The sequence below is a fragment of the Gavia stellata genome, chromosome 22 (assembly GCF_030936135.1).
Source record: "Gavia stellata isolate bGavSte3 chromosome 22, bGavSte3.hap2, whole genome shotgun sequence".
Classification (NCBI taxonomy): domain Eukaryota; kingdom Metazoa; phylum Chordata; class Aves; order Gaviiformes; family Gaviidae; genus Gavia; species Gavia stellata.
Window position 1 is genome coordinate 11,306,281 of NC_082615.1, and position 66,572 is coordinate 11,372,852.

The 66,572-nt window shown below is 48.9% G+C and overlaps 1 protein-coding gene across 1 annotated transcript; it reads right to left on the reverse strand.

Annotated features, from left to right (window-relative positions):
- Window positions 1–31,409: 31,409 nt before the first annotated feature.
- On the reverse strand, window positions 31,410–60,227 carry RGS9 (regulator of G protein signaling 9). The gene is made up of 17 exons (XM_059828103.1): window positions 60,165–60,227; window positions 53,552–53,648; window positions 50,825–50,875; window positions 50,549–50,655; window positions 49,728–49,779; window positions 48,606–48,664; window positions 48,157–48,233; window positions 46,321–46,402; window positions 45,859–45,921; window positions 39,684–39,713; window positions 38,961–39,022; window positions 36,563–36,676; window positions 35,455–35,570; window positions 34,871–34,958; window positions 34,213–34,351; window positions 33,060–33,145; window positions 31,410–31,671 (listed from the first exon to the last, which is right to left on the reverse strand). Exons 1-17 carry the CDS (start codon window positions 60,225–60,227, stop codon window positions 31,500–31,502), a joined length of 1,458 nt encoding a protein of 485 aa, XP_059684086.1. The 3' UTR covers window positions 31,410–31,499.
- Window positions 60,228–66,572: the final 6,345 nt, after the last annotated feature.

Genomic DNA, 66,572 nt, shown 5'->3' on the forward strand with positions numbered 1-66,572 from the left:
TTGTTTTTCTGTAATGCAAATTGAGAAGGAGAAATCCACACAAAGTAGTCAGACATGCTCTGCAGAAGGACTGTCCCACTCCTATACCCCACATATTTTGCATGGCTGATGCTCTTAATCCTTTCAAAAGAAACACCACTCCACCAGGGCTTGCTAATGCATGCCAAGGGGGGGGGGGAAGTGGACTCTACTTGATGTACGATTACAATATGCAGCTTAGTAATATAATTTCTCAGTTCAGATATTGATCCTGGGGAGTGAAGCAGTGTTGGGAATAGAGCGAAGCAGGGGGTGGAGAAATATCTGCCGCCTGTTTTCTCATCTAACAACTCCCCAGAGAGACAGAGCCTTACCCATCCCACATACCCAGGCGTGACAAGAGATCAAAACTGGCTGGGGACATGCACTGTGCCTTTCAGGTAAGTTATACTATTATTAATGATCATAAAAGAAGCTATCAAGGTATTTTGCATTTCTTTCATCTGGCAAGCCTGCGAGCACATTTATTAATTGAGGAAGCCTCACTTTCCTGCAAGGCAGAGTTTAGTATTTCCTTTCTACATCCAGGAAACCAAGGCACAGGGACCATGCTGCTCACCGAGCGTGGCCCGGACAGGGGCATGGCACAGCCTGGCCCCGAGCCCAGCACCGTCACGGTGCAACATCAGCCTCCTGCAACGGGGAGCAGGGCAACTGCTCCGCTCCCCCCAAAACGGAGGGCAATACCCTGCAGTCTGCACCCAAAGCTCATGCATGAGAGCAGACTTGAAGCCAATCTGCTCAGATGCCAGGCTGGGCTGGTGCGAGTTAAACAGCACTGCTGAAATTTGGGAAATTAAAGGTCTTTTCCAGCCTAAACAATTCTATAAGATCATTGAGTCCAACCATAAACCTAACACTGTCAAGTCCACCACTAAACCATGTCCCTACTCCATATTCCTGAAAAAAAATAGGTCTTATCATCAACTTCCTTCAGCCACCATGCTCTTTGCCCCGTTACCATGCTGCACAACATTAGCAGTCAATATACTGAGGTGCAGCACACCAGCACCATTTGTTTTTCAAGAACAGGCAGCCAAAGCTGGGAAACTTCTCACACATGGCAGTGGCACTTCAGCAAATGTGATGTTTTCTCCCTTCGTGTGTTTTCAGAAGTTGTTCTGGTTAACCCCATGACCACCACAGCTACTACTATCTCGTGTGTCAGGAGCACTCATTCATCTCAAGGAGACATATGGAACCTGAAGTCACCGGAAAAAATCCCCACTGAAGATTGGGGACCTGCTCATGTCGGTATGTCCAAAGGGCAGGAAGGGGATTAGCGCATCAAAGTGACTAATTAGGGTAGCGGGTTGTTTCTGAAACAAGACCAGCTCCCATTCGAGGGATGGGAAATGGAAGTTGAACCTGAAATATTTGCGGCAGACTCTTGGATCCTGTGAAAACCAGTACATATGTTTAACTGCATATAAGTGAGTACTCCCGTTAAGTGTGTGAAGCAAAACATGTGCTTAAGTGTTTGCAGAATTCAGGACTAAATCTAAAACTGATGGGTAACAGAGGGATCAAAATTTAAGGAGAACAAATACACTTGCCCTCCACAGCTTTGAGCAAACCATTTCCCAAGATCCGCTGAGAAAGAGCAAAGTTCAATCACAGCATAGTCCAAGCTCACTCGTACAAGTCCAAACTTTGTCAAAACCACACGAGGTTTTTACAGTTTTTCACAAAACCAGGACAAGCCCAGCACAGCTCCAGGCCCTGGCCAAGGATCATGCTGGATCCAGACCAAAACTTCTCTGAAATTCAGGACTTTTTCATCCTCCATGGCTCATAGCCTCCAGCTCCACAACACTCTCACACAGAGCCTGCTCAATCCCAGGATGGTCCGTGATGGCCTCATGGTATGTGCTCCCCTGTAGCAGACCACCACCAAGAGCTGGGCATGGACACTATTTGTAAGCCAGTTACAGCATCAGCTGCCGTATTCCAGCTGGCAGGAGCAGTGATGGACTCAGCTCAGCAGGATGCTGTTTGTTTAGCTGGAAGTCTAGAAGACGTCTTTTACTTATGCATCTGGGTGAACGACTATATTAACATTTAATTTTTTTCAAATAGAATAAAAATAGACACTCATATACAAATTAGACATTGCTCTATGTATATTGTGTACCCCATAATTAGCAGGTAATATTCACTCTTTAAATTAAAAAAAATTGTTATGCTAAATAGAAGTATTTTTGCTTAATTACAGGCTAATCCTATTTCCCCAGAACATGTGATATTTTCTTATCTCCCAAAATGGAGAAGGCACATTTGAATGGGAAGTACGTTTGTGTGTTATCCTATGACATACGGATTCACAGAGGGATCTCTATTTTCTGTAGAGCTGTTCGCTGGGAAACAGCAAGGCAAGCTCTAAAGCATTACAGCCCAGGGCAAAGGAAGCCCCTTGCTTTGGCCAGTCCGTGCTCAAGTCTCATGGGTCTGCCTTACATCCCTCTCAAGGCCTCCTGTGTGTCACTGACCATCAGCAAGCCTGGGGATGATGGCTCCTAAATTAGATGCTTTGACCACTATCTGAACAGTTGATGCATGGACCCTCGTGCTGCAAAACCTCAGTCCCTACCACCAGGAAGGGGACAAAAGCTTTCAGGAGAAGAAACACACTGAGGACCATGCACTGCTGCAGCAGCAGGGACCAGGCAAACATCCCTCATCCCAGTGCTCGCCACAGTCTCGCGTCAGGTACCCGAGGCTGGCGTCCGCAGCACCGTGTCCAGCCACGGATGGGGAGGTCAGGCAGCCTGCTAGACTTTTCATAGACACATTCATGACTTCTTATATCTTGCAGCAAAGCGTTGGCTGCATTTGAAGACAGGTGCTGGTTAAATAAGATATCCTACTTAAAGTCTGTTATCTCTCTAAAGGCCCAAGGAATTCAAAATTATAACTAACTTAACCTGACAAAGTCTTTTGGCTGTAAGAGTTATCCCGCCAAATTATGGATAAGAGAAACCAAGGTCCAGAGAAGCAAGGCAGCAAACCTCGCATTGGATCAGCGGCAGGGCTGAAAACAACACCCAGGCACCGGCTGCCGGCACCTTCCTCTAACCGCTGGACTCAGTGGCTTTTGTGTTTCTCCTTTCCATTATGCATACCCTTCCCTTTTCCCTTAATGATTTAGTGATGTTTGTTCCCTCACACTGCGCGCAGACCTTGCAGATCAAAATAGCCAGTCATCTAAAAAAAATTCTTTATCCTTTGTTCTTCAAAGAAACCAAATAATCTCAATCCTTTGAGAAAACTCAAAGGGTGAAGGCAAAGCATCAGGACTGATGAGAACAATAGCGGTGTATCCCCCGATGAACAAGCATCTCTAGTGCTGTGTGGTTATTAAAAAAAATTCCTTGTAGTGAAAATTCTTGGGTCAATTACTTGTTGCCACAGGGAGATTTCCTAGGAGTTTTATTGTTATTATCACTATTCAATGATTATATGTAGCAACACAAAGGTGAATTTTTATGTGAAGAGATGCAATGTTTGGTAAATCTTAAACAACAGAAAGTGGAAGGGGGTGGAGTGAGGGGGGATCAAAGTCCCTGCAATTCTATAACATTTTGGAACCAACGCTAACCATTTACTGCTGCTTTCAGCAGTCTGAAGTATTTTTCCTCACTTCGGAAGGCTAAACAGTGGGATGATAGCAACTGGACATATAACCACAACATTTCTGCAGCAAGCAGTGTCCGCTTTGGCCAGCGCCAGTCTCGCTGCTCTGTCCCCCACTTCGGGAGAGTGGAGGAAAACCCTTCAGTTCCCAGGGGACAAAAAAAACCCAAGTCAGTTTTCCAAAGCACACACCGTATTGTCATTTTGAGAAGGACACAGATCTCTCTGGACTGAGGATACTGTTTCTAACCATCACTTGCCCTGGGCTTGGTTTTTGCCCGTCACATTTTGGAGCCCTTCACACTCTCAGCAGCAGCATTGAGGGGAGAGGCTGAGTCCACACCTTGGACCTCCGAGCCAGCTCCCAACCACACCAGTTACACTCCAGTGGACAGGAACAAATACAAAGCGAAGCTGGACAATGCTCCTACACATCGATCCCCTCTCAGCAGAGAGGGCCTTTTGGATCCAAACACAAATCACCTATAATTCTCTTTTTAACATGGGTTTGCACACAGGGAGCGCTTTCTTTGCAGAAGCTTCCTCCAAGACATGGCAGGGGCAAATGTTGGTTTGCCTTTTCTTTCTGACTAAAGACAAAAGGAAGTATCAGAAAGGGAAGAGGCTAAAACATTTCCCCACACACTGTGGACTGGTGTCTTCCTTTGGCAAAGAAGGAGAATGTTAACTCTAATTGTCTTTTTAAATATGAAAAATAAAATACAATTCCTTTCTCCCTGTAACGTGAATTACCGTGTGTTTCCCAACCAGCTACGGCAAAAATGCTCCGATTCACACCTGGAATTTGTATTGAGAGCAAAGCTTTGAGTCGAAGCACTTACTTCCTCAGACTCCTCTGACAACCCCACCGGAAGATTTGCAGGTACCAACTCCTCCGCCGTAAGGGACGGGCAGGCACCAGCCCGCTCGAGCACACGGCCTCCGTCCGCACAAGCCCTTTGCCAGGGCAGGTGGCCGCTCCCCCAGCACCACACCATCACCCAGGGACTGCACACACAGAGATGGAACGGATGACTCGCCAGGCGTTTACCCCATCCTATTTTCCGCATGGCAGGAGATTTGGATTTTGCTCTGTTCACGCTACTGCGACGCAGGACTAACGCTTTTCCCAGTAACTTGATCCTAATCCCCTACTCCTCCTCGGAACAAAATTTGCACATCTGAATCACGTCCCGGGGGACCCTGGGGTGCCAGCAGTTACTCACAGAGCAACGGTACTTTGCCATCACAAGCCTGGCAGATGCAGGGCCAGAAGAAGGAATGGCTCCCATTTAACTGGTTGCCTGAAGAGAATTAATCTGGTAAAAACGTGCTCTGAAAAAGATACGTTTGTATGTGAGAGCCGATACAAAATGCCGTCTGGGTATCAAATAGGAAGCTGAAATATGTCTATCAAGCCAGTGCTCTTTGATCATCAGAAGTCACTCATCATTTACACATCACAGGAAGATGCTCAACTCCAGAAGGCACACAGTCAGCCAAAAAGAAAGAAGGACCAGCTGAGTTTTTGTGTCTTAAAGATGTGCAGCTATTAAATAAACACCAAAAAAAATAACCTAGACAACCTCCCAAGGGCAGTGGCATCTTACACTCAGATGATTTATGCATGTTTTACGCAACTATTAATTCTACTGCTCACCAAAGAGTTAAGAGGTGTTTTCATTCCTAATGTCACAGAGTAACCTCACTTCTGATTCCTCTTACAAAATCATCCCACAGGATCTCTCCTGCATTATTTACAGCCTCTCAAGAGCTGGTCTCTAGCTGAATGGCAGGACAGTGCTGCAGAGACACATTTTGTGTCTGGGGGCCTTATTCTCACCGTTCAGACCGTGCTTCAGCCCGCCTGCAGCCCACGGGACAGCAGCACACTGCTGCCAGGCTGGCACCACACACACAAACCAGGCAGGGGGGTGCAGAGAAAAGCTTTCTCACACCTCCTCAGCATCAGGAAAGCCAAGGAAGAGTGTAAAATACAGACTTACTTTGCTTACACAACCAAAAGTGAGTGCCGCACAAGGGATTTTTAGACTAGGTGGTTAAAAACACCCTCAGACCAACATCTTCTAAGGTTGAATAAAACAGCAGATGACTCAGAGGAGGGAGGAGTCCTCTGCCTGCTCCCACACAGGTACCAGGACACAACACACACTCTGTACATGGCAGGGGCTAAGCTCTCCCTGCATTCCCAAGGCTGTGCGCGGACACCAGCCTGGACACAAACCCCACAAACTCGCCCTCCGAGCCTTTGCAGCAAGCCCGCGCGCACAGCTCACCTGCACGGCCGCCTTTAGCCTGACATCAGACATCCACCGGTCCTGCCATCCTTTGGCTTCATAGAGGATGCTCAGCAGAGCAGTGACAGCACAGGACCCGCTACCACCGTTGTCACAGCCAAGCAGCCCTGTGGAAGGCCATGGTATTGGGGTTCTCAGCCCCCCCACATCCCAGGGAAGGAGCAGAGCAGTGCTGCAGCCGCTCTTAAGAGCAGGATCCCTGGGAAAGGCTGGGGCAAATGCTCACAGCCCCGTCAAGGCAAACAAGAGGCACCTGCGCTGCCCTCCCCTCCTCACCTAACGTGCCCACCTGAGCTCCCTTCCCTCGCCTCTCCTCTGCGAAGGGACGGGCATCCCTACCCACACCATCCTCACCCCCCACCTGGCATAAATCAGCTCCCAGCGCCTCTTTGTTAAAAGCACATCTCTGGGAAATGTTCAGTACAAAACCCCACGCTCACTCGGCTCGTTGCAAGTTCAGTGTTCAGCCGAGCTTTGCCCAAAGCTTTTTGCTCAAGTTCGCAAACTCCTTGAGCAAGCCTGGTCCCAATTTTGAGCTGGTTTGAACTCAATTTGAGCTGATTTATAGTTTAGCATTAAAAAACAACAACAACAACAACAACTGTTCTTTAAAATGGCAACTTTGACCACAATTTATGTGAGGCCAATTGGAACTTGGTGTTTTCAATTAAGTTTCAGCTGGATTTTGTAATTTTAGGTTTTTGTTCAGAGTTAGAGCAAAACAAGGAAGAAGGAATGGAAAGCAGCAATTAATTCACATAAAACTGAATGGGAGGGTAGGTATATCAATGTCTTGCAACACAGAGCGGTGTCCTTCCGTATATGTCTAGCTGCAAATGAAAGACAACAGTGGAAGCGTTGCTTTGAGCTTGTCCCTGTACTACTTTGCCAGGATTTCTTTCCAGACACCAGAAGTGACTTTGTAGCTGCTTCGGATCAAGTGTGCCATACACAATGCTCTAGTCCAAGCCATTTTGACACTGTCTTGCAGCTACTTTCCTTGAGATCCCAGTATTTTAATAGCTAGGATTAGATCACAGTAAAAGCTGAACCTCCGGCATTTCTTCCTAGCAAGTAACTCACAAATTGATGCTAATATTCGGCTGTGGTCAGTGGAGACCGAATCAATACTTACAAAATTCACTCCTCCCTGAGGTACCGAGGCCGGGTATTTTGTTTTTACAGGGGAATATCTGGAACCTTTTAATGGATTAAAAATAAGTTGCAGTTGATCATTTGTTTGTGAGACAGAAAAGGCTTCAAAGATACACAAGCGTATTAAGCAGAAGCGTTCAGATGATTCACAAGCTGATACAGGCCACCAGTCAGGAAGCGTCTCAAATGACTTGCTCTTTTGTGCCCGCATCAAAGCAGCACCGAATGACTGGCAGCCTCCCTTCTGGCCGGACGCCTGGGGGGACCGAGGTGGCAGCAGTGTCACCGCAAGGAGCGAGGTGTGCATGGTTTGGGGAGAAAGAAGAGAATTTGCCTCCTTGCTCAGCCCAGTGCATTGTGTCTGCAGTTTATAGGAGAAGCGTGTGCTAAAGTGTGGTTTATAGCCATAACCTTCTCCTCCCATTTTTTTCTGTCCTGCTTGTTCTCTTCGTCTTCTCATCCCTGCTTTATCCTTTTTTTTTTTTTGGCTGGGCAAGAGGAAGCCATGTGAATGTAGAAGTCTGCAGCCTGACCTACAGTCCCCTCTTTGTCCTTGCCATATAGCCGGGGCTCCTACGCCAAGAAATGCCATCCCAGAGGGCATGGGGGGGGTGCCTGGCGCCGAGGCGGGGGGCAGCTGAAGGTCACCTTCAGGGAGCTGGATTTATGGCCCACTGAAGACACCACTGACAGAACTGGGTTGTGGACGAAGCCTTGGGCTGACCGTTTCGGGAAAATATAAGTGAAGGCTTGGAGAAGACAATTATCTTAGTTGTAAAAGTGCTGCTGGCAGTCCTGAATCCACGACTGCTCTCTTTTTCTTTCTTTTTACCCTTATTCTGAAGCTTTGGGGGGGAGAGCGGAGCTTTCTGCAACCTCAGTCCTCCAAACCTGGGCACTTGGTTGAGGATGAGCAATGGCAAAGGTGTGGGATAATTGCTAATTGCAGCTACTCAGGAGCAATGCCAGCCTCGTCAACCCAAGCAGGCTTTGGTTCAGGGAGAGCATCCTAAGGTAGCTGAGGGTTGGTTCACTCATCTTGAGTTTCTAGGATTTTGCATTTCCCAAACCAGAGGAGGTCAAACTTTTGCTCAAAGGCTGCTGAGAAAACGTTGGACCACAGGGTAAGAGGCAAAGACAGCTCACTGGAGGGGATTTGGGTGGCTCTGGAGCCTGATTCTGGAGGCCAAGGATTAAGCCCATTGATCTTTGCAAAAAGGCTGCAGGAGATGAAGCCTGTCTGCATTAATTCAAGGCAGATACACAAGCAGCAGCCACATGTACCATGTGGCAGCAAGAACCTCCAGAGTTCATGGCGAAGGATGGCAATTTAATAGAGTATACTGTGAAATTAGCTAGGAAAATGCTACATAAAGGGAGGAGAGATATTGCATATACAGTGTATGAGATCATTATATCACAGAGACTTTCAACGCTGTCTCATAAGCAGACACTGAAAAAGACCTTACAAGAGACTAAAAAAATCCTGCACCTCTTAACATCCTGCACTTTTAACTTGCACAGAGAGCAATGCTTTTCATATTTAAATCCCATCAGCACGATGGCAGGCCAGGAGGAAATATATCCAGGCTTTGGAGCCCAGCTATGAAGGGGGAACATATAAAAATGGGGTCAGCTGGGAAAAGAAGCTGACAGAAACCCCAGTGCGGCCACCAGTTCACTTTCTGGTTTTGAAAGGCAGTAAGTGACTCTGTTCTACCAAGTCTCCTTCATCCCAATGTGGATCTGGTGCACCAGCTGCTCTGTGAAAGAGCAGGAGCTGCTCCCCCAGCTGCCGTTAGCAGGGGGGACTTATGCCCGAGACCCCTGGTTTGTAACAGAACTGAGTGGAGCTGTAACGGTGATGGGAGGTGGTGTAGGACTGTTTCCTCATGTGTCACCCAAAGCACCTTCTGCACTGGGCAGAGCAAACGAGGGTGGCCGTGGTCCCCTTAGCTGCCCCTGACTGTCAGTGCCTCTCCCTCCTGCAGTTTGCCACCCTGGTGATGCTGCCCACGCCAACCCAGCACAAAGGCTGGCAGGTTCCTCACTTAGCGATCCCTCTGACAAGCATTCCAGCCCTTCTGCTTTCGGATTCATGCTCACAATGCTCTCTCCTATATTTTGGCACTCCTGCACACAGGCAGCTTCCAGCTACTGAAGCTGATACTACTTTCATTTGCTGCCAGAGAAAACTCTCAGCCCGCAGCTCTGACCAGCCATCGGGCTTGCAGCTTCCCAGCTCTAAGAGGTCTTTCACAGTAGCTCTTTCTTTTGAGTTTGGCGAAACCGCTGGCTTTGGTGAGATCTGCTGCTTCTCTTTGGATCCGGGGTATCTCTTCGAACAAGCCTGACTCCCTCTGCTCATGCAGGTGGTGCTCACAAATCAGCAAACCACCCATTAGCATGCAGGCAGTTGGGAGGAGGCTGTCCTACCTCCCAGTCCTGCGCTTGGGCCCTCTTGTGCACCTTCATCCTGTGAATCACAGTAAGGATAAGGCCCAGAATGAAGATGAACACATATTTGGTCCTCAAGTGGAGTCAAAGCTGGGAATCCGGTCTGCAACTCCACCTCCCTGAAGCTCTGCAAGTCCCATTCCCGGCAGGTTTGGTTTGGATCTGAGTCCGGGTGTGCAGCGACCAGGGAGCTCCCAAAGTGCATTGGCAGCAAGGGAAGGCGGAAAAGGGCTCACAAAGGAAATTCCAGCTTATGAAAGTATTCCATTTTAGCGTTTCTAAACTAATTTTTAATTGAGCATTGTGAATAGACCCACCAGAGAAACGACTGGGATAGGTACTACCCACCTGCAAACACCCCATGCGGGAGTGAATATACAAGCAGAAAATATCAGTGATGGACGTGGGACTGTGGTGACCCAGCCTGCTCTAGCTTCAGGAACTGGGGAGCCCTTGAGAGAAACAAGCCTGCATGTATTCATCAAGATCCATTTTCTCAGAGACAGTTTTGTTGTAAAGCCCCAATACTGGGCTTTAGGAAGGCCAGCTCTGTCGCTGAACACCACGGCCATTACTCCTAAGGAAGACTGATGAACAAGCCCCAAAGAAGCGGTGTCTTGGTGAGGTGATCAGTCAGGTTACAGTGCAAAACCAGCAGCACTCTATACATCAAATATAAGGATTTGGGAACAGAGAGCTTGTTCAGGTGACCAAAACTTTCAACCGTGGAAAGGAGGACTGACTCACTGCACGGAAAAGAACCACACGGACTTTTTCTTGCCTGCTCTTCTCCTTCAGTCTCCCAGCTTCCCTGTGCGTGGTGAGTATTGCACATCTTGCTTCAACTCTGCGCACACAGAGACTTACAGACGTCTTCCTTACCCACCCCGGGCAGCTGTCCAGGAGGGTGCTGCCAGCTCACCAGAGTGCATGCTCAAGGATCAGGTAGGGAACCTGTCTCTAATACATCTCAAAAGTTTACCCTTCCTAACAAGGCTAAAAAGATGGCATCTTAATTAGATGGGAAAAGTACATCAAGCTCATTAACTAATTACGAGGGAAAGTCCCTGCAGCAGATGCCTGGATTGCCTAAAGTACTGCTTACTCTTAACTACTAACTTTGAAAAAGGATTCTGCTATTAAAGCATTTTTTGGTTCCAAAAGCACAACTAAGTCATTTATTTTTTATCATGTCTATCCAAACTAACCCATTACAGCTTTTACAGATCACGTGTGTGTAAGGCAGGGGGCTGGGGGCGTGGGAAGACATCCTGGACCGTTCACAAATGGCACCAGCTGCCTTTTGAGAGACCATCCCGTACCTGACACACGGTCTGGGCTTCAAATGGTGCCTCTACAGCTCTGTCATGAGCAAAATATTAAATGACCTGAGGGTTGAGGGCTGAAGCATAAAGTTATCAAGCAGCCGAGAATAAACTCAGCCAATAACCTCCCTATGATCAGCAGACCTTCCCCCCTTCTTTTCTAGTGGGAGCTGATAAAGCAGGAGAAGGAGACGAATCTTGTGGCTACTCCTTGTTGCTCCAGATAAGAACTTGAACCAGAAATATCATTTATATCACTGAGCACCTATCGTTGCTTCTGAACCCGTCGGTGAGGCACAGCCGTAATGTTAGGGCTTGACTGGAGACATTTGTCTACAAGGACTGAGACTTAAAGGTCATTTCAGGTATCCCACTGAATGGTCACGCTATGGAAACAGTTGTTGATGGTCAAGAAACCTTCACCAGGATCCAAATGGTGGCAGAGGGAGTAATTCCCCAGTACCACTGCAGGGAGACATAGGTGCACATTTTAATGCTTCCCTTTGTGGAGTTCCGGTGCATCCAGGCGAGGATTGGAAATTCAGTGGCTAAATTCAAGTGGGGGTAAAGCTGTACAGACTGGGAAGCCCACAGGAATTTTTCATTGACCTCATGAGTCAATGTGAAAGTGTTGTGAAACCCACCCTTGCATGGCAGGGTTAAGCTGTTCAGCAGTGTGATCTCGCCATGTGCTGACAAATGGAACTCAGCAGAAATGTACCGTGCTACGCAGAAATATTCGCAAGAGATGGGCTCACTTCAGAGATTACCAATTATATTTTTGTTCTTTAACTGATAGTAACTGGCTTGCAAACCACAATAATACACTCTCCACTTTGCTGTGCAGGGGTATTTTCATGTTCAGAGAGCTATCACAGAAAAGTAGGTAGAAATCTTGGCCAGCAACAAACCAGCAATTTTTATGTAATCTCCAGCAAGTTGCACAACACCCGGGTAATGTGACCATTTCCCACCTCTGTAAGAGGATATTTTGCTAATTTTAGTGAGATTTTTAACAGAGTAAAGGTGTGACTCAGAGAGAGCAGATGTGGTAGAGTTTGGCCAAAGTGTTTAGCTGTTGCAATGGCGATGGATCCATCATGGAGCAGGTCCAGATCTAAATCCTGTTTACCACCCTGTGTTGCACGGGGCTTTCGGGCACTTACAGACTAAGTTCTTTCTCCCAGTGTGAGGGAACGTGAGGGCTGCAGGGGTGACAAGGAGCAGTAGCCCCAGCAATGAACAACACGGCAGAGACGAAGGAGAGGCTGCTCGTGGAAACCTTGAGGCAGGGATCAGCTCTTTGCTGTGGGATTCCCAGGCATTGCAGTCACCCCAATAACACTTCCTCCCTGTTAACTCCTAAGGAGAACTGGAGAGGTTTCAAAGAACTGCAAAAAAGGACACAAATTTTGAAACAGCCTGTCCCAGCCCAAACTTCCAAAGCCTGAGGGACCTTGAATTCTCCGTCAGGAACGGCAGCTTGAGCTCACCACTGCCTCCCAGCTTCACCCCTTGAGAAAGAGGCAATGCCCTCTGCCATCACCCCTACGTAGGAGAGCTCTTCAGATGTTTGTTCCCTGAACTACAGACAGCAAACCCTAAATATTTTCCCTCCTCCCCTCTTGAGGCAGAAGGAATGCCTTAAAACATTTCTAATCGTGTAATCTCAGCTGTCATATGACCTCAGCAAGAGAAAAAGGCCAAATTCAGAGGAAAGTGTTTGCTTAAACCTATCATTAGCTCTTTTCCCCGCCCCCATTTTAAATAAACAAACAAACAAATGAAAAAACCCCACAGCCCGTACTGGTGCTGTTGTTGTTTTCCTTTCCCTAGAAAGCCTGAGGAATTGCATGGTCAGGGAACTTCAGCTATTCGAAGACGCCGTGAAACCCACACCGCTGGCTAACAATCCATCCCTCTGCTTACGGGAGCGTTATCAATAAGGAAAGTCATAAATCGCCCGCTGAACAGGAACTCAAAGACCAAAGTCATGTAACTCAAACAGGCTCAAAGCAAAAGAGTCCCTTTAGTGTGAGGGTGGTCTGTGTAAAGTTAGGAGACACCTGCTAGCAAGTCCTGAGACACTAGCATCTGTGTAAACTTGCCCCCTCCCTGCGCCCGCAGCCCTTATAAGGTGTTGAATGAAGCAGTTTCATGAAAAAGGCTCTGTTTGGGGCAGTTCTAAGGCTTACATATACCTAAGTAAAACAGAGCCAGTGCTGTGCAGTCCTGGGACGGATTACCAGGGACCACAGGGAGGCCTATTAATTATTGTGACAAGCTGATCTGCTTGCCGACTGGTGGCTTGAGTTGCATGCGGAGGGGTGGGTGTACGTGCGATAACAGCCCTCTCTGTGCGAGGGTTTGGGGAGAGCACAATCAGGTTGAGAGGATCTGAGGAAACCGGAGCAGGAGGGGGGAACCCGAAGCTGAACGAGCACATCCACCTGGGGCTGAGCGCTGAGAGCTGGCGGGGTCAGCTCCAGCCTCCTGTGCATCCCGGGACCGGGAGTGGTACCCCTGGCCCCGCTGCAGCATCTCCCGGCTGCGGCACCGCGGGCAGCACGGCACCATGGCAAGGGAGTGGGTGGGCAGAGCAGATCTTGGCCATCCAGAGTGTGGTCCTTCACCCTCTCAGATCAGCAGCAAGTAGTATTTGAACACTAATTTATTTTTAATTGGAAAGCAAAAGCTAAACAGCGAAACCTGTACATACAAAGCCATCCCACTTTCTTATGAATTAAACAGTGGGAATATTTTAGCACTGGCAAAGCTGAAATCTGGAAATACCAATATTTCACCAAAGCAGTTTTTTAATATGCAGAAGTGTCGTACGTATTACTCTGAAGTTTCTAGCTGTAGGTGAAATCTTCTCATCATCAACTCTCAATATAATATGCGCTTATCTTAAAGGACATTTACTTTCCTGTGCTTACCGACCGCATTTGAATTGTCAAATGACACTTTGCTGAAATTATTAAAACCTAGAGGTCACAGAGAACCCAACTTGAAAGCGGGAACACACATTCTTTCGTCTGAGTAAAAGTGCATATTTGGAATTTTAAATGCAAATTTTTTTGGAGGAAGAATTGCTTTTCTGGCAGTCAAGTACAGACGGAGCATTTGAAAGACGGTTCTGCTTTAATTTTTGACAAGTGCTGTGAATAGATACTCTGCTCTGCTGTTAGAGGGAAGGGACGGAGCAGAGCCCCGACCGCAGTGCCACGGGGAGCGGGGAGCCCGGGGAGGCTGAGCGGGGGCCCTCACACAACGCTCTCTGCCTATGTTTCTGATGGTGTTTCACAGCAGCTCCTCCCAGCTCCCCAGAGCAGATCGCAGGCGACCTGGCAGCCTGGTCCCTCCGGGAGGGCGGCGGGGAGAGGGGAGGGCTGTGCTGGGCGCTGCCACCCCCCAGCCCTGCGACCTCTGGCTCTTGCCCTAAGCCCCAGCGGAGAGCCAGGCTGCGGCTGCTGTGATACCCGCACGGCTTGGGCTGAAGAAAGGCAGGCGGTATCTGGCTTATATACCCTGACTGCAGGAATGTTTTCTTTCTGAGGGATAAGGCTTATCTGTTCCCCTCATTCATACTTCCTTTTAGGGTGTTCAGCGAACGGATAGGAAGGGGAAAGTAGAGATGTTCGGCATCTCTCTCAAAAAAATCCTTGAGTAAAACCACCTCACACGACATTTCCAGATTAGCTGTAACCTTCCTGTTCTGTGGTGGCTCTCCGCGGGACGTGCCGCGGTGCATCCCAGGACACGCCTAGCTGCGAGACCAGATGGTGCCAAAAATGCTCAGGCAAGGAGCGGTGAGCCAGCAAGCTTGAAAGAGGATGAGGAGCAACCCTGCCTGGGTGCCGAGCCAGGTCTGTGCCTCTGATTGTGTGTTAGATTGCAGCGCGGGGAGCAAACCCTGCCCGAGCAGAGCACACAGGTGAAAACAAAAGCCTCGGGGCTTTTGAGCGCAGAGGTATCCCAACACCTCTCAGTTACCCCTGTGCTGGGCTGGTTTTAGGTCTGTACCATATTGCTTCAGAAGCTGCTTTTATTCTGACGAGGCTCCACTCGTTTGAGAGCTGCAGTGAAGAACAGCAGTAGTAACATGGGGTTATGTTTGTCACTGCCTCTTCACAAGACTCACCACGGATCGATGAGCTCCCATTTCACAGATGGGGACACCGAGAGCTGGAGTCGAGGAGAGGTTTCACAGGGGAGTCCAGACGGGGTTTGGACCACGTGCCCTCTCACCGCCTGAGTGCAACCAGGTCCATGACCACCAAGAGCCACCAGCCCTTTCAAGCCTCCTGGAGTCACAGCAGGGCTGCTGGCCTCCCCTCCCCGCCTGTCCTCTCCTGCGTTATACCGCTGGAATGGAGATGCCAGAGTTCAGCTGTTCAGTATTTTAGCTGTGCGTAGCTAAACATGAGACATTTGAGGCAAAGGATGAAGATTCAGCTTCCTGCAGCCTTGAAATGAGTATCTGGTGACTTCTGCCACCTCACCTACAGGCTCCGTGAGAGGGACTCAGTGTCAAAAAAGGACTGCAGCCCCAACCCCAAGACTTGAAGGTGAGCACCAACAAAGTAGAGGTCACTCTGAAGAAGAGGGGATGGAGGAAAGCTGCACATGATGGCAGAGCAGAGCTAGGAAGACATTTCCTACCATGAGAAGCCCTTCCCAGGGCAGTGGTGGAGTCACCATCACCTGAGGTGTTCAAGGAATGTGTGGATGTGGCACTTTGGGACATGGTTTAGTGGGCATGGTGGGGTTGGGTTGATGGTTGGACTTGATGATCTTACAGGTCTTTTCCATCCTTAGTGATTCTGTGATTCACCTTCCTCTACTACAAATAAAGACGTGGTTTGAGGTATAGACTCCAGCCCTACCTTGCTCCAGCTGGTAACAGGGCAGTGACATTGTCATCACTACGCTTACCAGCGCACCTGTAAATACACTCAATTTTCTAGCCCACGCTGAAATCCAGGTTGTTCACCTCCTCCCAGGTATCTCACCTAATCAACCTGAACTATTTTGCATAGATGTGCTCACATTCACCCCTTCATTTCGCTGTGAATCCAGACCCATCTTCACTAACATAATGCAACCTGACTCAACTATGACACGCTTCATCCTAGTGCCTTCCCAGCGAGTAGGAAGGCAGTCACGCTGCCTGCCAGCTTCACACCCTCCCCGCAACCAGCAAAGCCCGCTCCTCGGCTCCGTTTCCATGCCTCCTGGAGAGCTCCTCGGTGCTGATCTGAAGTTTGGATGCAGTGTTGTTTTTATATATAAATGACATTATGACAAATGATGAAGGATTAAATTACACTTCAATCAAATCAAGCCAAACCAGTAGGGATCGAGGTCCCAGTGGAAAGTATACATGGAGTTCCTCAGCTTCCTGATTTGAATGACTTTGTTCTTCTTCCAGAGAAAGGGGGTGGGGGGTGAAGGAGAAGAGAGGGGAAAGGGAGAGGAGGGGGGAATTTGGCCTAAAATGAAACATTTTCCTTTTAAGTTGAACATTTGAAAATGGCTGGGAGGAAAGAACTGAAACACTGTAATGGCTGATACTGAAGAACAGCCTGGGACTTTTGCTTTTTGAGAACAGAAGCCAGGGAGAGAACTGTGGTGTGAAAAAGGCAACGCTGTGTGCCTTGAAGGGGAAGGTGTTTGCAGCAGCCCATCTCCTGCAGACACTGAAAACCCCCTGCAAGGCACTAACCCAATTAGCTTTGCAAAGAGCTGTGCTGTGAAAAGGCAAAGGCACTGACAGTGGTTTTGGTAAAGGCTAAAGACAGCTTCACTCTGCCTTGCACTCCCATCAGAGTCACTGTATTATCTTTGTATTACCAGATCTTGCAAAGGTTGGCTCAAGAGCCTTTAGCTCTGCATCTCTGTCCAGCTAGAAAGCCTCTCTTAGCACCGCGCTGGCTTGCAGCACTGTTTTGGACGTGGGAGCATTTCTAAATGCTGCAGAAATAGTCATTCCATGAATGAGTCTGCCTGTAGTATGATGGTAGATAGACAGACAGACAGACAGGCAGATACTGTGCTCTAGAATTTGCATTAGGTACTAGAGGTTGTGTTAAATACTATCCACTGCATTCTGATTTCTGGGTGCAAATCTTGGGTATTACGACAGATCCCATCAGTGAAAATCCAAACAAGTGAAGCCGAATACACGAGGGTCTCCTTTGGCTTGATGCTTGCCTCTGAGAGACAACCCATCAGGTTGACTTAACTGTGACACACTTCACCCTCCCAGGATGGCAGCAGTCTGATGAGCTTAGACAAACTCAAAACCTTCTCGGCAGATGAGAGCAACATTTCAGAAAACTTTTCTTAAAACTTCGGCACTATGTCTGCATGCGAATCACATGCTGTCTGAGCCAGAGCGGGTAGAAGACCTTTTCCCACCTCCTCATTTGATTATTACTGTCCTCAAACAACAGGCACCACCAGCACGTGGTATCTGCAGGTCATCCATTAATCTGCAGAAGGAGCGATGGACAAGCTCCTCGCTGTTTACAGGGCAGTTTACATTATTCTGGCCATAAGATGCGTGTCAGCCGTGTGTGTACCTGCTAGAAGACCCTCTTCCATTTCAGAAATGAAAATGTTAGCCTTACCGAAATGAAAGGCAAAAAGAACACTTCAGCAGGGCTAGAATATCACTCTTGGTGCACGGTAAAGCTGCTTCCACTGAAAAAAGAATGAAGGCCACAAAAGCACACACATGCACAAATGTCTACACATATGCTCAGGCACACGCTCCAGCCTGCAGCTCGACAGGATGCAAAGCAGAAGATCACCCCTTTCTGAAAGTCTTTTTGCTACGAATTGTCTCCCTGTAGTAATGGGCTTTGCGAAGTATTTTAAAGAATAACTTAAGCAATAATTCCCGGGAAACCACTTGTTACCTATGGTTAACATCCAATCTGTTCACGTTACAGCTCAACTTTCTGACACAGAAATCAAGGAGAACACTTGCAGAAATCAAGATCCAAATTGGTTCAGCCTCTGAGGATAATAAAGACTTAGAAATATGTATAAATTTAAGTGGTTTTGAATAAGGACAGCATTTCAAAAAGCAGTAGAATTGTTACTTTGAAATAAGCCATTATTTTCTGCTTTTTTAAATTCCAGTCTTTAATAGGGGATGAGATCCAGACCGACAAGAACCAAGGAGAGGTTTTGATGCAAATGAAAAGCAGCATTTAAGAAGTGCAAGTCTCCCATAATAGAACCCACACCAAACTGCCAGCTCCCTGACCTGCCTGGAACATCCAGGGGTCCATCCAGCCCCGGAGATCAGAGCAGGAGGGTTTTCTAGGCCCCGTCCTCTCAAGTGCTGACCTTGTGATTTATGTTGCTTCTCCTGGTGAGACTCTGGGGCTCATGCCACAGCCCCATATTCAAACATCTCCAGCCAAAGGGTGGAGAAGGTCTAACCTGGAGTCAGACCCGGGCACACAACACGGGCAGATGTTGCCATGGCAGGGAAGGGATGGGAGGAGAACTTCTGAAGTCCCCTTGGACTGTTTTTGCTCATCCTGTCCCTGTCCAACATCTGTGTTTTACTGGAATTTATGAAAGAAAGCCTTTCTCTCCCACAGTGCCATACTTGGGGAAAAAACATCTGGCAAGGAAGCACAGCTGGCGTGAGCATGAGCGATTCACACATCCTTGAACAAGTTTGGGATCTTCATGCTTGAGACCCTCCACGGACACCCACTCCTGGCACTGGCCAGGTCTTTGCAAACCTTTGTGTCGTGGGTGAAAGGGGAAAGAAGCAGTTCTCGGCTGTGTTGCAGCCGGAGAAGGCAGCAGCAGGACAGCAGGTCCTCTCTTTCTTCCCCACGCAGAGAGAAGTGGAGCAGCGTAGTGCCTCCTTCACGCCCGGCCACGCCAGAGGGTCTTCTTCAGTTGCGAGGACCCACCTCTCCTGACCTGGGAGAGCAGAGCCTGCTCCACTGAGAGCATGGAGGAACTGGGGCGGCAGGGATGAGATGGCAGGTGGGGGACGAAGGCACATCCAGCAGAGGATGAGGCTGCCCCACGTGCTAGGGGGCTGCCCCACGGCACGCACGCAGGAGGAAGGTGGGGAGCAGGGAGGAGACCGGCTGCAGCCATGCATGGCGCAACGGGGGAGCGTCAGCGGAGCGAAAACGGGAGCTGGCCCTCGACAAAAGGCCCAATTAGCCGTCCTCCCGCAAACAAACACCCCCTCATCTCAACTTTTTCAAAGATCGCTCAGAAAATAAAAGGGCCACAGGATTGGAGGGATCAACCTAAGTCATGTACATCTATTTAACAAGAAAACTCATTGATAAGCAAACCACCTGATGCTTGCACAGCAGAAAAGAAAACACCTGGTTCTGCCTGTGGGTTGATAAGCCAATATCTTTAATCTTTTTTTTTTCTCTTGATGACTGAAGTACACACTCTGTGCGGCCCTATGCTCCAGCCACATTGGTAATAGTAACAAAGCTTTGATGTCCCCCTCATTCAACAGAATGTTGTTTAGTTCAAAGCGAAGAACAGAGGCAATTCTTTGCTTTTAAATTATTAGCTCCCTAAGTCTTCTGTAATGATATAGTTTGACTGAAGTGTGCAGTTTATTAACTACATAAAGACGATATTATTAGAGCGGAGAAAGGCAGCCGAAAGTTTTGCCTTTCAGCTCAGCAGCAGGGGTTTTTGATACTTTGATCTCAATCAATGCTAAATGTCTTTGTGAGATAGAGGGAGCAGCAGAAATTACCTTTGGCACCATGACTACATCAATTATTTAGTTCTTTTTCTTATAAATTAAAGTGTTCTTCAACTTTTACCCCAATTTTTTCTTCTTCTTGGGTTTTTTTTTTTCCCCTTCAGTTGATTGGGAAAAAAAAAAAAAGCTGACTGGAAGAAGTCTAGCTGTGAACATTAATAAAAATCCCACTGACCTTTCCCAGTCCTGGTCTGGAAGGGTCTTCTCTGGGATGAGGAGATGGATTCATGTGAATAACAACAGCAAAAGGGTAGGTTGGGGTAATGTGCTGTTTAACCAAATGACCGTGTAGGTTGTTATTGCAAATTTGTCTATGATGTCTAGCATAATTTCTTTTTTTTTGGTCTTTTCCAATATTGCTAGCATGAATGCAGCCGAAAAATGGGACACCTGATGGAAACAAAAGGATTGCTCTAAGCAGGATTTAAAGTGTTGGTGTTTATTAAAGTTCCTTCCATTGCTCCCAGCACAATGCAACAGAGGGAAAGTTTAGGAGCAAGAATGAGGCAGCCCCATCTTGGGTAACAACGAGAATAAATGCAGGTCTCCTACGGCTGACAGCAGAGCTTGCGAAGAGCCAGAGCATTGCCCCTGGGGCTGCAGCAGGTGCCTACACGCTGTGTGTTGGATGCACTAACTGCCATCAAAGCCACTGGTGTGTGTAGGTGCAGTCCTACCCATACCACCCATATGTAAGCTGTCACCAAATCCTACCCGTATAGAAGCTGTTTCCAGTCTTGACTTAGTCTCCTATAGCCAATGGAGGGAATAAGCCATTTCCAAAGTCGATTCATCCCATCCTAAGCAGGGTGACCGACTCCTTCCCTGGGGACAGAGGGAACCCAGCGGGATGGGACTAGAGGTGAGTGGGAATAATGCAGTTCAGTGCTTCTGCTGGATAACAACAAATGGATAGATATTTCAGGGGAATTTGTGCTCTTTTAATACTTCAGGGAAAAGTCTAGGCTGATGGCCAGAGACCAGAGCCAAGAGAGGAGGGTATTCCTGCAATTTTGGGGACAGAAGTTGGTGGCTGCATTTCAGTGCTGTGGTGTACCAGAGTATGTTAGAAACCACTGGAACCAGAACCTCGGCTGAGAACATGAGCAGCAGGACCACAGAGATACTGAGGAGCCGGCTTCACACCAAGGCTGAGCCCAATGCAGCTCGAGGATTTAAAATACTGTCCTTTGGCCAGAGAAATTTTTTGTGAGTGAGAAATAAAAGAGGTCTTTGCAGAGATGTTGAAGCATGAACTATAGGAACTTCGATATATTTATGTGTAGAACATGTTGGAGAACAACATCATTCTGTTTTCATGGTGATCAAAGTTTTGCAAGAAGGAGGACTTGAGACAGTGTGCTAAGCTGCTATGGCAACATGAATTTTAAAAAGTAAACTGACTTGCAAGAGCTTATCTTTTCCTCTTTAGTGTGGTGCAGAACAGATCTGGGAATCTCTGCCCTAAAAGGGATCCTGTGAGGTGCTCACCTCTGCTTCTGGGCCAGGCATATTACAAAATGCATGAAACACATCCCTCGCGGCAAGGGGAAAATTACCCCGGTGACTGGGTTTCTTCTGGCATCCCTGAGGCTCCTGCACCCCAAAAAGCCAAGTCACGATGACTCTTTCATAATCGATTTATCATAATTCAGATATTCAGATGTTGGGGTGAATGTACCATGAACCACTTCAGCTGGACTGACATCCTATTCCGGGAGCCGAGCAGGGTGTAATGTGATGCAGCCCCTGCACAGAGGTGAATTCCACTCACAGAGCACCGTTTCCAAGAGCATCATGACGTGGGCTCGACTTACATCTCGCCTTTCAAGCCACCCTCACAAAATGTGAAGGCAGCGGTGTCAGGAACGTTTCTGACGGCTCCTTTCACAAGGGGATGCTGTGAAGAGCTGTCATGCTCTGAGTCAGCTGTTCTGCCACGGCTGGCATTTCAGGCAGGGAGAGCCTGCTCGCAGAGCTATCCCAACCATGCCGCCTGCCAAAACCACACTGGGAATCTCATGGGAACAAGCCTTCTCCTGAGCCAGCTGGTACTTCCTGCTCCCGAGGCCTGATCCTGCTGGATGCTGAGCATTCTTTGTTCCATTTTTAAATTAACGAGACTTTAGCAATGTGCAGTTCAAGACTTCAGAGAAAAAACAGGCCCTCAGTGGTTTTGGTGCTTAGGCTGTACATCCCAGCTGGAGAGGAGAGAGGGAAACATCAGATTTAAAGGGAGATTTGAGAGATGCCGATTGCCTGGAAAACAGATCTCTAATTCGGGCATTTTAATCAGGTTCACTGAGCTGGCCGTGCCCCCGCATACGCCTCTCCTTCCACCCTGCAGGCCTGGCGCAGCGTGGCGCGTACCCCAGCACCACGGCACAGCCGCAGAGCAGCCCCGGCCGCAGTTGAGCATCACAGCCGGAGCAGGGCTCGCCCCGGAGCCGGCAGCCCATGGCTCGGGATCCCACCGGCCGCAGTTGAGCATCACAGCCGGAGCAGGGCTCGCCCCGGAGCCGGCAGCCCATGGCTCGGGATCCCACCGGCCGCAGTTGAGCATCACAGCCGGAGCAGGGCTCGCCCCGGAGCCGGCAGCCCATGGCTCGGGATCCCACCGGCCGCAGTTGAGCATCACAGCCGGAGCAGGGCTTGCCCCGGAGCCGGCAGCCCATGGCTCGGGATCCCACCGGCCGCAGTTGAGCATCGCAGCCGGAGCAGGGCTCGCCCCGGAGCCGGCAGCCCACGCCGCAGGATCCCACCACTCCAGCAAGAGGCTGAGGTTCAGGAGCATGGGACTCGCTCCCATCCTATCCCAACACTGTCCCCTTGAGGTTGATGGCTGAGGCAGCCTGGGAAGAGCCCTCACAGAGTCTTGGGGGAACCCCAGAAGCTGCTCTTGCTTTTCAGGCTGGCCCACCGCTGCAGAGCGAGCAAACAAACCCCAGCAGCCGTGGGTCAGCCTGAGCCCCAGCAAAGAACGCCAGAAAAGCCTGACGTGGGGTGTGGGACTTCCACAGGTGGGAGTGGAGCACGTTGTAGAACCACACAGCTAATTAAGCATCTTCCTTCCCGGTTCATTCAAACAATATCCGAAGTCCGACCATTGCGGCCCCTCCTGCAGCATGTTGGCTCAGACCTGGAGCACGGGGAGCTCTTCCAGCACCGACAAGCCGGAGCGGGGCCACGGCTGCTCCATGGGTCTGTGCCAGCCGTGAACCCCCGCAGCCGTGGGAGGCAGGAGAGTGGAGCTGCTGCGGCGAGGGCACGGGGCTTCCTTGCTGCTGCTGGAGTCTCCTTTCTTCTGTCAGCCAAGCAGCAGGGAGTTTTCTGAGAAACTGCCCACAGGGAGCGATCACTTTTTCCAGTCATTAACCTTACACATCCCTCACATTATCAGAATACCTTGGATGTCTAAGTTGCTGCAGTGAGCTAATTCTTCCAGGTGACTCCAGGCAGCGTTAAATGGGCTCCTGCACAGCGAGGGGATTTGAACTGTGAGAGCTGAAAGCGCTCCCGACTCCAGCACGCCAGGCCTCCAGCGGGGGCGAGATCGTCAGATGTCCCCGTGCGAGCGCAGCGCGGTGGCAGGAGGGGTCCGGGGCCTCCGGAGCAGCGGTTTCCAACCTGCAGTCGGCAGGCACCTGGGAGGTCCGCGGGTGAAGGGAGGAAGGAAGGAAAGCAAGGCACGGGCTTGAGATGCACGACATGGGGGCCTGTGGCCCCCAGGGGAAAAAATTGTAGGAGTCCTCAAGTTGAAAGATATTGGGGAAAAAAAGCAGTGCCCTGAAGAGATAAATGTTGGGAACCCCCTGGGACACGTATGTACCTGTCCCTCTGGACGTAATTGCATCAGGGTGTCCAAGCCCTGAGCAAGCAGCCAGTTTTGGATCCTGAAGTCCTTCCTCTGGTTTAGAAGACGAGCATGAGGCCAAGGCACTGTTTAGTTCCTTGGCAAAGATGGGGAGATCTTCACAGCCCATCCCCTAAGGAGCAGAACAGGTCACTGGAGAGCGTGAGCTTTCCATCACCCGCATGTGCACCACCGGAAAGCCAGCACAGCCGCAGCCTGGTCTCCGCTCAGCAACCACAAAGCTTTGTCTGGAGATGAAGCGCTGATTGCCCCAGGTCACTGGAAATAAACCCAGTGATATTTCTACAAATATTTCCCTCTGTGGCTCTTTGCAGCAAAGGAAGTCAAACATTTTGGTCAAGCATTGGAAGAGGCTGCCCAGGGAGGTGGTGTAGTCACCATCACTGGAGGTGTTCAAGGAACGTGTGGACGTGGCACTGCGGGACATGGTTTAGTGGGCATGGTGGGGTGGGGTTGACGGTTGGACTTGATGATCTTACAGGTCTTTTCCAACCTTAGTGATTCTATGAATCTGTGATTCTGTGAAGTGCCACCCCTCACTGGGGCCAGCGTGGGTGAGACCCACCTCTTTGACAAGAGTTTCTTGGTGCGTCCCCTCTTCCCTGTGGGTAGAAAACTGCACACTGCTACAAAGAGGTTCTCATGGTAGCTGGGTGTTACACAGCACCAGTTATGTCACTCTTGCTAAGCATGTAACAAATAAGAGCAGTGCCCGAGTTCGTCATGGAGAACGCATGCGTTCATCAGCTTGTGAAACTGCGACAAGACATGCGTCTTCCTCAGCAAGCTGAGGACATGAGGAGCCGAGGTGGTGAGGAAGCCAGCATGGGGAGCCGGTGTCGAGTGCCCAGCCTGGCTCCGTGCATGCCAGCAGTGCTGAAGAGGAGGAACCTGCAGACATGTTCCACGTGACAGCTTTTACTGTCTCCATGGAGCACGACCCACATCCCAGCCCCAGATACACACTGCTGATCCGCTGTTGGCTTCTGGAGTGGAAGGCAAGGAGGTGCACAAAAGGAGCCCCAAACCAATGAGACAAATATTAATAGTAGGATAGCTCTTATAATATGTACATAATATTAAATATAATATTATTAACTCTTACACATCACAATGTCGTCCTGTCGTGTTTCCTGGATTACACATTATCAGTGTCCCATTAAGAGCAGCTGAGTAACAATATTAACAGAAACAATCACAAAAGACACCACATTTGTCTCTCGTGAGTAATAGGTGCGACTGCCAGAGCGGAACCAGATCCTCCCGACAAAGCAAAGGCAGCAAGAGCAAACACGTGTTCGTACAAGAGAAGCATCACGGGCAGTGTGGGGCAGCACCCTCCTGCTCAACCTTTGCTGTGGGGCGGTGCATCTTTCTGCTCCCCTGGGAAAGAGTCTTTGGAGTTCATTTTCCCAAACTGCCCTGTAATTAGAAGTGTCGTCCCAGACCTGGGGGAAATGGGGACCACCGAGCATGTGTGAGGAGAGACTTCAAATCCCACGGTAGAAGTCAGCATGATGAACCACATCAGCCACACAGGCAAAGCTCCGTTTGCAATTAGAAACTACAAAATAGCAACATCGAAAGTCACAGGCCACATGGCCAAATCACAGAATAATGACCCACATCACACACATCTAGGAAACCCCTCCACACCTGAACACAAAAACCATCTTCAAACACCGGCACGACCTAAGGAAAGTGACATTCTAACACTCTTGATAAGAACACAGTTAAAGACTGTGGCAATGCATCAGTCTAAGTTTGGAGAGGCCCAAAACACAGGTTTGTTTTGGATCTTCCCAGGTGTTGCTGAGGTGCAGTTCAAGTCGTGCTTTCAACACCCGTCCCAGCACTGAGAGGCCACAAAGGGGAAACTGGAGCTAACGCAGCAGTGCTCTGGAGCTGTGCTCTCCTCCTGCACTGCTTGCTCTTCGGGATCATTTTTGGTTTGGATTAAGGAATGATGCTATGCCATACAGTACACAGCTTCTCATGAGGGGTTTACTTCATTTTCCCCAGCAATCAGCTGTCTCTTAAGGAACTTGCTTTAAAATTCAAAATTGTTATTAATGGTAAGAGGTGGACCCAAGCTGGGGACACAAACGTGCCCCAATCTTGGCATTGGAGTCTGAGTCCTACTCTGAAAATGCCTGCAAGCTCTGCTCCAGCTGTGTTGTGTACAGCCTGCTGACACCTCATGGCCAAGCTAGTAATTCAGATAAGACAGCATTTCCCAGCATATATATATATATATACACACACACACATAAATTCTCCATCTGCTATAAGGCAAGAAACGAGGTTCATTTATCAAGAAGTTTGTAATGAATAGATCTGAATATACCAAAGATAGGAAGGAAAACCAGTCCAGAAATTCTTCAAATTGTTGAATTACAAACAGATGGGTGCACCAGGGTCCGTTATTCACTGCTGTGGTAGTCTGAGCTTCCTTGATGCTAAAGGATGGCTTTAATGCACTTCTTCCACAGCATGGCCCGTATACTGAACTGTACGTGGCAAGCCTCGTGGTCTCAGGCCTGGAAAGAGAGCGTCCATGTCTGGGCCGCTTCTTACCCAGCTCTCCCCTCTTCCGTGGGGTTCTCCCAAGGGCAGATCACCTCCTTCGCAGAGTCCTTACGAGCTCGGTGGCAGTTGTCCTCTCCCTCCTCAGAGTCTACGGGGTAGATTCTGCTCTCCAAAGGAGCATCCATTTTTATTTGGAAGAAGCTGTGTTGTGAAATAAAAACTCATCACGCATACGGCACTTTTTGATGTGCTCTCCGAGACAGCAAACACGCAGCACGGAGTCTGGCTTTGAGTTTTCCACTGTTCAAACACCAAATCCCAAATCAAAACTCCTGGGCACAAGCCCGCAGAGATGGAAAATGAAGGAAATGTGCCCCCCCACCCCTTTGAAGGAAAACTGCTGAGTGACACAGCTCCGGCACAGCCGGAGCACAGAGCCAGGTGGGGAAGGAGCCCTCGGATTTGTGCTTTTGAATTTGTAATGTGGACTCATCCACTTGGTCAGCAGCAGAGGTGGATTAAAAGAGGTTGAGGACACGTTACTCTTAGTGAGGGACACGGCCAGGATTTGGTTTCAACAGCAACAGCCTCTCCAGGCACAAAATCCCCAATCTTACCCATCCTGCTCTGGAATGACAAACGTTTCACCACTCTCCCTCAAGATTTCTCCTCCCTTGTTACTTCTGGGTCTCCTCTGACTTTCAAATCATTAAACCAAACAGGAACCAATGCTCGAGAGCAAGCACAAATATATGAGCCGTTTTCCAAATTCAGGGATCAAAAGCAAAACCTGGGGGCTTTACACCACGAACAGGAGGCATAAGCGCAGCAGAGAGGAACCACCGGCACAGCCTCTTGCCCGTTTCTCATCAGAAAACACATCCAATGCAGAAAGCGAGCGCAAGGAGCCAAGGGGGAGAGGCGCTTTTAGAGGCCTGGCCGCGATTTGTAGCGGGCAGCGCAAACACCGGTGGTGGATTTTAGATGCAGCTGTAGGAGAGGGACCCGTCAGCTGGCTCGCAGCGCCGCGCAGCCTCGCAGGGAGGATTCTCAGGGGTACGGGGGGTCCCTACCCCAGAGCACCTGAACGTCTCACCGTCTTTGCTGGTGCAAAGACCTCGAGCTCGTCTCCAAAGCCACCAAAATAACCGAATCGGACAAACAACAACTTCTGTTAACGTGCATAGGGCAGCAAGGCCCCACGGCCCGTGAAGCCGCTTGACGTGGGGGCAAACGCGAACGTATCTTCATGCTGAGCTGGGGCTGTCTCATGCAAAGGAGCTGCCACCTCCCCTGGCCTGCTCCAGCGTGTGGAGGCTCAGGGACACGGGGCAAGAGGTGACATGGCTGCAGGGGGACAGGCAGTGCAGGCGCCTGGTGTCCCCAGGAGGGAGGAGAGGCCACATCCCTGGCTGTGCCATGCCGTACCCCGGCAGCCTCACGGCCCGCTGCTCCCCGGGGCCAGCGGGAAGGTGCAGCGCCTCCATTTTCTTGCCCGATGCCGGGGAGGAGCGGAGCCGGTGCCCGCTCCTGGCAGCCGCCATCACACGCAGCCCCACAGCAGGCAGACACGGGGGTGAGATGGCGACAGCTGACTGGAATATGAAGCACAAGGCCCACTTCAACGGGCTCAGCTGATACTATTTCAACCCTGGGCTAATTACAAACCAAATTGGTCCCAGAGGTGAGCCCTTCATGAGGGCGGCCAGGTGCCCACGTGGTGCTTACCTGCTCACCGCCTTGTTGTCCGGCCGGAGCCACCGCTCCCGCTCACCCATCGGCTGCACCTTCCCGTGGGGCACGGCCGGGCACCTGGGCGAGAGCGTGGCGAAGACAGGCGAGGTCCAGCAGCCCCTCTTCAGGAACCGGCCGAAAGACATGGCAGCCGCGTGGGACCTCCCGCTGCTGGAAGGGAAGGGGCCGGGGCCAGCCCCCTCAGGCTCCCGCTCCGTCTCGGCGCCCGCGGTGCTGCCTAGGGCCACGCTGACCGGCCAGGGGCAGGCGGTGCTGTGGGGCAGGGCTGGGGGGCCGGGCGAGGTGGGAGGCAGGCTGACGGGGCCAGCGGGCGGTGATGGTGGGGCGCGGGTGCCAGCGTAGACAGCCGGGCGAGGGGCCTGGGAGGTGTGGTGGCATGGCTGCGGGGAGGAAAAGGAGAGAGGCTCGGTCAGGCCCGGGGAGCGGCACGCTGGTGGCTGGCCTCCCCAGGCTGCGCCAGGAGAAGCCGCCTTCTCCTTTGGAGAAGGGCTGGGTGCTGCCAGGAGAGACAGGACTCATGTGGGAGGCAGCCGACAGCCATCCCAGCCAAGCCTGGGATAGTGCCCCCCTCTCCTGCAGCTCTGGCCCCCTCCCTGCCCTCCCACAGTGGGAGAGCGGAGGTGTCGCAATTTGCCCATGGAAAGCAACAGGGTCATTGCTACCGGCCTCAGCGGGTGCTGACAGATCCGGCCCCACACCCACTGGGATGCTGTAGGAGACACCAGCTTGTCTCATTCCTTACAACGATTAGCTCCAGGCATGGAGGAGTCTGTTATTCCGAGAATGTGATCTTGGTTAGGAATGGCATAACCATGTCACACCCAAAGCACCAATGTGGTGCCAAGAAATAGGACACTGAGCTCCAAACCCTGATGACTGATAATACAAGAAGCCACATCTTGTGCTGAAGCCCCCAGTGTCCCTGGCTCGTGCTGGGAAGTCTCCAGCTCAGCTAATTCAGCCCTCAGGATAAGCCCGAGTACAGACTGATCAGCAGAGGACACGCTGCATGCCAGGGTCCCCCCCTCGTTTCCCAAGGACTCACTCCCAGCACAAATTAAATGCAACTCAAGCATCCAAAGAGAATTGCTGAGAGCAGAGGCACGCACAGAAAACACATGCACACATGGCAGAGAGATGACACAGTGAAGGATGAACACACTGAGACAAGACAGAGAAGGGTGAACTCGGTTCTTTTTTCATTTTCTACATTTATTTTTATTAGACAGATGAATACATGGAAATGATGGCCAAGAAATGAAACAACATATTGCTCTGATTTCCAATGGAAACAAACAATTTCTTGGCTGGCACAAAGTGAAGTTCAGCTTGTACCGCGGTCACACTTTGTACCAGGCGACCTTCCTCTTCAGGGACTGAACAGCAAGGGACCAAGGAGTGGTACACTGGGTCATGCCAGCTTATTCAGCCTATAAGCAGAACAGAGCCAGCTTCTGCCTGCAAGTGTAGGACTGGTCTTTCACAAGCACAGTGACTCCAGAGCATGCAGCATTAATCCATGTAAGAGGGACAGCGATGCAAAGCTGAGATGATGAAAAAAATCAGAGAAAGGAATGGATAGAGAGAACGTAAGAAGCAAAGCTGCAGACGAAACAGAAGTCGAATCAGAGGGACTGACTGGAACACACAGATTTGTTATTTATTATTTATACCCTGACTTGATCTTCCACACGTTACTACATACCGGCAATCCCAACATGCTCAGTGCTCCATGTTATACAGACTCTGAAGAGACTGTAGAGCTCATCACATCCAAGTAGCTTTGGACCAACCCTGCCAAGTTCTTAAGTATCCTTCAGTGCTCTTATGTCAAGGTAGGTTGATGGTGTGTAGTATCTCACATAAAAGAGCCTTGTGGTTTTAAGCAGAATTAAAAAAAAATTACCGTCTGAGCCTGCTCACCCTTACGGAATTGCAAAATTTGCCATTGCTTCCACTGGGAATAAGAGCAGAGACTTAGCAAACAGACCTTGACATCAGAGCAAGAGACTCATGCAGCTTGGTTTCAGTTCCTCTAAGAAGGTTTATCACCATTAGGTTAACGGAGGTCACAAAAATCTCCCTAGCTCAGCTGCAAAGCAAAGGAGACTAGTTCTGCAGTGATACCAGATCAGACCTGATTCTGCCTCTGGTAACATGCACAGGGAGGGCAAGAATCGCTGTTTAAAGCTGTTAGGGACACAGCTATTGCCTGACTATCTCCCTGCTCACGTGGGGTTGGTCTGCATGCACCCTGGTACCTGAAGGCTCCCACTCACATCCAGCTTTCCCCATCTCCCATTTCCTGTAAAATCATACCAGTAGTTACAACAGATGAACAATAAGAACTGGAGTGAAGAAGCTTCCCAGACCTCAGTGCTTCCCACCCAGTCCCTCTGCTTCCCCTAAATTTTGATAAACAAGGAAGCTTTTCTGTCCCCCAACTCCTTTTACTGGGTTTTGCAGGAATCTTCCCATTTCTGGTAATCATCGGCCTGGTCCAGACACGCTGGGGTTTCCCAGCAAAGCCTGGAATCTCCCTAAGCTCTTTAGCACTAACGCAGTATTTTAGGTTGCCTCATTCTAAAAGAGCAAAAGAGACAGAGCAAATGAAAAAAAACCACTAAAGTTGAAATCAGCTCTTAACACCTCCACCCTGGTTCTTCCTTGCCTCTGGGCTACAAGCCAGCGACAACTGGAACTACCTCCTGTTAGGATTTTTTAACAACAGAAAATAGAAGAGCAGGAAAAAGACAAGACAAGAGATAGGAAGGTTTTGATAAAAGAAACACAAAGCCGCGGCTGCATCTCTCAAGCCCTCCTGCAGGCTCTTGCAGAAGAGAGCTCTCTAAGCCTGCACACCTAGCTCATCGTGCAGGGGAGTCACAGGGGAGAGCAGAGCTTTCCACTGATCATCTCCAATGTGCCAGGGGGCACTTGGGAGTGTCTTTGAAATTCAAAGGGTCAACTAAACCTTCAGAAATGCTCATCCTACCGTTCTCACAAGAAGTCTACCCCGCTCTTCTGCCTGTGGCTCCGTTGCACTGGCTAGGAAGTGCAGGATACTTGAAGGGAGGGGTGCACTCCTCTCAGGGGGCGCCCGGGGGGCACCCCTTGGGAGGGTGCACATTCCCCTGAGAGGATGCACGCCAGCGCGGACGCACTCCGAGGTGGGCTGCCTCGCCCTGCTCCCTACGGGGTCATCCACCTCTGCTCCGAGGAAGGCTGATTTGAACCCAAAGGATTGGGGCAGCAGAGCTTTACTCTGCCTTGTGCCATCCCACCTCCTGAAGGAGCAGGAGGCAGGGAGAGACAGCCGCGCTGCCCAACCTCCCTGGGGCTCAGGGCAGCTATAGGGCATCCCCCTTCCGAGGTGTGCGGGGAAGGAGCTGGGGCTCTGCTCCCCATGTCCGGCACAGCCAGTGGCCTGGCTCCAGCAGCACTCCCATGCCTGACATGCCTGGGAAGTGACATCTGCTGCTCCAGAAGCCATGGCAACGTGCAGGAAGCAGGCTGCTAGCAGAGCCAGCCTGGGAAATCTAAAGCAGCACTGACACCTTCAGGAAGCGTTGATGAAGCTCAACACCAGCCTCGGCTTGTCTTTTCCCTGTACTGTGCCCTGCAGGGCTCAGAGCCTACTTGGGAGGTTCGTTCTTGAGCTGGCTCCTGCGATCCAGCTTGCTCATGACCTGCGTGATGTCCACGGTCGTGGCGGCTTCTTTGGCTTTGGCCTCTTCCTCCTGCTGCCTCACAATAACGGGGCTGGGGCTGGAGCGGAGGTGGCGGCGTCCGAACGGGAAAGTGGAGCTGGGCAGAGAGTGAGAGAAAGAAGCAGGGCGTTACTGAAAAGTAGAAGGGCATCAAAAACTCACCCCTGGTAAGCCAACTTACCAGGAGGGCAAGCTCAGACAAAGAGACAGACGTGCCACTGTCACCCGCACAACAACAAGGAAGCACAAATGCAGACGAGGTGGTTTAAAGCAGGACTGGGTGACTCAGTGTCACACATCAGCTACAGAACTGCTAAAAGCGTAAAGTTAGTCCTGTTCTGGTCCTCGTGAGGGACTCCAGGGCCAGGAGATGACCACTACATTACTCCTTTTCTTGTAAGCATTTGCACATAACTAACACTCAGCGTGAACCCAAACAACTGCCATCAGTGTCCTCAGTAAGATCAAGATAGGGACCAGTATGGGCGTCTCTGGTGTCTGCGATACCCCCAAAAATACCCGCTACCTGCTTCAGCAAAGCCATTACCAGAAGCAGTGGAAACAAGTGTTAAGCCAGCCCTGGATGAGGTACTAGTTCTTTAGCTTACCCAGGATGCTGAGTATTGTGTCTCCAGAACAGGCACTGACAAACATGAAGGTAGTCACCAGGCATCAACCAGCATCTGCCAGCGACCTTGTGATATGTGGCTCAGGGAAAAACTAACCAAACCCCAGGCAAGTCAGCAGGAGGTTTTTTTTTCCACTGACTTGAAATGGGCTTTAGATGAAACAACAGTGTGAAAGTCCATGATTCCTCTTTCTTGCTTGATGAGTGGAAGAGGAACAGAGAAAGCACACCACCCAGTCTGGCTCTGACATTGCATGCTCAGCTTTAAGAAGCAACTGCAGTTCAAATGGCCTAAATTTGCTATGCAACCTTCATCTTGGTCTGGAAAAAGCCATTTCAAGCCTGCCCTTGTAAGGCTGTCCACCTTGTGCCAGCAGTCACTTGCAGGTAAGATGCTGTTTGTTCCCATGAGCCTGCCTGTCACCTTCACTTCGCAGGGGGTAAGCGGCTCTGTCCAGGCAGAGCTGAGCAGAACCCACAGAGGACCCTGCAGTGGCTCTGTGTCATCTCTGGCAGCCAGTGTTTCATGGGCGGGAGTTTTCCCATGCCCAGTACACAGTGCTCTCTTTCCAGGAAAGGAGCCGTGGTTAATGCAACAATCACAGCCTTTCTAAACAGACCCAACAGACAAGGCAGCTCAGCAATCATCAAGTCGATTCTGACTGCACACAAGCCGCTTCCAAAGGGCTTACAAATAAACAGTAATATCAGTCTCAAAGCAAGGCATCTTCTTAGTGAAAAATTTTATTTAGTTAAGCAAACGTCTAAATCATAGTAATTTTGCTGCAACTCAGGCTTTTTCTACCCTTGCTACAACAAGAAAAACAAAACCCACAATTACATCCAGTTTCACTTGCCTTTTTTTGACACTCTCTTGTGGCACAACAGCCTTGGCCAGCATTTCCTTGTATATTGGAGACTTTAAATAGCGGCCATAGGAGTCCTACTAGGAGAAAAAAAAAGAGAAACCGGTAGTTATAGGCTGCAAACACCCTTATTAAAATCACCACCAAATACAACTGTTCAGGAGCCAGGGAGGCTGGGAACTGGATAATCTCCCCCAGCAGCTCAAGGGACTTTGCATCTTGCAGGCAAATGTTGCTATTTAAGCCAATACCCTTTCAGCTTGGTGTAAAATTCCCAGGATTTTCCATCTCACAATAAAGCTTCCCAGGCAAGATCCAGACCAAAAGGTCTGAAATGAGCTTAGCCCAGGCTAGTGGTGTCTCACAGTCACTGCAGGGTGAGGTGCTCATGTTTCAGGAGCCGAACTTTTCAGCAACTGGTGAAAATCAGTACAGATCTGCTGCTTTCAGTGTCAATGTGCATTAGCAGCTGCTCTGGCCCATAATGCTCCTTCCTGTTAAGTGTATTCTGTATCACTGGTAAAGAGGAGTTACAGGTTATTTGTGGTCACCACGATCTGATAAAAGCCATGGTCCCTATCTCGATCTGTCTATATGCTGACATCAGCCTGCAGTCTGCTGCATCAGTCAGACATAAAAAAGGGTGTCCATCAACATAACCGCAGAAAAATGTGTGAAAAAAAACTCAGTAAAACTTGAGATGGGCCATGTCTGCTTATGCTCTTCGTACAAAACTCATGCAGTTATATCACATCACAATTGCTACTACCTTTGCTATCCACTGCCGAAATCCAGTTGGATACAAGCATCCTGCCATAGGGATACCGGATGTAGCACAGAAAGTGGTACTAACCGAGGGAAGGTAAAAGATTTGTTCAAGCTTTGAAAGAGCTGGTGACCGAGCTGGTATTAGAAAGCAGGACTTCCAGCAGACACCTGATCTCCACCACCTTGGGGACATGCTGCCTTAGAGGGAAGAAGCAGCAGCAAAATACAAAGGCCTGAACCAGTGCTTGCTTAAGTCAGCAAATTTGAGGGACTTTCAAAAAAAGCCCACTTGAAAGTGACAGCTGATAGCACACAAAGGCATGGAAAGGCCCAGAGAACTGGAATCCCCCTAAGGCATTGGAAACAAATAACAAACCTTTTTCATCAGCATGTAAATGTGGGTCTGAGCGGCATCTAAAACATAACGATGAGGGTGCTTGAGGCCTTTGACCGTGATGCCCATTGTTGTGCCATCAATGTTTATCCAGCGCCTTGCTCCTGGAGCCAGGAAGAGCCTGCAAGGAGGAGGAATCAACAGTGCCATTAACAACCGGAGAATTCCTGGAGATTCCTCTGTCTATGCATGAAAGGAAAAGTCCCTTCAGCTCCCCACTACAATTTGCTGTCCTGATCTTGGGCAGTCAATCTCCTCTCCAAGAGTGTGACATGCAGTCACTTCCTCTTGCACTGTTAACACACAATATAAACCAAATTTTAGCCCACTGGAAGCAAAAAGGGTCTCTCCACTCTCCTCGTGGCAGCCTCAAGATCTTTGCTATTCCACACCTTTATTTAAATTACATGCTAACACCTAAATGTAATAGAACACAGAGGAAAAGTAACTATATAACAAAACAATACTTATGTCCCCACATAGGAAAGGAGCTTTTGAAGATGGAAGTACAGGAGAGCCATATTTGATGACAGCTTACAAAGAAAAGTCTCAGGAATAAATCATTTAAAGAATGACGTGTGGAAGAAGGTAATGGGACTCATGTACAAAGAGTTTAAGAATGTAAAATTATCATACTCACTTGTAAATTTCTTCAGCTTTTTCTTTGACCTTGGACTGATCTCCGTACTTGAGATCCTCACAGGCTTCCCAGAAACTCAGATTCTCTCCTGCATAACAAGGATGCAGTCAGCAGAGAGCAAGACTGAGGAAAATGCAATCCCATTTATTAACTCCTAAACTGAATTTGACTCAATACACGTTGGACGCAATCCACTCTCTCCAATTCTTACAGCCACCTTGAAAATGCCCTTGGGACTGAAAGGGAAAAACAGCATTTCCCTGCTCTCTGCTCAGTGACAAACGACACCTGTAAGAGCGTGTGAATCCAGCCAGTTCCAGCTTGCCTGGGAGCGGTCCCCTCGCACAGGGAGTGCCCTGGGCTGTATTTTGTGTCCTGTGCCACTAGATGGTATTGCATGCACTGGCTGCACAGCCGTCACCTCCAAAGTCACTTCTACTGCCTTTACTTGGTGACTTTGTCACTGCCTCAGCTCACAGCACCTACTGCAAAGGCATGGATTTCCACCACTGCCCTGTCTCAGCTGTGCAATGTCCTGCTGGGTGGCCTAGGCAGGGGCAAAGATAGAGACACAACAGACCCACCGCTGAACTCCTTCTTCAGGAAGAGCTGGAAGTTCTGCCGACCTTTCGGGTCTCGTATCAGCTCACTGAAATTGAAGGCCCATCGCTCCACACGCATTCTGGTGGGGATTTCCACTCTGCACAGGTTGAAAACAAACAGCACTGCCAGTTTCATGTGGCCCATCTAATTGGCAGATTAATTAAAACCAAAATGCCCTTTGCTGGAATGCCAAGAGACTTCTCAGCACTCTCTGTTTTCCAGAATGCTGTAATGAGCTCCTGAAGTCAGTCCACTAAGTAAGCCATAATTAAACAACTTGGTACACAGTGGGATGAGGATTTATCTTGGATTTATGCTGCTCTCACAATGACAGCCCAGCTTTGCTGGAGGTTTGACTCAGTCCCGTTCTGGAGGAGGCACTGGTTGTTGCCCAAAGCTTTGCTTCTCATAAAGGCATTCTGTGAAGGTGTCCTTTGGGGCTGTCTAATGGGATATTATCACTCTAACAGGATTGCTGGTCTCAAATGAGAACCAGTAATATGTTGTATGCTTCAAGCCCAGAGATGCCACTGTATAATTAGCAAATACTATCTGAATGGAAAACCAAGGGAGACCTCAGAGAAGGGACGGACCACCAGTATGTGCCTCCAACCCAAACTGTCTCCTAAGAAAGCAGCCTGAGGCGTCTGCAAAGACCAAGGGCCAGTATTTGAACCCTGAATTGCTACACCATTGGCAGCACCTAATTTAGCAAGGTTAATGCTAAACCAAGTGCTATACCTGAGCGTAACTGGTCATATTCCATTCCTGTGCTAGTAAAACTGGACTTCATTCATCCAAGGGGAGGATTAGACCCACTCAGCAGGGGCTGAGTGCATAATCCCATCATTAGTTTAGGAATTTCTGTAATGTTAAGGAAGGCTCCACTTGAAGAAAATAATTCTGGAAGTTCAGCATGGAGTATTCCCAAGAGACAGTTTCTTTAGCATGGCCAAGCTATGTCAGAAAGGGAATGCTTCCCTGCTCATGATCAGAGACCAGATATCATGACGAAATCAGTGGTTCCCTTTTCTATCAGCATAAAGGACAGTGTAAACCACAAGCTGGCAAAGGAATACAAATACATACAGTTTTGCATTGAGATCCCAGAACTCAGGGTCATCTGTTATCCAGGGGTTGCTGGGGAGACATCCAGACAGGATAGGATCATTGGAGAGGAACTGCTCAGAGTACTTCACAAGCCTGCAAGTAAATCCAACAAAATAAAAATATTCATTTGCAGGCAGAATTGCAGCCAGCCCCATTATAACCAAATAAATGGCTGCACAGAATATAGATACCTTCAGACATGCCACCCTACCAGTACAGGGATCTGGAATGTGCCCACTGCCTTACTAGAAAAATTGATTAATTAGCTCAGTTAATCTTTTCCATTTCCCAAACCGTAATTTCCTGGTTGTCTTTCAAAGCAGTGACTTTGTCAGTTCAAGTGCAGGGAGATAGAAGATGCTCTTCCATCACCTCCTTTTGCCTCTTCATTTCAACGAAGTGGGACCAAGCCCCAAACGGCTTCTGCCTCCCTCTCCAGCCAACTGGCAAAGGCCTGATCCTGCGCCGTTTTGTGGAAAGTGCCAGAGAAGAGGAAAGCAAGAACTGTATTCACTCAGGGTGGGTTCTCCACAGCCTTCCCATGGGGTGTGGGAGAGCCCAGGAAGCTCCGGGAGAGGTGAGGGAGTGCTGAGGGCACATCCCGGCTTCTCCTTTCCTCTGCTCACCTACCGCACAGCTCATTCCTCCGCAAATGACTCTGAGGGCTTGGCACAAAGCAAAAATGTCTCTATCCTAGCAAGAACCAGACAATGACTTCTCCTACCTTCTAAGTTGGCCAGACTTGTAATTACAACTGATTTCACTAATGTCCTGGAATTTTAGCTTTCTCCTCCCTTTTTCATTCTTGAAAAAATCATCTGGTTTCTGCGTTTAAAATTCCTTCCAGGCCAAACAGCTTTCATGTGCTCAGAGCTGGGAGCACATTGTCCAAGGACCCATTGCTAACAGGCACCTTGGCATAGATCCTGCAATTACACAATGCTACTGCACAAAGCATACCACAGGTTTGGCACAGAAGTGCTCGATCCTATCTTCTCACTGGAAACGCCAAGGCATTCAGCACCTGCATAATTCACTCCAATCCATATATTCTAAACAAGCTACAAATATAAACCTGTCAACTCAGGTAACATTGCTCTGTTCTTTTAATCATTAGTGCTTTGCAGCTCCTCCTAAATCAATGCAATGCTCTGATGCATGCACACTATCTAGTTGCTGCTCTTATCCTCATCAATAATAATTTGATTCAAACCCAATCCTGCAGCTGAGATGGAGATCCAAATAGGCATCAGAAGACTAGAGCTAATGTGTGAAAGCTCCACTGCCAAACAGTTAAGCACCACAAAATTCCTGGAAGGTAGTCAGGTGTCCCCAGCTCCAGCTCACAGTTTGGAAAATAGAGGTAGGAGAGTTTTAAGTGACCTGGGAGTCAGTGACAGATGAAATGAGCAGAACTGCTGGTGTCTTGCAAATTGTGGTTCTTAGAAGACAGCACTGCTTCCCAGACTCTTCCTCCTGTTTCATTCATCCACGACTATCTTCTCCCAGGGAACAGGCCTGAGCACCTTAGATTTGATATGAATCTCTGGGTGGCAATGACTATGTAAAACAGACTGGTGGTATGGACTGCACCTCTAGGCAACTGGCCAGCACATAAGATTCCAGGTAAGAAATGCCTGTGGCAAAAACACTAATGGCTAATGCTCAGACCAGGAGCTTTGCAGTTAATTGGCTTCATCAAAAATCTGATCAGGAAACACTCCCACTGAGAAGAGGAATTGCTAATTAAATGCTTGGATGTTCAGGGAGAGGCATGTGTTCCTTCATAATACAGAACAACCAGAGACTTCCCCAGCTCTTCTGCCTTCTGGTGAGCATCACCATACAAGCAAGAACACCGATGGGGGCTGAATCCAGCCCAGCAGGCTGGGGACCAGGGACAGGAGGGTCAGTCTGTCTCCGCTGGTTACTTATCCCACACAAGAACAGGCACAGGATGGGCACACTGCTGCATTCTCGCAGGGCAGCCTCCACGCAGCTGCCTTTCCAGATTGCAGAGCTGTGCTGAGTCCCAAGCATCATGGCCCAGCCCTGACCAGACTGAACATCTCTTGATTTCAGAGGGAATCTCAACTGAGAGGTTGGCGCTGCTCTGCAGATATACGTAGCAAAGCTCTCCTTAGCTCCAAGGGAGCCTCTTCGGCGTGACTGGGACTCTGATCCCTCCTCTGCCTTGTGCCTCCTGGCCCAGGCAACACACAGCCCAGACAGCACAAACAACAAACACTGCGTGTGGCCACCACATTGATTCCCCTGACTGAGTCATCAGCTGCCAGAGCAGATAGCTTCATCATCTCAGCAGGAGATAAGTGCTGAAGACTAATTAATATGTGGACAGAAGGAAATCAGGACTTACCCTCCAAGAGAGACAGAAGATTTCACTCTGGACTTCATGATGGCCTGCTGATAGTACATGATCTGAGAGGGATCAGACATGTCCATGGTTAGGAGCATGGAGATTTGAAGACAAGGCAGTCTCTATCTGAACATCAAACATGCCCTCTCCCAGGTAGTGAGGCTAACTACAACAGGGACTGCTTCTTCCCTAATTATTGGATGTCCAAGGAATCAGAGAATCCCTAAACTGTCAGCAAAATGGCTGTTTTCACTAAGCTTTGCACATGTCAGAAGAGCATTTTGCAATGTGCAAGTAATTAAAAAGCACTCCCCATGCTATATAAAAATTGGATAACAGCTACCATTCTAGGCACCTACAAACGCTCTGGATGGTTTAGCATGTAATTATCATTAATCCTTGGCTGTCTCTACGCTGGCGCCACTGGATGTATCTCCTATGATTGCCCCACCACTAATTTTGATCTATTGGATTTTAGCCTTGGTGTCTGTCTTTGCTTGAGCCTTCCCGTCACTGCTGGCTGCCTACAGTGGGAGGTGCAGAGGCAGGAAATGTCCTGAAAGAACACTGACCAAAAGCTCTATGGGGCAGACACTGCCAGCCAAACCCAGGCATTTTTAAAACAGCTCATCCCCTGCAAAGGGGGCTTTGAGCCCCCATGCAACACTGATGTAAGCAATGCATACAGGACGAACACCTCAGAGTGAGGGAAGGACCACTTACCTCTCTCCTATAAACATCCATAGTTTTTTTCTGTAAAATAAAAAAACAAAACCCATTAAAATGGGGTGGGTGCTTTTACTTGACTTTTTTGAGACATGAAAACACCGTTGCAGGGCTGCCGTTGTGCAGCGCTCTCCAATTAATTCTCATTACAATTAAAATCAAACAGAGTAGCTCAGCTAATCAGGGTATCATCAAAGCTAAGAGCATCCACACACCGTAAATTGTTCCATTAGCTGTATTTACTGTTTAGCATTGCTTCTTCCATCACAGGCTGCCTGTATGCCTTCAATTAAGAGGTTATTCTAATGGAGCTAAAATAGATTCGTTTACAAGACACAGATTAGATCATTCAATATTAGCTAAAGGAGACAGGAACCAACACATTGCAAAATATAAACACCACAATTAAAAGCCTCAGAAGCAGTATCTGCTGTGCAAAGGGTGCTTACGTTGTGATTTGAATAACTCAGACTATGTTACATGTCATCCACAAATGAGCAAGCAATTGAAGGCAAGAAATTAACTGCAGGGTGTTTATTCACACAGCTTCCTTTGAAGCAGTTACTTTGCGTGAAATAAACTTGAGGAGGGTGAAGGAAAGACAGGCTAAGTCAGGGCTGCTCCCAGCAAGCCTTTAAAGGCTTATGCAGTGTTTTAGTTCTGCATCTCTTGTTTTAGCCAACAAGATCTGCATCCCAGAATTATTCTATCAAACTAACCCTGTGGCAGACAGGGGTCTGCAGAGTGCCTTGGGGAAGTGCAGTTTGTGAGCAATGAGGGATAAAGCATCTGGTATTGAATGGCACAGGCAGCCTGCTTCCCCCAGAAGAACCTGCACCCTGAGCTGCCCCTATTTTGGGAAAGGCAAGATGTTCTCCCAGGGCTCCTTTGTGAGGGGACCATTGTGGGGACACTGGTGCAGATCTGCTTTTGCATTTTAACCATCATCACTAGTCCTGCTCAGGAGGGAGAAACTATTCTCTATATGGAAGAAAAATACGCACTTTTTGCTGAAACTTGGTTGGTTTTGAGAGGGCACACTCACCATTTCAGCAGCAGGAGCCAGATATGCAGCAGATCAGCCAATCTATACAGCACTACCGTGAAGCCAGCCCATCTGATCCTAACACAAACCTAGCCTGGCCAGTGCAGTACTAACAGAAATCCTCGCTGTGGCATTGCAAGGGAAGGAAGCTTTTTCTGCTGGAAATACCACTACCAGCTCTGAATGACTGCAGTGCACATAATCTCAGCAGGGACAAACCGGAAAGCAAGCAGTAGCTGCACCAGCAGCAATGCTCTGCTGGCCACACACAAGGAACTATGTGTGAGGGGGTGAGGGCTGACACATGAAGGGGAGGAAAAAGCTTATGGACAACAGTATCATTGGTCACAGGGCTGTACAGCCTCCCTTGCTGATTCAAAGGCTCCTGGGACATCTTATAAATGATGGAGGACACATGGACTAAGGAACAGCTTTTCACCCTTCTCTGCTCTTAGCTGCACCCCTGATGCCAGGCCAGTTTCCATGTAGACACCATTTCTTCCCCCCATTTCTACAGTGTCATCATTGTTTCGGATAGACTGTAGAAATGGAAGGCAAAAAAAAAAAAAAAAAAAATCACCTGCTTGCGCAGAGAAATTCACTGCCCTAGAAGTGTCCTCTTTAGAGAACTTTGTTTCTGTTTTGGGCCAGCTATTTCCTGCACAATAGGAGTCACTATCTCCTTGGGGAACCCCAGATACAAACCAGGCCCCATCAGATTTACAAGTGCCAACTGAACTGTTTCATATGATGGAACTTAAGTGTGGCTAGGGCGTTTACTTTAGGAAATCAACACGTTAAAATCATTATATGGTTTTGAAAGGCCCCTCATTTCCTTCTCTGGTGGGTGCCTCAGACAGGCCTGGTGCAGTGGGGCGAGGAGAGGTGGATGCTGGCATAGTGGCTTGAAGGCAGCTCATGTGGTAGTAAAGTTGTGTTATCTTCTACAGGGGTCTTAGAGGCAGGCAGCACACCACACACACACGAGACAAACAGCTGGTGGGAAAGAGAAAAAGAACACAGTAAGTTAAATGTTATATAGAGCAAGAAAGGCATGAATTAAAATGCCATCACAACAGAAAAATTATATGTGGGTGAGTAAAAATCAAAGCTAATGCCATGTCTGCAAACAAGGAAAGATTTTTTTTTTATTTTTTTTTTTTTAAGTGCATCCTACACCAAGGATCCCCTCCTGCCACAGCCTGAGCATGTAGGTCAGCCCTCGGGACAGCTGGTCCTGGGAGAACCAGGGGGGCTTTGGTGGGGTGCTCCAGGGTGGAGAGGGGATTTGCCAAGGCTTGCACAGAAAAGGGGCTATGGCATGAGAAGGGCTGAGCATCACTGAGTAGTGGCACACACTGAACTGGAGTGGAATCAAAGAGGAACCCAGAGCTGAACACCCTATTGAGCGCTGCAGGTGCTGGCTGTGCTCAGCCCTTTGCAGTTCTCAAATCCACAGTAACTGGGAAGGATCTCAGCTGTTTCACCCCAGAACTGCACATCATTTCATCTCCCTTTCTCCCACAGTGCTTCCACCAGTAGTTTCCAGCTTTGTTGGTGGTACAAGGGACCCTAAATACTCTCCGTGTCCTATTGAGCACTGCCAGTTGTTCCCACCATCCTACCCATCCTTACCCCCTGCTACAGACAGCAGCAATGCCAAAGTGCCCTGTATCACCCACCCACCCTCCCTCCGTCATTTGGAAAGAAAGAATATTTGGAACAAAAGAGTCATTTCTTATAATGAGATTAATTTTGCAATACCCTTAACGAGTGACTTATCGCAATTACCACGGATAAGATCCCCAGCCCAGCAGGCTTCAAATCAAAACGGCAATTAGCGAAAGACTTTGGTCTGTCTCAGGCGAGTGCCGCGTGCTGTTAAACATCCTCCTCCCCAAGACTCACAGCAGCACTTGGACACCTTGCACGGCCTCGTCACACCCCACTGCCACCAGCTGAGCACTCCCCGTGCACGCAGGCAGCGGCTGCAAAGCTCAGCTGGGTGCCAGCCAGGACCTGCTCAAGAGCCCTGTGTCTGGAGCTGATCCACATGGCTGAAGCCACGAGCTCCTACAAGAACTGGGACATCTGCTAATTTTCAGCTAACCATTCGCATGGACCTCCTCTGCTCTCAGCGTGGGTCTTCCTGACCACATTGTGGAGATAATGGTCATTATGTTTTTGCCTGTCTGGCCACGATTCAGTGTTTACAGAGGCCATAAACAGCTGGACAACAGCTTTTGTGTGCATGCCCAGATGGAGTTGGAGTGAAGAACAAGCACAGGTCACTGTTATCCAGAGTTCATTTTGGACCAGGGCACTGCAAATCGCGCCTGCACTCTGCCCCGAATGCCGCAGTGCTCTCTGTCTGTGCATGCAGCTCGGCCAGCTGCAAGGACGACCACGGGGATCCTGAGCAGAGCACCAGCCGCCAAGCACGGGGCAATGCCAGGGCAGCTCGGCCTCCCTCTGGAGCTCACTTTATTGCAAAAACCTGTGGGCACTGCCTCTCTGACACTGCAGTGGCAAAGAGCACTCCAGCATGCACACAGCTCTGTTTCTGCACACACAAACACCTCTTCTCAGGTGCAGATGTGGGCCTTTCCCTACACGCAGCCAGCTGGGAGCCCTGCACACCAGAGGCAAATTCTGAGTCTAGCATAAGATCATCTCAACATGCATCCCCACCGTGCTGGTGCTTCCAGCCCAACATCTGGAAATCAGATCTGTAGCAGTCCGAATGCCCAGTTTCGTTCAAATTGCCAGTTCTCCCTTATCTTGTTTATCTGCTTCTGACCCTGTTATTTCAAAAGATGTGATGGATGCAGCAGAAGTTATGCACATATCAGGCAGTCAAACTGACAGAGACTTATGAAATTAAAGGCCAGCAATGACTACAATGATCTGTGGTTGATTTGCTGCATACAACAAGGCAGGGCATTTCATTTGGTAGTCCCTGAATCTAGTGCAGTGATTTTTGGCTAAGCTACAGCACCTTTCAGAAAGACTCTCTGGTTACAGAAGGTAAAAGCTGAGTGTGTACCTGCGGGCGAGTCAGCGAGCTCTGGCAGTTGCCTGGTAACTCTCTAAGCAGTAAGACTCATGAACCTGAGACCTGGGTAACAAAAGGCTAAAGCATCCCTTAATTAACTGTTCAATGGATGGCTACTTCTGCCTTATTCCTCCTGCCCAGCTACAACTCCTAACTCATTATAACCGGGAGAGATTCTCATGGGTCAGTAATAAAAGTCGCTTTCAAAGGAGTGCGATGTTTGGCTGAGCACCTGTTTATCCCCAGAGGATTCTATCAATTAGGGAGGGAGCAGCCACCAAAGGGTCTGAGGCAAGTGAGAGAGAGACATTCATGCCAATATCAGCTTCAAAGAAGTCATTCTGATGTCAGAAATTAATTATCACCGGGAATATTTTCTTTCTCAGCTGTCAAGATAAAAGACAACTAATTGGCCAACAAAGCGAAGCTAGATTGAGTGGGAGCAGAGACAGAAATCAAATAAATGGGCACCGGATTCATGCACTTTTTTTCTGCTCTCATCATTTCACATATGTCGGAGCCAGATGCTGGGCCCACAGAAAACATCAATAAAACACACTGCCTTCAGCAGGGGTAAAATATGGCCAACAGAGCACGGTCCAGTTCAGCATTTACTGGCAGAGCTTGGGCCGTCCTTTCTGCTCACCAAAGGCTGTTGAGCCACAGGTATTTGTGAGAGCAGGCTGCAGAAATAAAAAAGCTTCTGGTCCAAAGGTGGCTCCACGTTAGCTTTTGGCTGTCTAGTGTATTGCCAATCACTCTTTCAAAAGCAAAAAGAGGAACAAGAAGAACCTTCCCTCTTCAGGTCATCCTCCGCAGAGGAGGCATAGCTCAGAGAACAGCTTGAAGGAAAAAGGCAGTGAAGTGACCCCAAAGCTGGCGTCCTTTGTCTCGTGCCCTCCTTGGAGTCTCTGCTGATGGGAGGAATCGACCATCTCTCTTATGTCCAGGTTGGGAACTGAACGGAGGTCCCTCAGCTCACTGCCTCTGTGCTACCAAGCAGCTGGCAGATGGCTACAGGCTTTCAGACCGTTTGCAAACCTAAAATCTCCTTCCATGTCAGCTGTAAAGCTGTGGGCGAGAAGTTGGCTTAGTCCTCTTTTCCATCCCTCTCCCTTTCCTCCACTCCTTTTCTCTTAAAAAAAAAAAAAAAAAAGGCTTTCGACAGCTGCTACTTACAGCAAGAAAAAAGAAAATACACCCCAACCCTACATTTTGCTCATTTTCAGTCTCTATAGCAACAGAACACAGTTGGCCAAAGCAATTATTCTGCCTCTGGCTGTTGAGATGTTTAAAGGCTGTTACAAAAATGAGAAGTTGTGGGAATACAGTGAGTGTGATCGCAGTAACATTTGCATTTAATTGCTGAGAGACACTTTAACTTCACTTCCAAATCAAATGAACACCATTAAGCGCACAAATGCAGGATCACTTAAAGGGACTGATGGAGAAAGAAGAGCAGCTCCAGCTCCTCATCCCCTGACCGCATTTGTCTTATTGTGCACTCCGACCCAGTTACAGCCTCATGGTCTCAGTTCATTAATTCTGTTTCTTTATGGTCTAGCTATACAATATACATTCTTAGGCAACATTTTGTGTCTCCTATCCACCACACCAACTTCTCCATCTTCTTGCCACACATTACCCTTTTGGAGGTATTCTGTCATTATACTTTAAATCTGGCTCTTTCCTCTGATCCTTTACACCCTACAATCCCCCACAGTCCATTTGCAACTAATAAAAAGGCAGCAACAAGCAACTGGAGGTAGAGGATTCCTTAATTCAGATTCACCAGCAGAGAAAACATGTCCTGTAGCTAAACACTCACACTAACTGGTGTGGCAGGAAAGCTGACAGTATTTTCAAGCCAAAAGATGCTGCCAAAGCGTATTTTGAGGGCCCCACGCCCCGGACAATGAGACGGCTTCAACTTCTGGCCTGTTTGGCTGTCACAGCTGAGCTGACTCGCTCAGCCTGTGGTGCCCAAAAAACCACAATCCCAGGGACATTGTTTGGGTCCTCCCAAACAAATTCAGTAGGTGTGAAAAGAAAACCTGTCTCACCTGGTTTACCTTATTTTCATTGGGATCCGTTACGCGGTCTAATCCATACTCTAGGACGTCTAGCATGCCGGGCTGTTATAAACAAGAAACATCAATAGCTTTGTAACTCATTTGTTTTAAAGTTCGTGGTTCACACAAATGCACAAGGAGACCCCTGAGCCCCAAAGGGCTCCACTGCCAGCAGCTCCCAGCCAGCAGTGCCCTGGGAGAGCTCTGCCTCCTGAATCTGGGAACATTCCCCTCCGAGCACGGGTGCTGCAGCCAGACCTCCCTCCCTTGCACCTTTCAGAGCAACCAAGGTGAAAGGTGTGCACGCCTGGGCTGACCCCTTCCCTGAGGAGAAGCAACAGGGCACACAGCCCAGAGGCCATGCCCACGGACATGCCCTTAGAGTTCGGGAATTTGTCCCGGGTGGCTGCAGGGAGGGCACCACCGAGGCACTAAAGCCACACGCTGTCATCCTCTACTTACAGGAGTTCGGTTCACAAGCCAGTAGGCTCTCTCCTGGCAGTCCAGGGCGTACCTGTCTGCCTTCTTCCGCTCCTTCCCTGCCCTGCAAAGCCAAGAACAGCATTTAACTCTAGCAGGGGAATTCATTAATTTTTCTCTCCTAAAACCAGGGGGGGCAACAAAGGGGGCACACCCCCAGCCTCCCCTGACCCGTGGGTCCCAGCCTGACTGCGTGATGCTCTGATGCAGCCTCCTGACCACATCTTACCCCAGCTAATTCTGGACTGCAGATCATGCTGTTCACATGGCCACACATGACTGTAGCTTTTGAGAAATCACCGTCTTCCTGAGCTCAGCTGGGAGCAGACACATCCTCTTTTGATTAGACAGACAGTCCTTTGACAGAGTTTTACACTAACAACCCGCTACTTGCACCGTCAGTCCTGCTGCCTCACGTTCATCTGTCTCTGATGTCCCTGGGCAGTATCTGAGGACTGCCATGCAGAGATACATCCCGGACATGTCTTGTCCCTGTCTCACAGGCAAGGGGGATATTTCTCACAGAAATTATTTGGAAATGGGGCCAAGCAGTATTCCCAGGCACTAAAACCCAAATCACCTCTACTATTAAATAGAAGAAGCACCAGCATGGTTTGGGCTTGGACCAACTAATTCTTTCCCAGACAAGTCCTCAGCACAATTTGGGACTTAGCATGGGCAAGGGAGCATTCCCAAAAGGCTGTTTGCATGTGGCCACCCTGCTGTGGTTAACAGGGTGGATGCGGGCTGTTCTGCACCAGTCTGCCCCAGCATCATCATCAAACAGCCTCAGACGTGTTTAATCTGCTAGTTCAGACACAGTCTTGGTATCTAACTTTAAAACTGCATTTGGCATCTCTTAGCCCAAGTCTGACCTCAATTTACAAGAACAACAGTCTCATGTTTAATGAGACAGTTATCTGATGAGCTGTATTCTGATGACTTGGCTACCATCCCAGTGAAGACAGAAATGCTGCTGAACAGCAGAGGCAGTGCCTGCCGTGCTGGGAGGTAGAAAAAGGTAAAAGGAATCCACAGAAGTAGAAAAGATCCTATCTCCAGAGGAGTACGCCAATCTCACGTTACTAACTTTCCTGGGAATTTGAAGGATTCAGCTCCTAAAGTCAAGTAATTTTGACTGGGTGCCTAAGTATGCCCTTCAGAGTTTTCTCCAGAAGTCCCTCCTGGGAACATTTGCTGCTTCTTGATTCAGGCCATTAAGTTCAGCTGTGAGACATGTGCAAGCAATAATTGAACCAGACCAATAACAGGTCCTAAGTCTAGTGGCCTAGAGCTAAAAGAAGGTGTCTCTAACAAGGGCTTGCATGCTGCAGCATCAGACCCCGCCTTCTTTGGGGAGTCACATCAGGTGCAAAATGTAATGTCCCCTTACACACTTAATGCAAAAAAAAACATTTGCAAAGAGGCATGCCCACGTGTCAGCAGGAAAGGAACCCACCCTCACCTGCGCTCTCACAAACCACATGGATTCCATGTCTTTGTCAGACAAATGCCAGGGGAGAGAGAAACGCAGGTGCAGCGGGCAAGGCTTTGCAAGCGGGCATCCAGTCATTTGAAAACATCTGAAATCCTTCACTCACAAAGTGCGAAGTGAATGAAGTCTACTTGTTAAATGGAGGAACCCCAAGCTGATATGAAAGGCAGGTTTGTTTCACAATCTTGAGGGGTGCTTGCAAGTTATTTTAAAGCTGCAGTTTATGTTTTTAAACTGTAATTTAACTGTGTACCAAGACAGTGAAGCCCTGCCTCCTCATACCCTCCCCAATGATGCAAATAAGGGAATGCAAGTCAACTCACTTGTACTGCTCTTTGGCCTGCATAATAACAAAATCCCACTTGTAGTTTATTTTTTGATTGAGCATGTTGTAATGTTCCTGGAATAAAAATAAAAAAGCAGTTAGCATGAAAATTCTGGACAAGGTGTTCCCATGCTAGGGTTTTCTTGAGTCTCCATAGCTCAACTAGGCCAGGCTGGCTACCAAGCCAAGAAATCTGGATTGTTCTGAATGTAATTACACGAATTGCAACAGTTCAAAAATACTGCTGCAAGGAGAGCAATTTCCCCCGCTAAAATTATCATTGACTTCAGAGTATTTTCCTGTACTGGCCACTTTTTCACTTTCAAAATTTTGGCTTTTGACACTGCTGGAGTAACACCTCATGCAACGGAAGAGGTGATTTTTTGCCGCACTCCACTCATTAGCAACAGAGGGGCTTGCAATGGAAAAAGTACAATATCTCCTTACCTTTTCATATTCTTCTAAAATCCCTTTCCTCTTAATGTTCTTCTTTGCTAGGTAAATTGCTGTGGAGGGAGAAGCAAATAAGCAGTCAGTTATACTTAGACGAACAAATCCAAGAATAATTGAAAATTTACCCATATGACAAACATAAATCTTTGTCTGTTACAATATCTTCCCGGGCATGAGCTCCAAGATCACAAAAGCTCATGGAATAAAAATGAACTTGGTGCTTTCACTTTGTCACTGATGCTTCCCGAGCCAGTGCCCAGGCGGGGAGCAGCCACGCAGAATGGGCAGTGTGTGCCTTCTGCCAGCAGTCACTCCTCCTTTGGGAGCTCAGCCAGGGTTTCACAGGTCAAAGGGCACTGGACCAAATCTTTAAGATGCTGAGGTTCTTCAGAGTTTGACCTTCAAGTTTTCCAAATACAGGCCAATGTTTTGTTACAAGTTCTATTAAAAACATTCTAATCTAAAATGGGCTTTTTTATTTCTCCAGAAGATCTACAGCATAATTTAGATAAAAGCCACAGAGGACAATCTTGGTATAAACAAATCAGTCTGTGAACTACACAGCCCGCAGGAGCAAATCAAGCTGATTAGCCCCAGTTTCATGACCAGCCCTATAATAAAAAGCATTATAAAGGCAACAAAAAATTAATACAGGAAGAGCCATCAGGAGATATTGGGAGCCACTGTGCATTATATAGAAGAAAGAACTATCTCTGAATGCAGGGCTTGATCCATATCTACAGGAAGACAGTCTTGGGCTCAGATCCAGGAATACACTTAACTACTCAGGGAAATCTAACCTTGTGTTTAAAGTCTTCCCTACCACGCAGAGTGTTTCAGATGTGTTCCAGTCTGACGGATCTTCGTGGAACGTAAGAGAAGCTTAAGCACTTTCTCTTATCAAGGCCACCACAAGGCGGTCATATCCAGAGTGTTCCCTCAATTCAGCATTACTGAGAACTATTCACAAAATAGTATGAAAGAAAATGCAAGGGCTGGTCATCATACGTGGACACACAGCACAAAAAGATGGACTGCAAAGAGGGCACAGGACTGAGTGCCCAAACACATGGGCTTGCACTACGCCTCCTAAACACGCACAATGCTATCACTTACCATAGTCTGTGTCATCAGCAGGCCAGCTCTGCGCGGGCCAGAAATAAGGGGTCTGCAGAAAAACAAGCCTTTCATTAGTGCACAGTAGCCTTGAACTCATGCGAAGAGGCACACAGCACCACCCACAATGGAGGGAGGGGAAACCTCTCCTCAGCCGTACCCAGAGGCTCAGCTCCTTAGCTGTGTGTCAGCTCACGCGGTAGTGCAGGCCAGCTACAGCAGGAGAATCGAGGTCAGGAGACTGCCAGTGTCAATCCACTCCTGCTCTGCAATCGGCTAATATGGCCAACGTCTCACTGCTGCCTGCGCGTTCAGACTGAGATGCTAGAGCCTGATTTGGCACCATGGGGGAACCAGAGTCCTCATTCAAAGTACCAATGAGGGTACTCTGATTTCCCATCTTAGTGGAAACAGTCCAACCATGAACCTTGATAACATCCCGTTATTATTGTGCTTTTTGTATATTCATTATTCAGTCTCGCCAGATCATTTTAGTTTTAACCAGCGACTCCATTTGCTACATTAAGACCTGGAAGGGAACACATATTTGGAAGAAAGCATAGCTATTTTGAAGTTGAACAAGGATGCCAATTTAGTTGAAGGAACTATCACAGTTTGCCTGTAAACTGTAATCTGACACACAGAATGGGTGGAATGGCCTGAGGCTTCTCTGTGGATCCCTTCCTCCTGCACACTGAGCGATTAGCACGGCTACACAACATGGCCTCATGACCACAGCTCCTGGGGAATTGCCCCAGCTGCCTGTTTTTAAAACTAGTGCTAAACTCCCCCTCAGTGGCTTTAGACAAGGTGCAACTCACTTGAAACCTGTACAGGCTGCTGTCTGTCTTCAGGGTGAGATTCTTTGGCTCCTGAAGTGGGTAGATGTATCCATATTTGACAAACAGATCCCCCAGGTGGAGTGCCTCTGAAATGGAGAAGGCAGACGTTTTGATTGCGTAGAAACACTGCACTGGAATTTAAAAGTGAGCTGCTACGCAGGAGAGAAGAATGCATCTAAGAGGCTTTGTCTATGGAGACCTTAAAGTTTTACTACTCAAAGCTGAAAAAGCCTCAATTTTGACATTTCTACCCACCTTCCTCAGAGATCTGCAAGCGCTGGAGAATCCACTGCAATATATCATTACCTGTAAAGCAAAGAAAATGTCAGGTGCTTGAAATTGGGAGTGTGCCAAAATCCATGGGCCAAAACAAGACCTCGCCAGCCCTCACCCCTCAGTGTGCTCTGGATCCCACTGAGTGCACAGACCCCTTCTTGCAAACATGCTTTTAAATGCACCGTGCAAGAGAAGCGGAGATAAAATGCATTGCTGGTCTCTCACTGGCCATGTTGTCGTTCAGGCTTTCTCCTGACCAAGCAGGCATCAGTCTTTGTGAGAGGGAGCCTGAGGCAGGCAGTGACCTCAGGATGGCACAGTGTGAGTGTGCAGAAGCACACGTGGCCTGAGCAACACTTAAACCCTCATCGGTGGCTTAGAAAGGACTTAAGCAATGCAACAGCTTCCACGCCCAGTGAAGGTGAAGTGCCCCTTGTTTTGCACCATCTTGTCTTGAAAGATTCACTGCAAAGTATCTCCAGATTCACTGAGCACGGTCCTGTCTCAGTTTTAGTAAGAGACCAGTGACGGGTCCTCTCGAGTCCTTTAAGGGACACGACTTTCAGTGCAGAAAGGATGTCTTCAGTCTCAGATCCAAGCTGTAGTGGTCACAGGACATTAAAAGGGAAACAGGGTTTTTTCTGCATTCACAAATCCTTCATCTCTCCCAGTTCTTTTGGCGGGGTGTGGCCAGTCATACTCATAGTCAGCATAAACCTCCAGCAGTTTTAGTTTTATGTTCTGGGGGGCAAATATCATGAACCTCCTCCCACTTAAACAGGGCAAAAATGCACTCATTCCCTGATCAATTATTGGTCTTTTCCTCCAAATGTCCCCTAGGATTGCAGATCGAGGTGTTGACCTTTCTTGACATTGCAGTGATGACTTAACTTTCTAATAGGGGCTCAGAGCTCTTATCCTACCGCCTGCTTCCTGAAATAGATGAAATTAAAGGATTATCTCATCACTCATTTCTAGACAGCTCTCTCTGTAAGCATTTTCCCCCAAAGGTGTGCATTTAACACGGAGGTTTATTTGCCTTTTCTTTTGTGAGCCATTTTATTGACACTGAATTTAACTAGTTAGCTTCCTGCACATGAAGAGCCAAGCTCTCTTCAGTGGATCTGTGTCCACTGCTCTAATGTCTTCACCATTCCCTCACTAAACATGAGCCAGTCTCTTTTGCAACACCCAGAAGCCAATCAGTATATATGCAACTTGCGCAGCACTAAAAATATCATAGTTTAGAGACTGACGACGAATGCAACTCCCTTGCCTATCAGAAGTTGACTAGAATTTATGACTTATGCAAGACGGAACTTGTAGCAATTCTGGTTAAGGAACCAAAATAGAGCAGACAGCACGCAAAGAGGATGAGTGCCAACGGGCATCTTCCCTCCACATCATCTAGCCATGGACTTTTAGGAAGTAGTATTTTACATTGGTCAGACATCAAGAGAAGTACTTGTTCCCCCTGCACTTAATCTAGGTGGCACGTCATCTTCAGTACAGGGGAAACTTTCCTGCAGCACTGCCTTAACTATTCACTAACAGCTAGGGGAAGCAAGGCCAGATCCTTTGCAGATGCAAAGCACTCCATCAAATTTGGCTGCATGACAGCTACGTAAGCCAGGAAACGGTCTGTACTGTAATGCATGGAGGGTGCTGCTGAGAACAAGCTTCAGACGTCGTCCAAGTTCTCCTTACCCCTTCACTGACTGACTGTACCCATGGGCAAGTGACTTCATCTCAGTGCCTCTGCTTCCTCATTTTAAAAAAAAAAATTGGGGCACATAACACACAGGGCCTACCAGGCTTTGCAAATACAGTGGGGAAAAATTAATCTAGTTGGCTAAGTTGTCTCCTGAGTTGCCTGGAGCAAACTCACTGGTTTCAGTGGGAGTTTTTGTTCTGGATTTCAAAGTGCTGCAGAAAGACCAAAGCAGGAGGAGGAAACTTTGGTATAGTATGTGTGAATATTTATAGTCGAGGATGCCTCACAAGAGCTTTTTTGGAGGCTTGGAGAACAGGGAAGCAGAGGTACTGATAGTGCCCTGTGAAAGGAGCTAGCAGGCACAAAAGAGACTGCGATAAGAGCTGCCTGTAATGCCATACGTGACACAGCACAGCACAGCTCCCTGTCTGTTTCTTCTTCAGCGCGCTTAAGGAGGAAAAGCTGTCATTTAGAGGCAGAGAAGTGGGTTGAATATTTTGTTCTTTTCCTGCGTACTGAAGAAAAATTATTATTAGCAGAAAACGTTAAAAGGGAGACTAATTGTTTGTTGTTCACTTCTGAAATTCAGTCTGACTCCAGTCTGCCTATTTTAAGCAGTTCTTAATATTTATCCTTATTTGTGATCCAGCCCCACCAGGAATATGACAGGTCTGGAGGCTGAAGCGCCTATTCACCCATATGCTAAGAGAAAGCAAGGTCACTTGAGTTAAACTCACATGAGACAGCTAAAAGTGCACGATTATCAATCTTTGTGTCTCTGATTCAAGGAGCTAGGAGTGAAATGAGACACGAGTGAGCATGAGGTAAAGGGAGCAGGTATGTGTCAGAGGATGTGCGGCAAATATTTTTGGGAACACTGGGTCCCGTATGCACCCAGGCAGTGGTAACCCTGGGGTAGCCATCTGGTCCACACACAGCTTTTCTTTGATGAACTTCCTTGGCCCAGTCCCTTTCCCCGGCGAAGCTCTTACCTGCCACAGCATGTGGGATGTTTGTGATCATCACCCTCTGCGTCTGCGTCTTGATGCCCGTATCTGGATTCTGCATCTCCATCATAAGCACTTCAATCTGCAAAGCATAGCAGGGATGTATTACAGGAGCAGATAGGAGGGAGCCCCAGGACCACCGCAGCTCTGGGCAGCATCCCAGAGGGGTGTGCAGTGGCGTGCCGCAGGAATGGATGCAATGACCACAGTCGTCTCCAAACCTCCCCTTTCATCACAAATGCCACCTCCAAACGATGCCAGCTTTCACACTGACTCACGGTGTCACTCCCTCTTACAGAAGACACGCGCAGAGCCGGGGTTAGCAGACAAGGGACAGGATGTAGCCACTCCATGAGAGCTGAGCTAAAGAAAAAATAAATAAAATAATAAAAAAAAATCTCTGCTTCAGTGGGCTATTTGCTGGGGCAATAAGAAAGGAAAAGGGGGGAGGAAATAAAATCTGTGCTTCTATTGCACAAATACCCTAGCTGTGCACAGACTTGTAGATATTGCACCACGCACCAAGAAAATAAGCAATATTTTGGCTGAAGACCAAACAGCAAAGGTTCTGTTTCTGGTCTGCAGATAATAACCAGACAGGACTTTAGAAGAGCAACAGGAAAAGCACACCGCTTTGCTCTGGGGCTGAGCAGAAAGCTCAAACCCAGGGGAGATGAGAACAGCCCGTCCTTTGAGAAAGCACAGCCACCACCCAAGCCAAGGCTTTGAAAAGCTGGCCAAGGACCGATTACAGCAGGGACCAGAATTTACGTGTGGGAAAGCAGACTGCAAACATAGAAATAGAGCCCAGCTCGTAGGAAGGAGGTGTCCAAGGGACTCGCTGGCCGTTCCTGTGGACGGCTGCACCCACCCCCCCCGGGGTCTTAGCTCCATCTGTGGGCAGCAAAGCTCAGTCCCTCCGGGGACAGGGCAGAGACACACCATCTGGAGCAATGCACCCTGCTATCTGGCAGCATCTCCTGCCTTTGATTCCTGAGGGATGCTGATGACTCGTTTATAGACTCACTGCCTAAGTTTTTAACAGATCATGTTACAGAGGATGAGTCTCACCCTCAGGGCCAGACTTCTTTTATTTCTGGTTCCCAATTACCTTTTTTTTTTTTTAAAAAAAGATGAAGATTTTCAAAGGTATTTTCCTCCTCTTACATTCGACTTCCTGCTAGCTCCATCCCAAAGGTGCAAGAGCCTCCTGCTTGCACTCAGGATCCTCTGCTCAGATGGGTGGGGTTGGGCACGCTCCTCATCTCCTTGTTTTAGATTATCTGAGTGTCCTGAGAGCATTGGCTTTGTGGAAGATGCTCTTCTTTTTGCCTTCTGCTTCCAGAGATATTAAATCAAAACTGGTCCAACAGGACCAATTTAGTCTCTCTGCACATTCATTTCGGGTGAGGCTGTAGCTTTTTAACTAGGATTAGAGGATTTAACGAGTGTGACTTGATGACACGCACGCATAATGAAGGGTATTGTCTTCACAGGCACCACAGTGACTTTGGTCCTAAGTCTTGCCAAGTTCAGTGAGGATTTAAGCCTGTAGTGACAGGATGCACTCTGGACTTGACAGTAAAAATGGATTTTCAACTGTTTTTAAAGCCAGTGTCAAATTAATACTAAAATGGAGAAGCCTGGTAAAATTTCATACAAATATTTGTATAAATACTTCTACAAAATATTTTAAAATAGCAAAACCATACCCAAAGCAATGGAATATTTTAGACCTTTTAACTGAACCCCCAATTTTGGCCTCAGCAAGTTCAAGGTCAGGTATGGGGAGATGCCCATGTAGCTGTGTGAGATGAGGCAAGGCAGGATGGTCCAGCAGGCAGGGCACTAATTTAGGAAACTCAGATTCAGTTCCCTCTAAGCAAACGTGGGTGATCTTGGGGAAGTCATCCACTGCCTCCATAACTGTGCACCTGCTCCACAGACAGCATCTCGTTAGCACACAGGGATACTGGGGGTAAACATAGCTCTGCTCATCACCACTGTACTGCCATGCCGTGACCACTGGGCAGGTCCCACCAGGCTCGAGCACGACTTGCTCCCTGCAAGTGGCACAGCACACCCTGCCCCAGCACAGGGCTGCTGTTCGCTTCCCGGTGGGCTCAAGGGACGGGTCTTTACCAGACAAGAGCAAGGAATTGGCTCAGAAACCCACACAGCCTCCCAGCACAGCATGTTCCCTTTCTTCAACAAGCAAAGAGCTTCAGACTCTTGTTGCATTCGTACCCCACCGGGCTCCCTCTGGTCATCAGAGAAAAAAAAACATATATTAAAAAGAAAAAAGTAAGATGAGCCAGGGAACCTGCTTTTGGGGGGTGCCTGCTGCTCTGGCTGCAAACCATGCACTTTTGCTGATCAAAACTCAGCCTGTCTCTTCCTCTTCTCCTAAGGGAACACTCTGCTGATTACAGGTTGCTGGCAATTAGGAGTTGCTATCAGCACCAGCCTGTCAGTGGGAGGCCAGGAGGCTGGTTAAAATACAGTGGAAACATTTGCTTGCTTTGCTAAGGGCTCTAGCACATTTTGTCACGCTGTCGGCCAGGGAAGCACTGTCTGGTTTGAATTTTGTAGAGCTAGAAGCCACTTCCTGATGCTGGCTGATGGGTGGAGATAAACGCTGAGGTAAATATCAGCAAGAGGACTGCTAAAGGAGCCAGGCTCTGGGGTGAGCTCACCTCAAGTGCAGAGCCACCACGAGGCACGAGTCCCACTGAGGTCTCCCTTCAGATCAACTGGAATCTCTGCACATAGGTGACCTCACCCCGAAAGCCACAGAGGAGACAGCAGGAAAACTGTCTGCCCCCCATCTGATTGCAAGAAGCCACTAGGTTCACGGAGTGCAAAGCAAAACTCGAACTCACAAACGATAAAAAAAAGCATCTCTGCATTTCAGGGAGCACGTGGGAAGCCCCAGGCAAGGTGAGGGTCCTCTCTGCAAACAATCAGCAATTGATCAGGTGCCCATGGTTCTGGAGAAGGAGGATGGATCCAGCACGGATGCTCTCCCACGGGAGGGAGCAGTAGGGGCAGGCGACCACTGACTGATTGCTTGGGTGAGTTACCCCAGGTGTGTTTCCCATCCTTGTTTCTCTGAGCTTTACCCTTTGGGCACCCACCAGCTCCCCTGGATCAGGGCACCCACACCGCAGAAGCGTCAGGCTCCGGGTGCTGAGACTCTGACATGCAACAGCAAAACACTTCCGAGGTGAGGAGTTCAGTCCCTCTCAGCGTCAACCCAGACAGAGGTATCTTTGCTTCAGATGTAAGAAAGACAAATTTTCCCAGCAGGGTCCAGCTTGCAGCTGAGTGCCCACTCCTGGTGCTATAATTAAACATCTGCTTTCTCCATCGTGAGTATTTGCCCAATTCTAGCCCACCCTCACTGCCTGGTACTGTTTCCAAAGATCATCCCTCCCTGCTCTGATTTCCAAGGTAGCAAGACAGTTCTTCATCACAACTCTGGCCTCAGAGGGCTAATTCAATTGTTTTCTATGCCTACAATTAACAATCCTGCTTTGCACATTCATGGATGATCAAAGAAGAAATGAAAAAAAATAAAAATCAATTGTTAACTACCTAAACCTTCCTGCTTTTTCTTAATTAAAGCTGAGAGGAGGAGGCCTGTTCCCACCCAATGCACGGCAATCCCACACCCAAAGGAAGTAAATCTGTGAATGGGGAGGGCAGGGCTGTACCTGGCTCTTCCCACATGCTCCCTCTTCCCTCACTGTGCTGCCATCACCTCTCTGGCCAAGCCTCCTACTTAAACCCACACAGCAGCCATACCAAACCTAAGCGCAGTCCCGCCAGGCCGAGCACACCGCCTCTCACCAGGGCTGCTCAGAGCATGCCACGCTCGGTGTGATGCTCCACAGAAATGCGTAGCACGAGCACCGCCCCATTTGGAATAGGAAAACGGAGGATGGGACAAGGCTGAGCTTGGCTTAAGGCTCAGCTCCAGCCATATCCATCCTCACTTAAACAGAGAGCAGGAGTCCAATGGATAGCCCCTTCCAGCAAAAACACGATTCCGATGCTCACACACCTCAAGAAATATGCAGGTAGATGAGGGCCAGCAGCTGCTGGAGAGGCTAAGCCCAGAGAATCGAAGCCGGGCTGGAAAAGCCTTCAGCCACACTGCAGATCCTGGGCCAGTCCCTCCCCAGTTGCAGAGCTGCCTCCAGAGGAGCCATCAGGGACCAGAGGAAGGAGGGGGCAGAGGAAAAAGGCGAGTGGCATCCATCAGCCCTACCCACGAGGTATGAGTCATGATGCAGCTCATGTAGCACAACAAGGAAAAATACACAGCCCAGCAGCCGCCAGAGAGCACAACCCTGCCCAGCGCTGCCTCCTGCTTTGCCAGCTGATGCCCAACGGAGGCCACATCCTGGCTGCTGGGGCAGGCACAGGCAGCAAGTACTTGGGCTGATATAAGCTCTCCCAGCATCTGGCCAAGCGCATGTAGCCAAAATGCATTTCAGAGGCTTCTTCCTGCCCCAACAGACTTTTGTGCTAATATTCTTCCTACCAAGACAGTTTAGGAGGGGAAAAAAGTAGAATAAAACAACCTAAGCATTAGTCATGGGTATTTCAGGGACTAGCAGGCATTGCCCGGCCTTGGAGGGGGCTCCCCGTGGTTCGGCCATGAAGACCAAGCTCTACATCCAGCCCAAGTCCTGCAGAGCAGCCTCACAGCAAGCACACAGTGCTGCCCACCACCCCCGAAGCAAACCCCTTTCCTCTCCCCCCGTCCGATGGCAGGATTGCTGTGGTCACAAGCTGCCTGATGGAGAACCAGCACAGGGAGACGTGTCGCAGCTGCAAAGGTGCAACAGGGCCAGCAGCCTGACAGCACAGCAGGAATCCCTCTGTGCGGCTGGCACAAACCCATGGTTAGAGTGTATGTGCCAGCTGGTGGCAACGCTTGAGCACAGACTTAAGCAATTAACAAAGATTCTCTCTAGGATTTTAGCTCCTCACGGATCTAAGCCTGCAAGGCGCTCGCTGGATGCGTGCCAAGCATCCTCAGCTCCCACCACAGGCAACCAGTAAAGGTGCTCAATATTTCAGGAGAGCTCTGAGAACGTGGCTGGCCGCATACAGATCACACTGCCACGTAACAGTCGACGCTCCGTCTATGGCTTCCCTGAGGTCTGAAAAACACAGAGGAGGAATGAAAGCAGAGATGAGAGGCAAAGCCTTTCTGCTGACAGTCTGGGAGCTTCCTTTCCTCGTGCTAACAGGTCTTAGACTCACAAAGCACTAGAACTACTCAAACCCTATCACTGCTCACAGTATGAGTGGCGCGTGCTCCGTAACAGCGGTTCGCTGTATTTTAACAGATCTTCCCACCTGAGGAACTCAGAGCACTTTGCAAAGACTGCTGTGCTCCTATGGAGCAGCTGAAGCACAGCTGCTGGAGGTTGTTTTCTCAAAGCACACAGCTTCTCCTCTGCACCCCCACACACAACCCCACGGAATATTACTCAGTGCAGAATTTGGCCCAGAGTATTTCCTTTGGCAGGGCTCCCCAGCCAAATTTACCTTGAAAGACATAGCACCAAAGAAAACACCTTCTTTACTTCCTGTAGCATAGAAAGTACAGTGCTTGTATTGCCAGGCTCATACCTTAGCACTGAATAGGCCCAGATTTCCCCTCTACTCCCCCTGGAATCCTCCTCAGGTTGTAGGCATTGCAGAAGAGCTAACGACAACTCAAACAGCAACTGGCTGGCTGTACTTGTCACTGGAAATTCAGCTAATTCCACTCAACAGGATAAGCCACAGGCAGGAGAGGTGCGTGGGAGAAAAGCTAGCTTAACATGCTGCTTTTTAAAATCAGCAGATACCAGTTATACTAAAACTGGCTAGACTTCTGAATGAATGCAATCGAAAAAAAAAACACCAAATGGTTTACAAAATTACACATCACATCCAAAAGCGTAGGCATACATCTTCCCACTCTTTCAACTGTTTCTGGTCACAAATACGCTCGTTTCTGAAAAAGTGGAAAGAGCAGAGAGCAGACAGTTGGCCATGACACATCCTCCGAAAGCGGACATCAGGTGGAAACACAGGGAACGTGTGCACTGGGCCGACCGTGGCCCAGAGCTAAACTGAGTGGCCTGGTGCTGCAAATGATGGTTTTTCCCCTGGGAAATGACACCATTTTGAGGGTCTTTGGGGAAAAAGATGGGAGAGGGAGAAAACATGCCAGGAGAATAATTCAGCTGAGGCTAAGCTAGAAAATAAACAAAATTACAGTTTTATTTCCCCTGTGACTTTAGCCCACGTTGCCCCTCAGCCTGAACCCCAGAGCCAGCTGGGATCCACAGGGCTCCGCAACAGGTCGCAGCCTCAAACACCGGGGGATGGAGCTGTCACCCCTCCAACCCCGCACCCCCAGAGGGACCCCGGAGAACCGTGGCCGGGCTATGAACACGGGTCCCCCCGCCCGGAGCACCGGTCAGCGCTGCCCCGGGCACCGCATCGCCCCACCCGGACGCCGCCCCGACGTGCCCGCCGGTACTGATGCCCAGAGCGGTGCGGCTGTCCGCCAGCGCTGCTCAGCCCTCACCTTTTTCAGGAAGGCCATCCGCGGCCGGTGGTGCTGCCCCTGGTCGAGCCGTGTGACGGTCATGGTGCCGGGCCGGGCAGCGCGGCGGGCGGAGCGGGGTGGCGGAGTAGCAGCCCCGACCGGGCTCACCTGGCTGCGGCCACCCGCCGCCCGCCACCGCCTCCTCTCCCTGCCGAGGGCGGCGCCAGAGCTGCGCGCCGCAGCCAATCAGCACCCGCCATCCCACGCTCATTTACATGAAGGCGTGGGGCGGTGCAGCTGCCGCCTCGGGGCGCTAGTGAGAGCCCGCTCGGCTCGCGGCGGGGGCGGGGCCTGGGCAGGCGTGGAAGGAGGGGGCCAGGGCGGGGCGCAGGGAGCAGGGGAGGGGGTGATGGAGGTGTAACGAGGTTCTGGAAGGTGCTGGGTGCCTGTAGCTGTCCGTGTGAGCCGAGCTTGGTAGTCACGCTGGAAACGGTCCTTACAAAAGGAGGGTGTTTGCGCAGAGCAGGTGGCGTTAGGGAGGGGGAGGCAGGAGCTGGCAAAGCCCCCCACTCACTGCTCCCTTCTGGAGAGAGGGGAATCCCTCCCCAAAACGCTCCTAGTCTGGAGCCAGAGTAAAACAAGGGCACCTAAGACCAAAGTGTTGTGACTGAGCGTCGTGCGAGTGCAAGAGGTAAGCAGTGCTTCAGGCGTCTGCTCCTTGAATGCCAGCAGCCTTGCTCAGCTCAGCTCCGCTGCGGATGCAGGAGCCGGCCAGGTGGTTTCTGGGGAGTCGGTGGCTTTGCCATGTGGGGAAATTGTGACTAGCGGTGACCAGAGGAAGACCACGGGGTTACAGAGTGCTTCCTCACGATGGAGCTTTCTCATGCCAGTGGGTGGGGGAACAGTACCAGACTGGCAGCACTGGAAACCAAGAGCTCCGTTTCTCTGGTTTCTTCAGAAAACGGTGGAATTTCCTCCTGCTGCTACCCGGGGCTCGGCCTGCCAGCACAGCCGGGCAGGAGGAGAGGGCTGAGTCCTCACTCACGTGGCACCTAATTGTGCCAAGGCTCGTATGAGACATTCCCAGGAATTCCTGCCAGCCATGTGGGCACGCCGCCTTTTGCACATCATGCACCTACACGTGCTGTGTGCCTATCTCCCTGCACACCGCACAGAGAATAAGCACCCACGGGAGTGTACGCTCACACCTCAGCATGCACAGTGTGCTGTGTGTATGCGTACTGAGCAGGCACTCACGCCACACTCCCCATGAGCAGCAGATCCCACCCAACGCTGCCGGCATGCTCCCGTGCAGCCCATGGACACGCAGGTGCAGGTCACGCAGGCTCATTTATACCCTCCATCCGTGTGCACATCACACACTACACATCCGTGTTTCCAAGTCACGCAGGGAGCGCCCACGCTTCCCACACACGTGCATAGCTGTTTCTCGGGGCAGTGCCTTCCCCACCACGCTGTTTGTGACTGTTCTGATATTACGATCTGTGGTTCGCACACTTGAGGAAAGCACGTTGGCTCTGAGCTCAGAGCAGAGCGCTTTTTCCATTCATAGTAATACCCTGAAGGCACAGGCTGCTTTCCCAGCTGCTCTGCTGCCCTCATGGAAGTGTTTTATCTTTATCTCTGCGCTTTCACAGTATCTGTGTAAGCCAGTGCTTTGGAAGGCCTTTCTCCTGTGTCTGCTCAGAGTCATTCCCATGTGAAATCCCCCTGTGAGTCACAGCAACCGCTGGATCAGGCGCTCCTTACTTTCCAGAAGGCTTTTCCACCCTTCTCTGCTCCACGCTGCTGGGTGATTTAACGATTATGAGTAACCTCTGTCGTTCCACATGCTAGTACCAAAGTTATCATACCTCATGCTTCAAAGGCATCAGCTGGCGGCCAAAAGGAGCAGGAAGGGAGTTCTTCACACATTTGCGGTGTCTCATAATTCAAGTGTTGAGGTGCTTCTTCAAAACCAAGCTCAGATCCTGGTGGCCCTCTGAAACAGCAAAGGTGGCAGCAACTCCAGTAGCATGGCCAGTCCTGGAGGCAAACAGCAGGAGAAAGGGAATTCAGAGTGCAGTCAGAGGAAGCGAGAGAAAGGACACTGAAGGCATGCAGGCATTTTGACGATGCTAGTAACAAAAGTGATTCCATCTCTGTTTGAGAGAGACAGATACTGGCAGGAGAATGGGATGTCTATATATGTAGGTAATTCTTTTGGACATAGTATCAGGGTAAATAGCACACAAAAAGATGTAGCTCTGTTTCCTGGTTTGGTAGGCAAACTGGGAAAACTTGTTACAAGCTACAATGGTTCCTCTGAATAGCTATTTTCCTTCCCCCTCCTGGGTGGTAGAAGGACTCAGAAGTACTCCAGGTGAGGTGCAAACACTGGCCAAAGTAAACCATCAATCACCACCAACTGCAAGTGCCCCGCATACTTAGAGGAGCAAAAATGGTCATTTCACCCCAAAATACTGACTTTAACAGTTCCACAGAGGCATATCGGTGTCTTATTGATTAGAAACATTTGAAAACTGGGTCTACAAATGAATTCAGAAATAACAAAATTTCCTTGCAGGAGATCCAGGAAAAATAGCTCTGAAGAGCTCAAGCTGAGGTGTGAGGTCTTCAACCTTGCTGAGCTCCAAAGCTCCCGCTAATTTTAAATCCTGCTGATCCACCACAGATACCCTCTCATAGATCAGGTGTGGATTTTTTTCTGTTTCTAGTCTTCTCTGACAAGCTAAAATAAAGCCTATGGGTATTTCTCCCCCCATTATAAAGCTACTTCGTGTCTTTGCTATAGAAGATGTCCAATGTAAATTTAGCTATGATAACATTTCTAAATGACCGAAACCACCAAACGCAAGATCAGAGATGAACCGCATTTCACCTGCTGCCCAGGTGAACTACCCCAGCAGTTAATGCGCTACAGCAGATCTGCCACATGACGCACAAGGCATTTAAATCAGATTATACAAGCTTGTAAAGGGCAGACGCTTCTGGGCCTCTAATCACAAAACCGGCACTTGTAGAAAGCAAACAATTCTACAGTCCCTGACACAGTCTGGCCGTTTTATGTGCGAATTTGTCAGTCAAGAAAGCAAAGGACTCAAACAGCGAGAGAGAGTGGCAGAGAGCACCGGCAGCAGCCGTGCAGACTCCCTGCTGGTTTCTGGCTCCCCAAGTTAGTCCTGGCCTTTTTTGCACCCCAGATAATGAAGAAAGATGTTTGCTGGAGAGTCCACTTTACCTCCCCATGCCTGCTTTCTACAGTAAATGCAGTGCTATTTATGTAACTGCAAGTTTACATGGAAGTTCATACCCCGTGCAGGAGATATGTGACACTATAGTGAAAATACACTCATGGTCAATGCATCACAGGGCAACGGTGCATGCCTGTGCGCTCTCCAGAGCCCACAGATCCCTCTCAGCCTGCACCCGAGGCCACAGAGTGTGTCCCGGCCAAGGAAAGGTCTGGTAAGAGCTGAATTTTGCCCCTCTCTGCTCCTTGTGAAGCCCCCATAAGCTGTGATCGTTCTCAACAGACCCGCTCACAATTCTCGACAGTTTCTCTTGCAGAAAGCACTGCAGAGGGAATCCCCCCCTTTTTTAAAGATCACATTTCCTACGTGGTTGCCCCTTCTTCACACATCAGAAGTTGAATCATGCAACACAAAAGGCATGTGGTGAGTAAAATACCTTTCTATCTAAGGAAACTGGGGACGGCCCTGAGGGGAAGGAAGGGGTAACGTAAGTGAAGCAACGAGAACGGTACTGTGAGCGTGGCAAGCGGAGGCTGAATTTCAGTACGCAGTTCCTTCCAGGAAGGTTTCAAAGCAGTTTATAAAAAAAAAAAAACAACAAAAAAAAAAAACCACCCCACAGTGCAAGCTGTGGCATAGAGAGAGACATGACTTAATCTCTTAAGTCTCCCAGCAAGCCAACAGTTAAAGCAGTATCTCCAGAGTCCATTGTCCTGTCTGGTAGGGCACCAGCACTCAAAATGAGAAGCTTCCTTAGCAGCCACATGGGAAGAGCTGTGAGCACGAATGGGCAGCATTTGCTTCCCGTCACTTCTGGACTTTCCAGGGACAGGAAAGCTAAGGAAAGAAGTGGCAAAGAGGAAGGAAAAAAGGAAAACAGAGAAAGACCTTACACACCCTGCCTTAGCGATGGAGCCTGGCTGCTGCGGTCAGAGGATGCAGCTGGGTTAACACCTGACCCAGGACTGAGCTATTTGGCTTCCCCTGTTGAGTTAGATGATGCTGAGCCCACTCCAGTGTCCTCTCCACGATAACGTCATTACTCTCAGTGCAGGAATAGCCCTTCCCGCTTTGCAGCACGCTAAGGGCCATGCCGGTGCCAGGAGATTGGGAATGGCATACCTAGGAGGTTTTGGAGGGCTCACCAGCCACTGAAAACGTGAAGGGTAGAGGAGGTAGGGCAGCACTAGAAGGAAGCCAGGGACTACCCAAGACTTAGGTGACTTGGACAGCTGGAAATATGGAATGACAGTATTTGAGAATGAGGTGACAAATTTGAGAACGCGGGGTGGCAGCAAGCAGGAGTGGCAGGGACCTGCGCCGAGAGGGACCGCAGGAAACAGATGCCTGGAGCGTGATGGTTACACGGGGCAGCTGGAGGGAGAGGCCAGAGCAAAGGAAGGCTTTAGAAAGTCACCGAGTGGGTGAGTTCATGGGGGAAAGCAAAGTGAAAGGAGGAAAAAAAGGAAGGAAAAGGGCAAAACTAAGACTACCAGGGAGGACCAATGAGAGATGGAAACCACCTTGAAAGGAAGTCCAGGTAGCCTTAGGAGAAGCCTGTGTCCCGAACCGGTTCTGGCCTCTGGTGAATACAGCTTTTACTCTTCATTCATTCATCCTTTATTGTTGCAGCTCAGGTTTTGGGTGCATCTCACTGTTGGCCTGGAAGGCAAGGACTCATTATTCCACTCTTGTGCAAGCTTAGCTGTTGGTTATCTTCTCTGCTGCAGGACTATGATTTTCTTAATCTGCTTCTACTGCTTACAGCATTATTTTTTTTTGGTTATACTTCACTGGTAGGTGTTAATTAGCTTCTCAAAAAGCAGACAACCAATATTGTTTCTATGTTCTGTTCTTGGCTTCCTTGTTTTTAACTCTCTCCTTCACTAAGAGGCAATAAATGTTCATTTTCCCTTAGCAAGGACATGAAACTTTTTGAAGGAAAGCACAAGTGCTGTTACCAGTTTCACTTTGCAGACAAGAAGTACAAAAGGAGAAACATGGGTAGGATTTTCATTCACTGAAAACTACTTAACTCCAAGGGGAATTGTAGAAACTCAGGAGTGCTCTGCATTTCTGAAGGTGAGATGAGAGCTGTGCCAAGCCAGCAAAGATCACTTCATTTTGAAACTTGGACTAGAGCTCAGGAATGACTGGCTTCTACATCTGTACCAAGACCACCAGGATGTGCTTCTTGGATGACTATATGAATTTTATACCACATCCTGCTCTCCTATGAGACATGCTTTTTTTTTTTTCCTGGTAAGGCCATATGGAAGAATTCATGTGGAATTTATCTCCGTGTGGGGCCATCCTCTGTCTAAGGTGTGAACAGTGATACTCATCACTGATTTTGATGAAGGAGGGCCTTGCAGTTGAGACAAAGTGACATTTCCTTGTGTTACACTCACCTCACAGTTTCCTCAGTCATTTCTTCCTTTTTCTAACTTGTTAGAAAAAAAGCAGAAAAACATTGAGAGGAAAAGTCAGCGGATATCAAAGTTAAGGAAATGTAAGGAGAGGCGAATGTTTAATGTAATCTCTGCATATGTAATTGTGTGTATGTGATTTCCACACTATAGTCTATAAATAGCCATGTCAGGAAAGCATGACATGGACATACATGCTTGCAACTGAGCTACACCACACATGTATGCATGCTTGCTTTTCAGTCATATGTTTTATCTCTGTCCTTAACCCTACAGAACATAAGCGGTGCGTCGGTGAGCGGGTATGTGAGACCACAGACTTGCTGATCTGACCAACACGTTGTACGCAAGACTTCTCTCAGTAGTTTTGAGAAGTTGCATCAATAACCAAAGTAACACAAAAGGTTACTACGTCTTTTTGCCTTTCATCTTATGGACCACATCTTCAGCCGGTGTATTTCTGTGCAGGCAACGGAGTTGTATCACCTTGCACTATGCTGGTGTAATTGATGTAAGTTAATTTTTTGCACACATGATGAACAATTGTGCTGAGGGATGGGTCACATGACAAGTGGGATTTTCAATCCTTGCAGGTCCCTCAGCCTATTATTTGCTCTACCCATCACATGAAGGATTACGAACTTTCAGGAAAATTTTTCTATTAAGCACTTAAAAATACTGTCTTTGTTTCTTTTAACTTAGTAACGGATAAAAAGTTCCACTCGCTTTTTATCACTCTGCCT

Coding starts and splice junctions, on each gene's coding strand:
- RGS9 (XM_059828103.1), bottom strand. CDS start 60,227: ATGACCGTCACACGGCTCGACCAGGGGCAGCACCACCGGCCGCGGATG. Junction 34,352..34,870: donor AAAGCTGAAGAAATTTACAA/GTGAGTATGATA, acceptor TCCTCCTTGCAG/GCTCTTCCTGGCTCCAGGAG. Junction 31,672..33,059: donor CAAGAGAGTGTCAAAAAAAG/GCAAGTGAAACT, acceptor CTCTCTGCCCAG/CTCCACTTTCCCGTTCGGAC.